Source organism: Cornus florida, unplaced genomic scaffold (genome assembly GCF_030987335.1).
Source record: "Cornus florida cultivar Cherokee Brave unplaced genomic scaffold, ASM3098733v1 CherokeeBrave_3.0.0_Hap2_Chr06, whole genome shotgun sequence".
Taxonomy (NCBI): domain Eukaryota; kingdom Viridiplantae; phylum Streptophyta; class Magnoliopsida; order Cornales; family Cornaceae; genus Cornus; species Cornus florida.
This window is the reverse complement of record NW_026775576.1, coordinates 45,420,033-45,492,121: the sequence shown is the minus strand read 5'-3', so window position 1 is coordinate 45,492,121 and position 72,089 is coordinate 45,420,033.

Here is a 72,089-nt window from a genome sequence, read left to right as displayed (position 1 = left end):
ACTAGAAGTGGTAGATCAAGTTGAGTTTCCTAGAGGATATAAAGTCACTAACTTTGTAACTTTTAGTGGAGAAGGGAATCAATCGACCGTGGAACACATTGGCCATTTCACAGTTCAATGTGGAGAGGCCAGTGTGAGCCCTTGATTAAAATTAAAACTTTATCCTAACTCATTGACAGAGGCAACTTTTTCATGGTATATACGTTTACCTCCTAACTCTGTTTTTAATTGGCCACAAATGGAGGAGTTATTTCATAATCAGTTCTACCGTACGGAGACGGAATCAACTCTGGCCAATTTATCCAGGTTGAGCCAGTTGCCTAGTGAGTCGGTCGAGACATTCATTGCAAGGTTTAGGAGGGTAAGATTAAGATGCCGTGTACCTCTTCCAGAATAGGAGTACATCCATTTAGCTTTGAACGGCTTTGATTTTGAACTCCGGAAGAGGTTTAAAGGAGTCCCATTCCGTGACATGTATGACTTGGCTGAGAAATCTACCAGGTATGAGTTGGTCCTCAAGGAGGAAAAGGAACGGAAAAATTCCTCCAAAGGTACGTACTATAGGGATCCCAATTATGAAGTTTTAACCGATTTAGTTGAGGAAAAAGATCTTGATTCTAATCTTGCTGAAGTTATTATTAAGAAACCTTATGTATGTGAGGCTTTGACAAAACTAAAGGCATCTACTAGTGGTACTCAGCCATCGACTTCATCAGCCAGGAAGGGTACGGCCGATACTGGTAAGGTTTATACGTTTGACTTGGCTAAGACAGAACAGATTTTTAATCATTTGTTGGCCGATAAACAAATTATTCTGCCAAAAGGACACAATATACCATCAGCCACTTAATCCAAAGGAAAAGAGTTCTGCAAATTTCATAATTCATGGAATCATACTACTAACAATTGTTATATATTTAGAAATGTATTGTAGAAAGCAATTTGTTGCTAAGTATAGACTCTAGAGGGGGGTGAATAGAGTATAAGCAAACTAAGGTCAATTTTCAATTTTAATTCACTAACTATAACAAAGCTTAACTTCCTTGACAAATATTGAAGAAGGTTAACTGAATTTTAAACTTCAAAAGACACAATTTATCAAATAAGATATGAAACAATAAATGTAAGAAATAGAGATAGAAGTTGCAAACATATACTTAGCAATTTTTAACGAGGTTCGAAAACTCCTACTCCTCTGCTCAAGACCCCTCTTGAGACTTCCCAATTCACTATGGCTTCTCCTTGCGGGTGGAGAGCAAACCTTTTACAAGAAGCTTTTCCTTGCTTCTAAATGCTAAGAGAAACACCTTCTTTTAGTCTTCCTTGGGCTACACCAGCCCTTACAAGATTTGAACAAGATTGATGAAGTACAAGATGATCTCTCTTAGATCTAAAGTACAAGATTCAGCTAACTCTAGAGTATGTATGAATAAATTGAAGCTCAATACTCTTTGATGATATGAAGTGTGTATATGATGATGAACAAGGTTCCAAGATTGCAAGATATGTTTCTCAAATGAATGCAATACCTTTTAATGAAGTTTACTAGTCATTATATAGTCTTTCAGATCTATCTGATATGTATTCTAGCTGTTGGACACACACTTCGAGGCAAAATAGCTGTTTAAATTTTGAATCTACGCAAGTTCGGTCAACCGAAATGAACCAGCTTTGTGTTTTGGTAGACCGAAATAACTTAGTGGTTGTCTTGTACTTTCTATTTCGGTAGGCCGAAATGATTCAGCCCTTTGTTTCGGTCGACCGAAATAGCTTGAGCCTTAAATATAAAAGTCTCTGTTTAAACTGGTCGTCCGATTCATTTGGACCTTCTATTTCGATCGTCCGAAATAACTAGAGGCTTGGAAATTGATTTCATTTCAGTAGAACGAAATGAATTGGAGTTCTATTTCGGTAGGCTGAAATAGCTTGATGCACAGTTCCAAAACTCTTTGTTAACATCGGTCGACTGTTTCAATGTGACCTTCCATTTCGGTCGACCGAAATGGAACTTGACTCTTAGGAACATGCTTGATGATGTTTTAAACTTGGTCCAATGTTCCTTAGACTTGATGAACATGTTTTTATGTATGATTTTGAGAGAGGGAGCTTCAAGATGTTCATACATGCTTTAACAAAGATTCCTAAAAAAGCTCACCATCCTAGCTAACCCCTTTTGATGCGATCTTAATGACTTCACTTTGAATCTTGATTCCTTTTGACTTTTGTGCTTTAATATGTAATGCCTTGGACTTGATGAAGGCTTGGATCTATAATTTTGCTCAAGGTAGACATTAGTACACATAGAACATCATTAATGAATTATGATCATCAAAAGTCTTGGATTCAAGGTCAACAATCTCCCTCTTTTTGATGATGACAATTCATTGATATGTTCGATAGATAAAAGTGTGGAATATGAACAGTTCTCCCCTATTAATGTGCATAGATTTAAGTGAGGTTATACATGAGAGATTTCAAATCTCCCCCTTTCCTTATGCATCATTTTTGGCAAGATCATTTGAAAAGTATGTAAATTGATATTTTACGAAAGATCAAAGCAACGTATCAAAACAAGGTATTTAACACATGAACTCCATTAATACCAAAATCATGTATTTCATTTAAATGATAGAGTCAATACAACATGGTCAATTCTCATTAATACAGCATTATCATAGCAAAATTACCTACACTACCATAGTTATATCAACCTACATCTACTCCACCACAGTCATCGCAACCTAACTACAAATGGTTACTCATCAATTCTTCCCCTTTGTCATTCATAAAAAAGAGGGGGGGGGGGGGGGGGTTAAAAGTGAAGTAGCCCTATAACTCTAAGGTCAGCAATATAGTGTTTAACAATGTCGAATTCGTTTGCTACTTCTTCGACCCGTTCACGCAAGGCGAGAATGTGTTCCTTATTTTCTTTCTCAAGGGCTATTTGCTCTTTTGACAGAGCAATACTCTCGAGTAGAAGATCACAAAGGGATCTTTCTTCGGATGAAGGAACGTTTAGCAATTCTTGTTATTCTCTCTCCTCCTCTTCTTCCTCTTCTTATTCTTCTTCTTCTTCTTTTTCTTTCCAATCATCATCCCCTACTACAGCACCTTCTTGTTGTTGGTCTACCATAACAATTTCTTGGCCTATATCTGCAGGGTCACCAAATTTGGGGTCATACCAAGTGTTGTCTATGGATTTCTTTAGACCCATTCGGCCAAGCAAGTCCTTGTCAACTCTGTAGAGGTTTGTAACTTCCTGTTTATCCTCTCCCTTGATTTACACTTTGTAGGCTCAAAATATCATTGTGAGTGTCATAGCATAGAACAGGTGAGTTTTTTGTTTCCTTGCACAGTCCAACATATGATGAAAAATGAGGAAGGCAAGATCAAACTTCTTCCCATTTAGAACACACCAAAATCAGAAAAGCTTCCATAAAGGACACATCGGAACGTCCACCAGATTTTGGAAGAATGGTGTGAATGATGACATGATAAATGAGACGAGCTTACACGGTTAATTGGCTTGCAATTATTTTATCCGTGTTTTCAGTGGGAAAATGGCTCATTTGTTGAACCACTTGGAGAGGATTAAATCCTTCTCCATTGTACCAGTCATAGTTGGTGTAATAGGTAATATCACCTTGAGGGATGTTAAGAATACGACAGATGTCGGATAAGGTAAGGTGAATATTAATGCCTACGATGAAAGAGTTGAAAGAGTTTTGTCTTAGAACCCGCTCAAGGTGGGTGTAAAACAATTTAACGAGCTTGGGGTAATAAGGAACCTTGAGTGAAACAAAGTCTCCCAAACCAATAGCTTGGAATAGAGAGAAGGTGTGTTTGAGCAACTCCTCACTTTCACTTCCATCAAAGAATTTACTTTTTGCCACCATTTTATAAAGAAATTTGGTCTCATAAGTTTCCTTGAACTCAGGTTCTCGGAAAAGCCGCAGTGAAGGGGCAGGATAGGGTTCAGGTTGTACAGGATTGGAAGGCTCAGACCCTCTAGCATCGAGGTTATGAGAACTCTTGGTTCTCTTTTCTGAGTTATGGCCTAGCCTAGGTGGATTCCTATGATACCCCTCGATTCTAGAGCCACAGGTAATCAAGTCTGAGCACAGAATCGAGGGATATCAGACAATCAATATGTAAACAAGTAGGAAAAAAACTTGATTAATAATAAAAGAATAATTCGCTAAAAGAAAACTAAAATGAAAATCCTCAAACCTTAAATAATAAATTAATATAATTAAAATCCGTACAACTCGAGAATCCACCTAGTAGACCCCTAATCCCAAATCCTTAAATAAATTTATGGAATTGAAAATCCAAAACCAAAATAGAAAGGAAGTCCTATGTAAGCGGAAGAGTGAGTGTCTGTATCTGCATCAACATGATCAAGCTCTAAGCCTGGTACTGACGAACACCTGAAAAATAAGAGTGGGTCAGACCCACATGCAAGTTCCAATCTACTACAATCCGTACATAAACCCAATATGCAGATACATCCTAGATAGCTCAACAATAGCTAAAGTAGTCCATATAGATATAAATACACACTATAGGACGTTCACCAGCCCACATAATCCGTCTCAACCCGAGTAGAACAACCAGGGAAACATCATTAGGCCTAGTTATCCATCCAAGGCGATATATGCACCCTAACCGTGATCAGGAGACTCAAGCTCGTATCACGACATCATAAGTATATATTTAAATCCTTCCTAATACAGAAAAGTAAAGCAACCATCCGTTATGTCTTTCAACTGTTTTAGTTAACAAGACATGCATTCATGTAGGAGTTAACTGTTTTAGTTAATCCATTATGTATGTATGATTGGGTTGGAATTAGCGTTTTGATCTAATCCGTCCCTCCGTATGTCACCGTCCCATACCGGTACATACATGCATATGATCCACAGATGGTGCACATTCAAATGAACATCAAATATATCCAGAAACCAGCATAATAGAAAACAGATATTATTAAGATCCCATCATGCATCCTGTATATGATTATATCCATAAAACTTCCATTTAAATTGCTAAAACATAATCAACAATTTAAATCATCCATATCCACATAATTAAATGAACAAAATTTTAGCAGTTCCTCATTTAACATCCATGGCATGACATAATAATATTCAGAATTTTAACCTGAGCATATTATAATAAAAAAATTCCCAACCAGTACTTCCATACTAGTTCATTTACATTGCTAAAACGAAGACTAGCATTTAAATCCTTCTCAATCCTTGACGGCATGTAAATTAATCTTCAAATCTCATGACGTCCCTTTAATTCTCAATTGTAAAACCTGTGCTGGATATAATGACCCTCAGAAGTCTAAACTACACATTATATAAAACCCCTAAAATTATTTTATACAGATCCATATAAATTGGATTAAAACAAAACCAGTGATTAAAATTCCCTCAACTCCTGACAGCATGTAACTTTTATCTAAAGTTCATGATATCTATAACCACAGCAGAAACCATCGTTCCTAGAACCTAATTAGATTATATAGGTCATTGATATAAAATCCCAAGAACAACTTCCCTTTCAGTCCATTCATTTAGCATAAATAACTAGAAATTTAAATATTTCTCCTTCCTTGACACCATGCATAATTATGTTTATAATTCATGGTGTCCCTTACCCATAGCCTAAACCATTACTCCTGGATCTTTAAATATGTTATATATAATATTTTAAAACCCCCAACTAAACTTCAGTATTGCATTATAGCCCCTGCAGTCCAAAAACCACCAAAAAAAAAAACACGTTCTGGGCACTTACCAAAATTGGAGCTGCCTCCAATTTTAAGTTGAGCCGGCTCCACCCATATTGGAGCCACTTTAACACTTTGTGGAGCTGGCTTCACTTCAATGGAGCCGCCTCCATTGAAGGGTGGAGCCGCCTCCACTTCTCCAGCCTTCGTTTTTCCTTCTCTACTTCCTCTGTGTTACTTTCTTCGCGTCCGGCCAAGTCTCAAGCCTCTATCCCAACTTTGTTAAAGATTTTTAAGGTTTAAATTAAGTCCTAACAAGCCTAGAAACGTATTTAATTCCAGCATGAATTACTTAGCAAAAGCTTAAACCATGATCGCAACAGTTTATGTTTTCTCCATTTGTCTTCTTCGCGTCCCGCGAAGTTCAACCCTCCGTTCTAGATTTTTTCTTACATTCCTAGGGTTCAATTCAGATTCATTCAATCCTAGAAACTCCTCAAATTCCCTTGTGAAAATATTGACAAAAATTTAAAACAAAAACACAACAGTTCATAGTTTCAAAAGCGAACAGGGGTTTAAAATTGTACAGAGACTCTATCACGCATAAACATCCATTTGAATAATTAAATTAGATTCCTGGAGACTATAGAGAATGCACAGAACACAAGTTTACAGGAAGGAGATAGAATGAAACTTGCCTTTAGGCTTCGGTTTGAAACCTTTCAACGCCGAGACTCTAAATTCCGGCAACCCCAACACTGTTATCCTCCTCTGACCATTGTTCCCCTCCTCTGTGACTTCTTGATTCTATCCAGAACCAACCCCTTCATTATTCGTTAGCCTCACAAGCTATCATCAAAACCCTCTCTGTTTCCCCTTAAGCTTCTCTCTAGTTTTCCTCTCAAGACCTCTCTTTGGTTTCCTCTCAAAACCTTATCACGTGAATAGAGTTCTTCCCAACCCTAGCAGACGTATCAGGATATATATATAGGCATCCCAATCTTAAGTCTGATTATATCCGTATCTCTATAGGCTTTAATTAAACCCTAATATAAGTCGGCGACCTAATTATACAAAAAAAAATAATAAAACCCTACGATACAAACAACATATAAAAGCTACCAAATATAATATACCAAAGACACGTCAATTAAAACCAATAAATCAAAGAAGTAAATTTAATCACAATTAAACAATTAAATAAAACCAACCAACAAATAATTACAATTAACCAATTAAATAAAACAAATACATAATAATAATTAACCAATTAATTTAAAATAAAGTCACACTAAATCAACTAAGTAAATAAACCACATAAGTCACATAATTAAATCAAAATGCTATAAAAACAAAATTAAATTCCCTTTTTATCCTTTTGAAAACTATGGGTATTACAATTCCTTCTAGATGCCATGAGAAGATGTTATGGATGGTCTAGAGATGAATAATGAGAGAATAATGATACCAAATGACAGTTAAAAGGAAGAACACAGGATGAATGGAGTGTAAGAAGTGCGATGAGACTTACCTTAAACGGAAGGAGGAAGAAGGGAATGATTAGGATTGTACCAATTTCGCAATCGCCTTTTGAGAGCGTGAGAGGAACAGTTTTTGAATTTGGGGAAAAGAATAGGGTTCGTGGTATATATTAAGGTAAAATGGGCCTTAAAGTTAATGGGCCACGAAGTTTCGGTCGACCGAAGTGGATTCATTGGTTGGCCGAAATGGCTTCTAATGGAATTTTGGCTTTCTTGTTTTGGTCAACCGAAATGGAAGTTCGGTCTGCCGAAATGCTTATTTTGGTCGACCGAAATGAATTTTGGTCTGCCGAAATGAATGCAGAGGCACAGCTTTATGATGATTTTGTCATTTAAACTCATTTTCCATTGCCATTCCGATTTCTCGTCGAAGTGTGCAAAATCTATCTTCTTGTAGTGGCATCGTGAGAATGTCGGCCAATTGATTCTCGATGCAAATGAACATTAATTCGATATCACCTTTTGATACGTGATCACGTAAGAAATGATATCTAATTTCAATATGCTTTGTTTTGGAATGCTGAATAGGGTTCTTTGATATGCAAATAGCGCTGGTGTTGTCACATTTAATAGGGATTTTGTCAAAGAATAAGCCAAAGTCTTCAAGTTGTTGTTTGATATATAAGATTTGAGCATAGCAACTACCAGCAGCAACATATTCAGCTTCAGCAGTGAATAGTGCTACTAAATTTTGTTTCTTGCAAGACCACGATATAAGGGATTGACCAATAAAGTGACATGCGCCACTTGTACTTTTTCTATCAACTTTACAACCGGCAAAATCCGCATCCGTAAATCCTACAAGTTCAAATGATGTGTGCCTAGGATAACATAACCCTAAGTTAATAGTGCCATTTAAGTATTTAAAAATACGCTTGACAACATTTAAGTGAGATTCTTTGGGACAAGATTGAAACCTAGCGTATAGACACACACTAAACATAATGTCCGGCCTACTAGCCGTCAAATATAGAAGACTTCCAATCATCCCTCTATATTTCTTAATATCAACAACCTTGCCTTTCTCATCCTTATCAAGTTTTAAGGAAGGACTCGTGGGAGTTTTAGCGTGTTTGGCGTCTTCCGAGCCAAATTTCTTTAGTAAATCTTTTATATACTTTGATTGGGAAATAAAAATTCTATCAAGAGTTTGTTTGATTTGCAACCCTAAGAAGAAGTTGAGTTCGCCCATCATGCTCATTTCAAACTCGTTTTGTATGGAGGTAGCAAACTCTTTACTTAGAGAGTCATTTGTTGATCCAAAAATAATGTCATAAACGTAAATTTAAATGATCAACAAATTGCCATCAATGGTTTTGGTAAACAGTGTATTGTCAATTTTTCCTCTACTAAAACCATTTGAAAGTAGAAACCCATTAAGTCTTGCATACCAAGCTCTAGGAGCTTGTTTCAAACCATATAAAGCTTTGGTCAATTTATAAACATGGTTTGGATTGTCATAGCTTTCAAAGCCCGGTGGTTGTTCTACAAATACTTCTTCATCTATAAAACCATTTAAGAAGGCGCTCTTTACATCCATTTAAAATAATTTAAAATTTTTGTGAGATGCAAATGCAAGTAACATTCTTATAGCCTCAAGTCTAGCAACGGGAGCAAAAGTTTCTTCATAATCTATACCTTTTTCTTGGTTATAGCCTGTTGCAACAAGTCTAGCCTTGTTCCTAACAATAGTTCCTGATGAGCACTGAAAAGTGCGCATTTAAACCACTTAAGCTTAGGTATTCTAGGACCTTTATCTATCTTACTTTCTCGCTTAAGACTAATTTTGCGTTATTGTCATTTTCAGGTACTTTTACTAAAACAAGCTAACTCAGCTAAATAAGAGCATAATTGAAGTAGTATTGAGATGAATCAAAGATAAGAACAAAGTGGGAGCAAAAGGAAGCAAGTGGTACAAATTCAGCAAGTTCGATCGATCTCAGTATATGTTTGATCGATCCAACTTTGATCGATCTCAGCACTTCAAGATGGATCTGAGCTATTTCGTCCTTAGCCAAAGATCCCACAAAGTTCGATCGATCCAACTTTCTTCAGATCGATCGAAGAGATTCCATTTTATCCAATTGTACCACTACACCTACCACTTTTGTCTCTTTCCCAAAAATATCTCTATAATATCTCAGACTTGTCCTTATCCAAAAAGGCGCCGCCATAGAGGATCGATCCAGCTCAAGTTCAATAGATCTCAGCCATGTTCGATCGATCTCAGAGTATGTTCGATTAATCGAACTTCCCCAAGTTTGAGAAAATTTAATTTCCAGTTCATTAAAAGTTGTCTCATATCCAAGCATTGGGGAAGAATATTGGTACACAAGCCCAGGTCATTGGGGGTGACATTTGACCTACCTATATAAGGAAAATGAGCCACTTTTACAAAAGAGACTACACTAAACTCTTGATACAATTTCCATATCCTTAGTGAGGAAGAAAAGAAAAGAGGAGGCTAGAGACACAAGCTTGGAGTTCTTCCATCAACCAAGAAGAGGAGCAATCTCTACCATGGAGTTAGCCTTTGAGGGTTGGGAAACACCATCCATAAGTGGCTAGACATCCTCTTGGGGATAGAATTAGCCCTAAGCATGCTTTATACATCCTGATTTATGTATTTTTGAGGGGATTTGTATTGTGATACATGTTTTGACATCTTTATATACATAGATCTTGTTTATTCAATGATTTGTATGGTTTAATGCTTCCAAGTGACTATTTCATTCTATCCATATGTCTATGTATGCTAGAATAGATGTTCATGTGCTTATCTCTATTTCTTGTGTTGTTGATGCATGTCTATGTGTATTAATGCTATATATTTAGAGATTGTCAAGACATAGTGCTTAATAGAATGTTCTTGTGGTTTATTTAATGGTTCATACTCATTTCTTGATGGATTATGCCTCTCCTTTAGTTTAATTAGTTTAATTTCATGTCATTAGTTTAATTATAGTGTAGTTGTAGCTTAGATGTTAAATGGGAGGATAATCCATACTTGTTATTTGATGTTCCACACTTATGAATGCAAGTAGCATATTCCTTTAATTTTGTGATATGTTTGGATTGTGAGCTTAAAGAAGGGTTAATGGCTTAGTTTGATATATTGTACTATTCATTATATTGTTTAGACAATATATACTTAATTGGTCATCCATGCTTGTTGAAACAACCACACACACACACTATTGTCACAATACATGTTTACCTCCTCGTTAATCATTCATTAAGGGTGTAGAAAAGCTATGCTTAGTGGTAATCTTTAAACCCCAAGATCTCTCTCTCTCTTATATTCTCTCCATTGCATTTAATTGTTTACCTTAGTCTAAATTGCATCTTAGTGTAATTCAACCACCAACCAATCTTTTGATCACTCGACCTACTAACGCTAATCTCGATTTCACAACCTAATACGACCCACCAATCCCTTGGGACAATCCCTACTTGCCCTAACTATATTTTTAGTGAAAGGTAGTAGTGGCAAATTATAAATGTAAAACTTGGCCACACTCATCTTAGTCCACTACTTCGCACAAATTTGGTGGTACCCAAACGACGACACCAAGTTTTTAGCGCCGTTGTCGGGGATTGATTGAAGGCAACGTCGTATTTGTGGAATCAATTAGGAATTAGTACTCTTTTAATCGTGTCTTTACTTTATTTTTATTTTCATTTTGGTTACTTATTGTGTTGGTTTTTGTTTGACTAGGTGCATTGAGCTAGAAGGTGAGCAAATGAGCATTTTGAGCAAAGAAGCTAAGCAAAAAGTAAGGAGAAAGGTAAAATCTAAAAAAATTTGCAAGGCTAAAATTGAAAATTTAATTAAAGTGCTATAGGACCCTTTGTGAGATCTTTCTAACTCAATCTCTAGTTAAATCGTCGGCCCGCGTGGAGGTTTGTATTTCAATTCTTAGATAAATCGTGAGCCCACATGGAGGCAATTTTATTGTTCTTTGCATATTGTTGATAGCATGGAAGTATGGGATCATTGTATGTGGAGGAAGTTTGTTGATTGTTGAATTGTTGTGAAGGTGAAGTGATTGTTGATTGTTTGTTACTTGTTTGCGTTTTGCTTGTGCATGCATGGTCGTAGGTCATTAAATCCTACTCTTGTCCCTCCTAATTTGCATCTTGAATCGGTTATTTGTAATCCTAGGGGAAGAGGTAGTTCTCATGACTTCATTTCACCAATGGAGGATTTGAATGACGACCATGTGGAGGACCTTGGTCACATAGACCAACAAGGTATCCTCCACCCCAATGTGTATCATAATAACATGTAAGTACCATTAGGCATGCCGAGGCCATTCATTCACCCACCACAATAACAAGGCCAAATTCCATTAGGAATGCCTAGGCCAATGTTTGCTCCACAACCTCCCATTGTTCAAGGCAATCAAGGTGCCCATGTTGCACCTCCAATTGTTAATCCTCCCCTTACTTTAAGAGATTACTATGTGCTTAATGAATATAATGCACCCACATGCATTCAATTGCCACCATTTAGAGCACATCACTATGAAATCAAACCACAAACCATTCAAATGCTTCCTAACTATCATGGACTTCCAAGTGAAGAATCTTACAGGCATTTGGATGAGTTTCTTGAAGTATGTTCCACCATGAGATACACGAACATGCTGGAAGAGGTCTTAAGGCTTAAACTTTTCCCATTCACCCTTAAAGACAAGGCAAAATATTGGTTTAACAATCTTAGGCCTTTTTCAATAACTCCTTGGGCAGAAATGCAATAAAAGTTCTTGAAGAAGTACTATCCGATTTCTAAGACCAATGCCATGCGAACCTCAATTCGAGAGTTTTCCCACGGGGATGGGGAAACGTTCTATGAGATATGGGAAAGAGCTTAGAAAGTGTCCACATCATGACATGCCCAAATGGTAATTAGTTCAATATTTCTTTGAGAGTTTATCCGATAATTACAAGGGCATGGTTGATGCTTCCATGGGTGGCTCTTACATTGATACGCATGAGGATGACGTGTGGCGTCTTTATGAGAGCATGAGTGAAAATTCTTTTCATCGAACTTTATCTTCTAAGAATGGTAGAAATTCAAGTGAAAGGAAGAGTATTGGCTTACATTAAGTCGACCATTCCAATGAAATAGCCGCCGAGATAAAATCATTATCTTAAAGGTTTGATCAATTATTGATCAACCAAAACTCGGCAAATCAAGTATCTTCCCTTCCTAACCATTCCCATCATGCATCCAATGAATCATGTATGACTTGTTCAAGTGTTTTACATTCTACTTTCAATTGTCCCCATGGACATGTGTAAAGTAAGCATCATGAACAAGTCAATGCAACATTTGTTAATCAAGAGAACAATCCTTATAGCAATCATTATAATCCTAGTTGGAGGAATCACTCGAACTTCTCTTGGAGAAACCAAGGGGAAGGCTCAAACCCTTCCCAAGGTGGTTTTCAAGGGAAGTACATTCCACCTCCAATGCAAGGCCAAGGTTCCCAAGGACTTAGACCATATTAATTACAAGGAAACCAATTCTCTAATTCTCATTTTCCAAATCAATCATATTCTTAAGGAAATTCTAGGAGTCCCGCTTTTGAAGAGAAAGTTTTGACCGCTTTAGGCACTTTAGAGGCAAACACTCATTTGCTTCATTCTCACTCTCAATCCATTGCAAAGCTAGAAACCCAAATAGGGAAAATAGTTAGTACTTTAAATGCTAGAGAGAAATGAAAAATGCCTCTGAATGCCCCACCAAAGCAACAATGTGTTGTAGAGACTCATTCCTCATTGGAAGGTCACACAATAGAGCATGTCAATACGGTGACTACCTTGAGAAGTGGGAAGATTGTGGACAACTAAGTAGGCATGTCCAATGAAGAGAGTGAACCAGTGCAACCTAAAGTTAACACCCATCCCGTTTCTTATCATATTCCTCCTTCATTACATATGCATGATCTTTCAAATGAGAATGTGTTGAAAAGTGATTTGACAAGTGATCTTGAAAAGAAAAATGTGGAAAATGATTTGAAAACTTCTTGTGTTGAAGAAATTTCAAGGAAAAATTTTGAAAAGGTTTTTTGAACCAAAAGCTCCATTTTCGGATGCCTTAAAATGATCCATTTCAATTGAGAAGCAAAATGGCAAAACAAATGAAATCATTGATGTGTTTAGGCAAGTGAAGGTTAACCTTCCGCTTTTGAATGCAATCATGCAAATTCCGGCTTATGCCAAGTTTTTAAAAGATCTTTGCACCCAAAAAAGGAAGAATAAAAGCCAAGCAACTAGGAAAGTGGTCTTAACTGAGCAAGTGAGCTTTATTTTGCAACATAACACTCTTCTAAAGTTTAAAGACCCCGGTTCACCTACTACATCTTGTGTCATTGGTGACCATGTCATTAGTCGGGCTCTTCTAGACTTAAGAGCAAGTGTTAATCTTCTTCCATACTCGGTATATGTCAAATTAGGCTTAGGAGACTTGAAACCGACGTCATTGGTTTTGCAACTTGCCGACCGATCCATCAAAAAGCCTAGGGGTATCATTGAGGATGTATTGATTAAGATTAATAAATTTTTCTTCTCTATTGATTTCGTTGTCATTGACACGGAATTGGTTCCAAATCCTAAGAGCCAAATTCTCGTTATCCTTGGCCGTCCTTTCTTGGCAACCGCAAATGCCAACATTAATTGTAGGATGGGGATAATGAAGATCTCATTTAGCCACATGAAGGTGAAGTTGAATATCTTCAATCCAACCCCGAATTCATTTGATAAGCATAAAGAAGTGAATGTTGTAGAGAAATATCATGACCATGAATGTGAAGGAATAGAGTCTTTGTGTGAAACCAAAATTTTAAAAAATTTATCTTCAACTCTGAATTCCAAGAAAGTTGTTTCAAAATCTTGTTTTGAAAGGGCATGGAAGCCCAAAGATCATTTTGACCAAGAACCAAGAAGTTCCTTTGAACCTAATCCAATAAGTTCTCTAGGGAACCATTTGTTGGGTGAAGTTCAAAGCACTTATCACCCCATCAAAGAGGGGATGCACTACAAGATGTTTGATCCGGGCTAAAAGAGCCCAACGTCTTGCTAGAGACGTTAAAGACTAGTGCATTCTGTAGGGTGTCACAACCCTATTCCTCCCTCATTTCTATCTTAAATTTCATTTCTTGCGAAGTCTAGATATTTGTTTTAGGTTCATATACATTGCTAGGAACTGTGATTAGGATTGCATGCACTTTCATGTTGAAAATGAGCATTTTGCATCAGTTCGATCGATCTCCAAGGAGGTTCGATCGATCGAACTCCATACCTTCATCCAACCTGCATATTTCAGCTCTCTGTCCCATCGTTCAAACTTGTTCCTAGATCGATCTTTAGTTCTTCGATCGATCCAAATTCATCTTGGATCGATCTACAATCTCAACACTTAGAAAAATTTTGAACTTGCATCTAACCTACATCCAAAGAGCTCTCTGTCTCATCGTTTGAACATGTCTACAGCTTTTTGCATGTTCGATCGATCGAAGCCTATTTGAGATTGATCTTGGTTTGATCGATCTATGCTATTTTAATTTTGACTTTGACTTTGAATTTTAAATTTAAAAAAAAAAAAAAATCATTTAAGGAGAGATCAATTTCAGTTCGATCAATCTGAGATTTCAATTTGATCGATCAAACTGGTAAGGGAATGTTTTTAAAAAATCAAACCTAGGGTCATTAGATCGATACCATAGATCAATCCAACACCTTCTTCTTCGTCCCTTGCCGCTGCAAACTCGTTTCACTACCTCCGGCATCTTTTCCTCATCGCAAATCTTTCTCCCTCATCTTGCATCTCGCATCTAAATCGCATCTTATCTCATCTCTCTTAATTTTGGGTAAGATCCGTGAGCCCTCTTTCGATTTCAAGCTTTATGTTCATGAATCCCTACTTTCCATGTTAGATCTAGGATGTTTTGATGATGTTCTTGCCATATTTGAAGCTTGAAACCTCAGTATATATATGTATATATTTCATTTTCAATTTTTGGTTTTTTTTTTTTGGTTTTGGGGGTCACGGGCCAAGGAAAGTGGCCAAAATAGTTGATTTGTTGTGTAGAGGGGCCCACGAGCTTGGTCGGGAGGCCCCTGTGCCATCCACGTCACAGATTTGTGACTGTTCAAGTTCTTTATGTCAGTTCGATCGATCAAACATTTTCTCAGATCGATTTGAGTGAGATCAATCTCACTCATTTCAGATCGATCTAAGTTGAATTGATCTCACATTTTTTGTGATCGATCGAACTTCACAGATTTCGTCACACACTTCAAACACCATTTCTTGTGTTTCATGCTATCTCATACATGCCCAATGCCTGTGTTTTCCACATTGGATGCATTTCATACTTATTTTGTTAGCATGTTTCACTTTATGTCACTGTTTATTTAGCTCTATCATCACTTGCATTGATTCATGTTCTGTATTGTCTATCTTATTAGGCATTCTAGTACCTTTATCTATCTTACTTTACCGTTTTAGATTGATTTCGTATTATTTCCATTTTCAGGCACTTATCCCGAAAATAAGCTAACTCAGCCAAATAAGAGCAGAAATGAAGCAATTCTGGGATAAATCAAAGAAAGGAGCCAAGTGGAAGCAAAAGGAAGAAAAAAGGTGGAAATCAACATCTTCGATTGATCTCAGATCAAAGTTCGATCGATCCAATATGATCGATCTCAATACTTCAAGATGGATCCGAGCCATGATGACATTTTCAGAGATCTCAAAAGTTCGATCGATCCAACATCATTATTCGATCGATCGAACTGCCTTGTCCTTATCCAAATGATTGATCTTATCTAGTTGTACCACCCTACCAACCACTTTTGTCCTTTTCCCAAAAATATCTTGAAAATATCTCAGATTTGTCTTTATCCAAAAAGCGCCACCATTGAGATCGATCCAGCCTAAGTTCGATAGATCTCAGCCATGTTCGATCGATCCAATTCTAAGGTTCGGTTGATGGAACTTCCTCTAGTGCGAAAAAGTTAAATTTCCAGCTCATTGAAAGTTGTCCTTTATCTAATCATTGGGGAATATTTTGTGCATGACCCCAGCTTATTTTGGGTGTCATTTGACCTACCTATATAAGGATAAAGATTACTTTTTAGAGAGAGGACCTCATACCATATCATATCATCTCATATCTAAAAGAACTCTTGGAGAGCAAGCTTAGAGGAGGAGGAGGCTAGAGACACCATTGGAGACTCTTCATCATCCAAGGAGCAAATCTCTACTATGGAGTTAGCCCTTGAGGGTTGGAGAAGCACTACCATGAGTGGCTAGATATCCTCTTGGGGCTAGAGTTAGCCCCAAGCATGCTTTCTACATCTTGATTTTGTGTATTATTGAGGGATTAGTGTTGTAATACATGTTTTGGCACTTATATATATATAGATCTTGTTTATTCAATGATTTATGTGGTTTAATGCTTCCAATTGATTATTTCATTCTATCCATATATCTATGTATGCTAGAATAGATGTTCAAGTGTTTGTCTCTATTTCTTGTGTCATTGATGCATGTCTATGTGTATTAATGCCTTAGATCTAGAGATTGTCAAAACATTGTGCTTAAAAGAATGCTCTTGTGATTTTCTAGATGGTCCATGCTCATTTCTTGATGGATTGTGCCTCTCCCTTAGCTTAATTAGTTTAATTTCATGTTATTAGCTTAATTGTAGTATAGTGGTAGCATAGTTGTTAGATGGGAGGACAATCTATACTTGTTGTTTGATGTTCCATACTTTTGAATGCAAGTAGCATATGTCTCTAACCTTGTGATGTATTTGGCTTGTGTGATACCCCTCGTTTCTAGAGCCACGGGTGATCAAGTCCGAGCACAGATCCGAGGGATACCAAACAATCAATATGTAAACAAACAAGAATAAAACTGAATTAAGAATAAGATAAAAATGCGCTGAAAGAAAACTAAAATGAAAATCCTCGAACCTTAAATAATAAATTAATATAAATTAAATCTGTACAACTCGGAAACCACCTAGTGAACCCCTAATTCCAAAAATTTAGATAAATTTACAGAATTAAAATCCAAAACCAAAATAGAAAGGAAATCTTATGTAACCGGAAGAGTGAGTGTCTGTATCTGCATCAACACGATCAAACTCTAAGCCTGGTACTGGTGAATACTTGAAAAATAGAAGTGGGTCAGGCCCACATGCAAGTTCCAATCTACTACAATCCGTACATAAACCCGATATGCAGATACATCCTTGATAGCTCGGCAATATCTACCATAGTTCATATATATATACACACACTATAGGATGCTCACTAGCCTATAACATAGTTCAGCCTGGGTAGAAGGTGACATATAAAACACGCTTTTCAGCGGCCAAGTACCTAGACCTACCAGGGAACATTAGCTATATCTAGCTACTCAACCTTTGCAATATACGCACCCTAATTGTGATCAGGAGACTCAAGCTCGTATCACGGTATCATAAATATATATATAAATTATTTCCTAATGCAGAAAGATAAAACAAACATCTGTTATGTCGTTCAACTGTTTTAGTTAACAGGACATGCATCCATGTACGATTTAACTATTTTAGTTAATCCATTCCGTATGTATGAAGGGGTAGGACTTAACTTTTTGATCTAATCCATCCCTGATATGTCACCGTCCCATACCGATACATATAATACAAATGATCCACCAGTGATGCACATTCATTAGAACATCAAGTATATCCATGAACCATCATAATAGAAAACAGGTATTATTAAGATCCTATTATGCATCCAGTATATGATTATAATCATAAAACTCCTGTTAAATTGTTATATTACTGTTAAACAATTTAAATTATCCACATCCATCCAATTGACAAAACAGAAACTAAATCAGTTCATCAATTAACAACCATAACAGAGTATAATGATTATCAGACTTATGAACTGAGCACAATATACCATTCAACCCAAACCATACCCTCATACTAGTTCATTTAAATCATTAAATCAAAGACTAGTAATGCAAACCTCCTTAACCCCCTGACGGCATAAAAATTTATGTTTGCATCATATGACGTCTTTTAATCCTCCAACTTAAAACCTGTGCTTGATACAGTATAACACAGAGCCCCAATGGTATAATATACTAGCCCATTTACTGGTGAAAACAACCCAGTAGTTAGAACTTCCTCCACTCCATACAGCATGCAACTATATATATTTAAAATTACATGTCAACCACAACCACAACCCAACCAACCTCTTGAGACTCATATATATCCTAGATATCATTGCTATAAAATCCCAACAATATCCGTTATATCAGTTAATTGAATTTGCGGGAACAATTAGCCTTTCCGTCTCCCTTTCTTTCTTCCGGACAGCATACACATTACTATTGTTTATATTCATGATGCCCCTTAGAATTAAACCCTAGCATAAACCAACTGTTTAAAGGTTCCAATAGGTAAATTTTTAAGTATTTAGAACCCCCTTTATTTTCCAGAAACTCTGTTTAAAGCCCCAATGGCAAAATAAATACCCAAAATACCCCCGAAGGGGTATCTGTTCAAGGGAGCCGGCTTCCCCCAATGGGAGCTGGCTCTCCATTATCCAAAGCTGGCTCTCCCTCATGTAGAGCCGGCTCTACATTTATGGGAGACGGCTCCCTCTCCTAGAGAGCCGTCTCTCACCCTCTGAGAGCCGTCTCTGCATCTAAGACTTCGTTCTGCTTCGTCTGGCTGTCATCTGTGTTTCCGGCGAGGTTCAACCTTTTATCCCCTTTGTTTTTAGACTAATTAGAATGAAATTAAGCCCTCACAGTCCTAACAACTCCCCAATTTCCATTTAACATTGCTTGACAAAAACTATAACCAATTCAAAACAATTTATGCAAGAAAACACAGTTTCAGTTCTAAAAGCATCAAACAGATTACAACCCAATCTAATATTCATACAAGTCTGTTTTAAAAGTTAATTAGGTTCCTGGAGACTATTAAGCATGCACAGAACACAAGTTTACAGGAAGGAGAGAATGAAACTTGTCTTAAGATTCCGGTTTGAAATCTTTTAACGCCGTTGCTAAATTCTAAAATTCATCAAGACCGTTTCTCCTTTGATCACTGTTTCATTCCACTGTTGCTTCTTAATTCCATCCCGAAGCAACCCCTTAATTAATCTCTCAAGACACTTTGTGATTCTCCTTCTGTGTTTTCCTCTCCAGACCACTCTCTGGTTTTTTTTTTACCTACGTTTTGTTTTGTGATGACTTAAACCCTAGTCCACCGTAATATACATATATATAGGTTTAGATATTAAACCCTGATCCATATATAACTCGGCCCATAGGTAAACCTAAGTGATAATTAATGACGGCTACCTATGAAAAACTATATATATAACAGTCACGTTGAAAACCAAATCCATGTAACTAAAGCAAGTCATTTAAACAATTAAAGTATGAAATCCTACAAAATTAATTCAATTAAAATCATTAAATTAAAACAATTAAGACAACTAATTAAAATAGACCAATTAAATAATTAACTTAAACCATGAATGCAAATAGAATCAATTACACAAATATTAACTAAATCAATTAAACAAACATAAATAATCACTTAAATACATAATAACAAATAACCAATTAATTTAAAATAAATTCACACTAAATCAACTAAGCAAATAAACCACATAAGTCACATAATTAAATTTAAATTCTTTTTTTTTTTTTTTATCCTTTTGAAAACTAGGGGTATTACATTCTTCCCCACTAACAAAAGGAATTCCGTCATCGGAATTCACAAAACTCTGAATTAATGTCTTTTAAAAATTTATTTCCGTTTTCGTGTGGTAGAGACTATTTTAGATGAGCTCTACCGAATTCCCAACATAACCAACAATATACTAATTTTCCATGTAAAAGAAATATAGCATAAATGTACAACTCCTAGGTTGTATCTATCAACAATCCAATCATACCCATATTTAGCGAAGGGTAACAATCCATATTCCTTCAAGTTCCATAGAACAAACACATAAAATCCCTATGCATCCAGCGCTTAACAAGTTGGTAAAGTTATAATATAAACAACTGCCTAACTTGATTAACAAAATCTATGAAAAGGCAGTGTAATACAGAAAACTGACCTTCCTCCAAAACAACCATTTCCTGATAGAGAACTCCTATGTACGGGTTCAACTATCCACAAAATCCGACTGTCGCCTCCAAACTGTGCGCACTCATTACCAAAAGAGAGTATGTTTCTCTGATGTATCCTTACATAAAGTCAAGGTCTTATCAGATAACCTCGCTTCCATGCCAGACCAACTAGTGAGAGATCGGCACAACCTACTATCCAAAATCCCAAACATTGTTGCACGAACCTCCTTGTGCCAACAATAGCACAGATAATATCGGAAAAGCTAAATAATGCTTTTAATTACCCACGCCCACCTAGGAGGTATATCCTAAGCATATTTGCCATGATCAAATATTATATTTCGACCAAATGTCCCGTCTAGAGATGTAAAACACAGTTGTTGCTCCCACATCTTCAAAAAACTCCGTTGACATAACAGTGTTTACCTCTTATAAGAGATAACCACATACTACAACTCCATTATCAGCACAATGTAGAACTGACACAACACGCCAAAACAAACACCACTAATAGTGATGTCCACCCTCGAACTTCCATAACCACGACTTTTAATCCAGAGAGATGTAAACTTCCAACCAATGTTGGTAATTTCTACCAACCATCCCCTCCTGATTAGTCCTACTCCCATTTCGATATAGGAAAGGGCTAAAACCTCTAGTGATATCTAAGTATCAATTTTCCACCCTACTAATAGATGATACTCTTGGAGACAGTTATGTACATGTCCCTATCCGTACCGCACCAAAACTAACATTGTATGTCGTGATGCAACTCATAACTATTTGACTGCACTGTAAAATTTTACTAATTTACATCTCAGTCACTTCGACCTTCTTGGAATTAGTAAGACAATGACCAATCCGCCTTCAGTACCCTAAACTCATCTGAGTAAGGTACTACCTCCAGTGGAATCAGCTCAAATATTCTAAGTTGACCACTTCTATTTCCCTGGTAATAGCAAGTGGTATTATTTCCACATACTAAACCACAACGGATTGCGTAATAACCACCGAAGGTTCAATTTCCATATCAATTAAAAAGATCATCCTCTTCCCTATTACTTTCACCAGATGAAGCTTAATGCAAAGTGTGAATCACCACATCGATCCATCTAAGCCGTCTCGTGATCCGTGCTATTCATAGGAATTGATATCTTACTAGTTCCCAAAACAGACAAAATGAAACTGATTTAATTTTATCAGTCAATGATCTCCCAACCAGAATCCTGACCCTTGTGTAAAATCAATAATCTCTCATCTAGATCCGTGGAAACTACTCTATCAGTCCCGCTCTATCATGAGAAGTGGCCGCAAGGATCTAATGATCTCTGACGGTCCATCTAGATTATTTACCAGATATCAAACTTTGAGACGGATATTAGATGTTCGGTCTCATCTTCAAGTCTTTGACATCTTACTTTTCTAACATAAGTAAGTGTATATTAGACATCCCGTCTAACTGTAACCGCATATGGAAATCTTTTCATCCTCCAAATAGTCAACAATTTCCGAGCAACAACTACTTGTTGCGAACAGTAACCTAAAAAATTTCCATATTATTTGTGCAAATGAGTGACTCTGCCGCCTCCTTGATATGCAACTCCAGCACCTCCTCCTAATGACACTCCCTGATGAAAATAAAATTCTTGATTAAGAATTGACTAGTAAATCCGTCTACTATCCTCAGTCGGTGTCATTCCAACAAGTACTTAAACCAGTACCAAAATCCTCCTGCTGACTTGGGACTACCTTTTCTAAAATCTCCAAGAAGATATTTAGCCAAGTCAGTTCCTCCGGTAAAACATCATGGCGTTATAGTTTATCAAATGAATTGACTCGAACTGCTGGTTTACCTATCCCATCCTGAAAACGTACTGTAACTACTCATATCTAAGTTCACTAAATTGGCTAAGGGTAGGTATACTACCAAATCCTTGGACCCAATGCCCAAAATCCTAGTATAGTTATCGCTATTCCTCCAAAATGATAGTTGGTTGATCACATACTCGTGTCCCCAACTAAACCACATTCCCCCTCCTGAACATTTAACAAAAAGGAAACACATAATGCACACACAATAAAACACAACAAAATCTACGTAAAACGTCGTTCCTCCTTGCAAAGAAAATCTCTTTTAGAAATCAACTGTGCCTGATTGGTTCACAATCTCCTTTTTAAGTTTCGGAGGTAATCAACCAACCTCAAAACATAAGCTCCAACCACAGCTCCAAACTAAATCCATTTGCCTCAGCAAATTCCAAAGGCTTAACCTTCATCCTTCTTATACGCGGAATATAAACCGTCTAATGTAGCTTTATAAGGCAACTTAGAACGTCACAACCTACTTCCTATACTTCCCGGAACGTGACATCAAATCATTGCTTCGTTCTGAGAAGAACTCCATCCTATCCTAAGCTCCTAAAGAGTTCTTTTTTATCTACCTCTTTTAAAGGTAATACGAAAGTCTAACTATATGTAGGTCAATCCACACCAACTCTATAAGTATCATTCACTATACTATTAGCGAACAAGATCACTCTCACGTGATCCTTAATTTCCAAGATTCAATATCCTCTTTCTTGGGTATGTTGAAATCTCCTCCATTAGAATCCTCTTTGGACTCCTTTTTCCTCGGTTGTCTCCTTTATGAGAACAACTGAAATCGTGTTGGTCCCTTTATATGGTGACCAAAAACGCACTCCTATATCCCTCTTTGGCTTATACTTCTAAAAGTAACGCCAACCGAAACTAAACCTTCAATCCCAAGTTCTACTTATGATAGAGAATTCGATAACGTACTCCTCTACTCCTTCGGGTCTGATTCGCTGTCGCTGCAGACCCCATCCTCCTTCTAGTGTCAACATTCTATAACGATGAAATATAATTGACATCAGCTCCTCCTAACGAACCGTAAAAGAGTACAACGAATCCTAAAATGACTCTAAGTTGTAAGAGACGCAACGCGGAAGACTTCTAACGAAAGACACTCCTAAGGACACTAGAACCTGGAGTGCTCTGATACCAACTGTGATACCCCTCGTTTTTAGAGCCACGGGTGATCAAGTCCGAGCACAGATCCGAGGGATACCAAACAATCAATATGTAAACAAACAAGAATAAAACTGAATTAAGAATAAGATAAAAATGCGCTGAAAGAAAACTAAAATGAAAATCCTCGAACCTTAAATAATAAATTAATATAAATTAAATCTGTATAACTCGGGAATCCACCTAGTGAACCCCTAATTCCAAAACTTTAGATAAATTTACAGAATTAAAATCCAAAACCAAAATAGAAAGGAAATCTTATGTAACCGGAAGAGTGAGTGTCTGTATCTGCATCAACACGATCAAACTCTAAGCCTGGTACTGGCGAATACCTGAAAAATAGAAATGGGTCAGGCCCACATGCAAGTTCCAATCTACTACAATCCGTACATAAACCCGATACACAGATACATCCTTGATAGCTCGACAATATCTACCATAGTCCATATATATATATACACACTATAGGATGCTCACTAGCCTATAACATAGTTCAGCCTGGGTAGAAGGTGACATATAAAACACGCTTTTCAACGGCCAAGTACCTAGACCTACTAGGTAACATTAGCTATATCTAACTACTCAACCTTTGCAATATACGCACCCTAACCGTTATCAGGAGACTCAAGCTCGTCTCACGGTACCATAAATATATATATAAATTATTTCCTAATGCAGAAAGATAAAACAAACATCCGTTATGTCGTTCAACTATTTTAGTTGACAGGACATGCATCCATGTAGGATTTAACTATTTTAGTTAATCCATTCCGTATGTATGAAGGGGTAGGACTTAGTTTTTTGATCTAATCCATCCCTGATATGTCACCATCCCATACCGGTACATATAATGCAAATGATCCACCAGTGATGCACATTCATTAGAACATCAAGTATATCCATGAACCAGCATAATAGAAAACAGGTATTATTAAGATCCTATTATGCATCCAGTATATGATTATAATCATAAAACTCCTGTTAAATTGTTATATTACTGTTAAACAATTTAAATTATCCACATCCGTCCAATTGACAAAACAGAAACTAAATTAGTTCATCAATTAACAACCATAGCAGAGTATAATGATTATCAGACTTATGAACTGAGCACAATATACCATTCAACCCAAACCATACCCTCATACTAGTTCATTTAAATCATTAAATCAAAGACTAGTAATGTAAACCTCCTTAACCCCCTGACGGCAAAAAAATTTATGTTTACATCATATGACATCTTTTAATCCTCCAACTTAAAACCTGTGCTTGATACAATATAACACAGAGAAGTCAAAATGTACCTCATATAAGTCCCCAATGGTATAATATACTAGCCCAGTTACTGGTGAAAACAACCCAGTAGTTAGAACTTCCTCCACTCCGTGCAGCATGCAACTATATATATTTAAAATTACATGTCAACCACAACCACAACCCAACCAACCTCTTGAGACTCATATATATCCTAGATATCATTGCTATAAAATCCCAACAATATCCGTTATATCAGTTAATTGAATTTGCCGGAACAACTAGCATTTCCGTCTCCGTTCCTTTCTTCCGGACAACATACACATTACTATTGTTTATATTCATGATGCCCCTTAGAATTAAACCCTAGCATAAACCAACTGTTTAAAGGTTCCAATAGGTAAATTTTTAAGTATTTAGAACCCCCTTTATTTTCCAGAAACTCTGTTTAAGGCCCCAATGGCAAAATAAATACCGAAAATACCCCCGAAGGGGTATCTGTTCAAGGGAGCCGGCTTCCCCCCATGGGAGCCGGCTCTTCATTATCCAAAGCTGGCTCTCCCTTATGTAGAGCCGGCTCTACATTTATGGGAGACGGCTCCCTCTCCTAGAGAGCCATCTCTCACCCTCTGAGAGCCGTCTCTGCATCTAAGACTTCGTTCTGCTTCGTCTGGCTGTCATCTGTGTTTCCGGTGAGGTTCAACCTTTTATCCCCTTTGTTTTTAGACTAATTAGAATTAAATTAAGCCCTCGCAGTCTTAACAACTCCCCAATTTCCATTTAACATTGCTTGACAAAAACTATAACCAATTCAAAGCAATTTATGCAAGAAAACACAGTTTCAGTTCTAAAAGCATCAAACAGATTACAACCCAATCTAATATTCATACAAGTCTGTTTTAAAAGTTATTTAGGTTCCTGGAGACTATTAAGCATGCACAGAACACAAGTTTACAGGAAGGAGAGAATGAAACTTGCCTTAAGATTCCGGTTTGAAATCTTTTAACGCCGTTGCTAAATTCTAAAATTCATCAAGACCGTTTTTCCTTTGATCACTGTTTCATTGCACTGTTGCTTCTTAATTCCATCCCGAAGCAACCCCTTAATTAATCTCTCAAGACACTCTGTGATTCTCCTTCTGTGTTTTCCTCTCCAGACCACTCTCTGGTTTTTTTTTTTTACCTACGTTTTGTTTTGTGATGACTTAAACCCTAGTCCACCGTAATATACATATATATAGGTTTAGATATTAAACCCTGATCCATATATAACTCGGCCCATAGGTAAACCTAAGTGATAATTAATGTCGGCTACCTATGAAAAGCTATATATATAACAGTCACGTTGAAAACCAAATCCATGTAACTAAAGCAAGTCATTTAAACAATTAAAGTATTAAATCCTACAAAATTAATTCAATTAAAATCGTTAAATTAAAACAATTAAGACAACTAATTAAAATAGACCAATTAAATAATTAACTTAAACCATGAATGCAAATAGAATCAATTACACAAATATTAACTAAATCAATTAAACAAACACAAATAATCACTTAAATACATAATAACAAATAACCAATTAATTTAAAATAAATTCACACTAAATCAACTAAGCAAATAAACCACATAAGTCACATAATTAAATTTAAATTCTCTTTTTTATCCTTTTGAAAACTAGGGGTATTACAGCTTGTGAGATTGATGAAAGGATTAATGACTTGCTAGATATATTGTGCTTTTCACATGCTATTTAGACAATATATACTTAATTGCTAGATATATTGTGCTTTTCATATGTTGAATAGGCAATGTATGTTTAATTGGTCGCCCTTGCTAATTGAATCAACCAAACACACATACATATCAATATTGCAACACACATTTCCCTCATTAGTCACTAGTTAAGGGTGTAGAAAAGCATTGTTTGGTGGTGACCTCCAAACCCTAAGATATCTGTTTCTCTTACTTACTCCTTATTACATTCAATTATTTAGTTTAATTTTCTCTCTAGTTTAATCAACCAACCAATCATTTGTTTGATCACTTAACCTACTAACCCTAATAGTGATTCCACAACCAAGTACGACGCCAATCCCTTGGGACGATCCCTACTCACCCTAACAATATTTTTAGTGAAGGTAGTAGTGGCTTTTATAAATGTAAAACTTAGCCCTCGCCTTAATGCACACTCCTTTTAAGCTTGACGGTGTAGGACGGCGAAAACACGCACCCGACCAGTAAGCTTGTTAAGTTTGGAGGAAATGAGATTAGGCGACTGTTGCCTTTTAACAAGGCCTGTTAGGCAAGTGGTTGTGGAGGTTTGGTATTGAGCGGGATAGATTGTGGAAGAGGGTTATCTTGTGTCGCTTTAAGGAGAAGAGGGGATGGTGCTTTGCTGTGGTGTCTATTCCTGGAGGTGTCGATGTTTGGAAAATCATTGAGAAGGGATGGAATGAGTTTTCTAAGCATATCAGATTCAGAGTTAATGATGGTATGGAGATTCGATTTTGGGAGGATGTGTGGTGTGGAGATCGCACTTTAGCATGTTTTTTCCCTAGGCTTTTTTAGGATTGCGGCTAATAGGTATACCTCAGTGGCTGACTGATATTGCCTTGATAGTGGGAGACCGTTTGGGATGTACTTTTTCAGCGATCTTTTCAGAACTAGGAGATGGATGATGTTTTTAGTTTTTTAGAGTAGTTGTATAGCTAGGTGATCCGTGGAGGAGGTATGGATTCTCTTGTTTGGATTCCTTTTTCTAGGGGAATGTTTAGTGTGAGATCTTTTTTCGGATGCCTATTGGACTCAGCTGGGGTGGTATTCCCTTGGAAATGACGAACTAAGGCGCCATTAAAAATGGCTTTCTTTGCTTGGACGGTCGTGTGGGGTAAAATATTGATGCTAGATAATTTGAGAAGGAGAAAACATATTACGGTGAATTGGTGTTGCATGTGTAAGTGTAATGGGGAGTCGGTTAACCATCTTCTTTTGCATTGCCAATGGCGGTTGAATGTTGGAATCTTTTGTTAGATCTGTTTGGAGTTTACTGGTCATGCCTAGATCTACGAGAGGTCTGATGGACACCTAGAGTAGGAGTTGGGTGGGAGCATAGGCTCGAGGGTTTTGGAGGATGGTGCCACTATGTCTTTGGTGGTGTTTGTGGAGGGAGCGGAATAGAAGGTCATTTGAAGGAGAGGAATCTTCAGTCATTGTTCTGAAATCTTTTGTTATTAGCTCTCTTTTTTTAGACTTTGTTCCTCTACTGAGGAGACTGTTAAGTTTTTGGCTTCCCTGGGGCCTTTGGGTACCCAAGTTTTTGTGGTTTTGTAGGGACGCATTCCCCTTTTGAATGCTTTTATTGAATTGCTTATTTATAAAAATTTAAAAATTAAAAAAAAAAAAAAATCCATCTCTTATCCCACATGAGAAGAATGCCTCCAGAGGGGTCCCTAATGAATCCAGAGCCTCCCACTCAACGAATCGACTTCCCCAAAGACTCTTAACCTCTCTATTGGTCATAGCATCAATCTTTGCTTCTTGAAGACACACCAGAAGAACCCCCCATTTTCTCACTGCCAACGTCACCACCTTTCTCTTGCCCTGGTCATTGAGACCACAGACATTCCAAGATAATATTCGTAGCTTCATAAGGAAACATTAACACCCACCTCTCCCTTACCCCTCCCTCCCTCTTTAACACTGCCCTTTTCCTTCTCTCCCCTATCTTCCTATCATAGTTCACGTCTGAACAAAGATTTCTCAGCTCCCTCTCCCCTCTCTAAGAAGGATGGTTCTTTTTCCTTTTACTCCCCCTTCTAGAAAACTATTTCATCTCCCCTTATCTCCCTCCATTGTAGCATGAAGTATCGATAAGGCCTAATCCCGATTGCCCTTACAACAGACACCCAGCAATTCGCTAGTGGCCCCGATATTTTCCATGACCCAATCCTTGCCAATATCACCACTCTCTTGCATAATAATATCACCGTCCATACCATCCAGATGCACAACTGCCAGTGAATCAACCATCCCCAGATTAGGGTGGCCCTCCGCCCACAAGATCATGTCAAGAGACCTTTCCTGCTCAACCTTGCCCCCATCAACATCACCTCCCTCGGCCTTCTCCACCTCATCAAAACAGGACATCCAATCATTAACACTGGCCACCCCACCTTCCTGTACATCTATGTAAGAATCTAGATCATTAGTGAGCACTTCATCAGACAAACACCTGTGCTTCTGCAATTCCTTAACCAATAAAGTAGTTGATTCATCACTAAGGGTAATACGGATATCCTTGCTAATGCAAACTATCATAATCGTCTGAGGTGTATCCAGAGCATTGCCCTTGGGTAAGCATAGACTTGTTCCTTCCACTCTACCCAAATGCACCCAAATCATCCCTAGACGTACCATACTGAAAGGAAGAAGAGGAGAAATCAGAGCAAAACTCATCATGTTCGACACAGTTCCGATCATTACCCCCATCAACAAGCAAACTGACAATCCCATCCCTCTTTGACAGCCTAAAAGCCCCATACCCAAAAACAACCGTGTTAATCACCTCATCAACGGAGTCCACCTCTACCACTGGCGATAACATCCGAGACAATAGCGACTTCCCATCAAGATCCTCCCCTACCTCGCTCCTCAACACCCCACAAGGAGTAGAAGCAGAAGAAAGAGTAGAAAGAGAGCTCCGAGAAAAGGAAGAAGGGTACATACAAGGTTCAGAATGAATGACCTTACAGGTGACCCATTTTTGCTTGTTTTTTCTAGTCCATCTTTTACCGGACTGATGCGATTTAATCGAAGATTGACAATCTTGATGGATGCACAACTACCATCCTCCTCATCACACAAAGAACCCGACTGAAGCGATCCAAATCTGTTCCTAGAAAGCAAGTTTTGACAACACTTACTGTGCCTAAACTTCTTCGAATTCAAACCAGCACCCTTTTTCTTGTACACACTCACGTTTGCCCAATGCTTCTTCTCCGACCGCGACCAATACCTCTAGTCCGACTTCAGCTATGTCGAATCATGGATATGACATTGAGACCCCAATACCTCAACTCAACTGGGCACTTTAACCAAAGTTGGGCTGGGCTGCAATCCATTTGATAGAAATAGATAAACACTTATTTAGACCCCAACTCACCACCCTATCATTAATGTGTTTGTGATTGAACTTAGCATGTGCAGGCACAAGATAAGAGGTTGGCCCAAATGACTTAGGCCTATCACACCTACGTTGTTTAGGCACAATCCCACTGGGCCCGTCAGATGCAGAACTCAAAAATCCCCTACACTCACGTGCCTCGTCATGTGAAGAAGCAGCTATCATCCACCTACAACGGGAGGTAGCTGTCCGCCAACCATGTGTCCCGCTGACGTCCCTCCCACTCCCACTCGCCTTTGGCGCGTTCATCTTCACGCGTCCTTGTCCTTAAGTCCAATGGTCCTGCACATCCATCATCTGAATCTCTAGCACACTCCCAAACCCAATCCCAGATTTGCGAGACGGTCGTTTCCTTCTTTTTGACACCACAGGTGGCCTTAAACCTTCACTTCCGGCGTAGGACTTGGAAACCGACACAAGGGAAGGAACGATTTCTTCTGTTAATGAAATTTTGAAGGCCCACCACCTGTCCTCCATGATGATGGACTCCGGGATCTCACCGTCTCCAACCACAGTAATAACAATCATCTCTGTGTCACTCAATTCATGCGCCTCAACATCCCAAAATCCTCCACATAAATCCCCAATTGCAACAAAGAGCTTCTGACACCATAAATGCAGAGGAAGGCTGTACACGATGATTCTCTGATGGTTAGCCTTCTTTATCAACTCAAAACACCCACCCCTGTAACATCATAGATCGATGAACAATTGTGCATCGACCCATGTTTTCTGTCCCCTATCAAGGACCTTTTATGCCTCCTTAATCGACGGGAATTAGAATAGCAAAAGTCTATCGGCCAGAGAAGAAACCCTAAACCCACACGAGATCCTTCTTTTCTTCATAGCCCACTCTTCAATCTCCTCCAAAGACCCCACATCTCAATCAAATCTCCCAACAAGACAAGACTTAACATTAATTCGCAAATAGAAGTGCTGTGATTGTCCACCCTAAACACATGTCCGCTGAAAGAAGATACACACTCCACCTCACCTTGTAGATCCAGACAAGGGAGGCTTGCGTCCTCCAAAAACGACAGCTTTTGGCCATCGAGGGCTCTCATGAAAGCAGCTAAATGAGAACACCAACTGAAAACAAAAACACAAGAGAGGAAAGAGGAGCGCCAAGGAAAATAGCAGAGGACTTTGGTGACTGGTTGGAATAGTAGACTCAGGCCTCATCTCTGTTACGGCAAACTCTCTCTCTCACTTCTTATCAGTCGATCTCATGCTTACACAGAACTGAGAATCTTATTTATTTCCCTAGTTTGGGAATAGTAGCAACAACAATAACATGCCTTTTTCCCAATTACTTGGCGTCGGTTACATGAATCTATGTTTCCATTCCGCTATGCCTATGTCCATAGCCTCACTTAAACCACATGCTATCATATCCTTCTTTACTAACTCTATCCATGTTAACTTTGGTATTAGTTGTCCCTTTGACAAGTGTAGATTTATGAATTATGTCGTTGCTCTTCTACACTTTGTACAAAAATAATGAAATACTTGCAAAGACTAAATTAAAAATTATATAGTAATAAGCAGGATCGAACCATACAAGATTTAAATCCATAGGATTCTTTCTTTCTTAATAATTTGTTTGTTTCTTCTGAAAAAAGTTGATAATGTATGAACGTGGTTGATGTTGGACATTAGTTAATTGATTTGCTTGTTAGCCTTGTGCTTTTTTGGTCAATACTTTTTTTTTTTTTTATTTTTTTATAAATGCTTTTTTGGTCAATACTTAAATCCAACTCTAGTTTTCAAGCTACATTGTTAATTAATTTTCTATTATTCTCCGTTCAACCTTGTCAGAGTAATTGTCGCATTTATGACAAGGTAACGATGGAGGAATATATGCTTTCCTGAATCTGTATTGTTATTGATTTTAATTGGCGTTTTATCTCATCTTCCAGATTCAGGAAAATTCTGTTACAAATCAAAAGCTATTTGAAGATTCTGACCAATTGAATAAGAGAAAGAGTTTGAAATTCAAAAAATTTAGGTGTATTAAATTGGCTACTTGAGTTTTTGCAATTAAAAGGTTGACACATGGTTTTCGATTTATTCTTACAGGACGGCGATCACGTTGATGACAATCAGGATGAGGATGGGCCTCGCACAGCTGATATGGAGGGGAGGGTGGAGAAATACATTGGTGTGAAAGTGAAGGCATGCATCTACTTTTAAGAGGCATTTATTGTTTTCCATGAGTGAACATATATTTGGCTGATGGTACAGAAATACAGCATAACAAATGGATTGGCAATGACCAACTCCATAGTTCTGTGTGTCATAGATTTATCTGCAAGCAGACTGAAAGAAGAGTCTGAGATTTGAAACAATGCTTCCCTCTGGAAAGTGCCATTATTAATATTCTTCTCACAGTAGTTCTGACTCAAATTTCTCCTTTTGACACGGCCTTTCTGTCTCAGGTTTCTTTTACTGGCCAAGGGGAGAGACGCATAAATTAGAAAAATTCATAAATCAATGAAGCAGTTGTCAGGCGGTCTGAAAACCGTGGTAGCTTTGACATCGATCTTTGCTATACAGCGATGTGATCATGCTTCTTTTTATCTTTTTGACGAGATAGATGCAGCATTGGATCATCAGTACAGAACTGCTGCTGGAAGTATCCTGTTGCATGCACTTGTGATATGCTCTCTCTCTCTCTCTCTCTCTCTCTCTCTCTCTCACTCTCGATATCTGGAGTTCCGTTCCACCTCTTTTTAATAATTTCGAAGGGTCCAACCGATTGCAATTTTTTTTTCCTTTTTGGGCAACATTTTTTTATGGAAGGCTCAAGTACACTTGCACTCCCGCCTAACCTGATACATTCCTTCCCCGTCCCCTCATTGCTATATGTGATCATTGCGTTGCACAAAAGTCATCCAAAAATGGATCGAGGCCAGAAACTTGGCGTGCATGGCTTCGGCTCAACCTGGGCTTAGGTTACAAAAGCAGCCCAAGAACATGTAGGCCCGTCCACGACCCAGAAAGCCCATATATATATATATATATTTTTTTACCTTTTTTTTTTAGAAAAAATAATTTGTAATTCCTTTTGTTTTTTTTGGTCGATTCAAGTTAACAAATTTTCTTTTAGCTTGGTGGCTGATCTTTCCTGTATGTCACTGTGGATGCTTGTCTTTCCATAAGATGGTCACTAACCACTCCGACTCTTCCTTCACAGTCACTGCGACTAGGCCATCTTCCCACAATGGAAGTCACCTCCATTTGGAACTAGGGTCACTGCTTCATGTTGGTTGCCTCAAGCGGAATTGCTCAAACTGGTCTTTACCTGGTCTCTCCTCTTAAATTGTTTGAATTGTTGGTACTTGCCTCGAACAGGTTGAATCTCTTCATAGAGGTCCTGCCACGAACGTCTTCTCTCACTGGGTCTCCACTTACTTTGGCTCATCTGTCATTTACAGTGAAAGTGATCACCACCATCTTGTTTACTGAAACCTACCGTCACAACTCTATTGGCATGCCTGGGTCTTAAGCCACCACTTTGTGCAAACCAGTTCACGCAGCAAGCACACACAATATGGTCCCAAAGGATCCTGATCCACAGCTCAACACATGGTTCCAAGGACCCCAAATCCATATCACACGTGGTCCAAACGAACCCGAATCCTCAATACCATCACACAATATGATTGCACAGATTTGGTTCCACATCACAACGACCATGACAAAATTTTGTTAAAATGCGGTGTCCTGTGATGTCCTATTCAACAGCAATACGAAGCCTTAAAGTCTTTCATATATGTTGGTTCTTCATTATATAAACATATTGGCTTGTGCCTGCAGTAGAACATAGAAACCAAATTGGAGCCTGCAGTCTGAATGTTGTTGTGTGCGCGCATTCCCTTCAGCTATTGTATACTGTTGTATGTTTAAGTGATGGTAAAAGATCCTTAACCTCTTGTTTTTTAGACAAGATTCGTCGTTTGGCAGATATGGCAACTACGCAGTTTATAACCACAACATTCAGGCCAGAGCTTGTGAAAGTTGCTGACAAGATATATGGTGTGACACACAAGAACAGGGTTAGCCGTGTCAATGTCGTGTCCAAGGAAGAAGCATTAGATTTTATTGAGCATGACCAATCTTACAATGCTCAATGGCGTTAGAACCTCAATTTAATCCAACTCTTGTTAATAATTTGTTTGCAATATGTCACTTTACATAGAGGAGTTCCAGTCATGTAATTGAAATGGACAAGCATGTACCCATCGTAAAACCAAAAAGGAATAACTGAGGAGACATTGACAGGTATTTGAGTGATTGGTTGGGTTCTATTACACTGGTGGTATTGTAGTCTAACGAAAAAGGTAAAAAAATAAAGGTGATGTCATTGCTATAATTAGGCTGAATTTCTTGAAGTTTATTCATGCTTCTAGCTGTAAATGTGATAAGATATATGTCGGTGCACTGAAGCTTTGTGGAGGATAATATGTATTTCATTAATCTGGACGATGCGAATTGCTCATTTGATTGTTGCCATGTTTTACTTGAGCACCTGATGGATGAGAGCCTTTGTGTGTGTCATATCTGAATTGTCTTATATGGCTCAATGACTCTATAGTGCTGATCAATGCGACACATATTTACGTTTCACACTTGTTCGTTGTACAAATGTAGCTCTCTTCCACGAAGAACAATTCAATGGATGGAAACTGCTCTAGAGAGTTGGTGTCTGAACTTCCTCATTGAGTTCACATCAATAGTGATGATTAGGGTTATAATGCATCTGTTTTGCAAGAAAGCTTTTGATATCTTTGGTTGATTTTTACTTGTGCAATCCATCTGTTTTAAAATCCTTGTTACATTGGGCAGGCGTGGATTGGGTCTGAAATTTTTCTAGCTTTTCCTTTCTGAACTTATAGGGCCTATTAAAAATGCTATCCTCTCAGACTTATTCCTTTCAGGGATAAAGACAATCAATGCCTGACCATTTTTTGATAACCTTTAATCATCATCATTACTTGTTTATTTATTTATTTTTTCGTTTTTTTTTTTTTTTTACCTTGCCAGAAATGCTGACCCTCAATTTATGTACTAATAAAGCACAATCTTCCTCAATTTAACACTTTCTGGCTGTCTAAATCCACAAAAACTCGAACTGTGACAAAAAGAATAAAAGATACTAATGACACCATCTTTGAGTCCATAGAAAAGAAAAGAAAAGAAAAGCTCTCTAACTTGCCACAATTGGCTCTGTTGTTAGTCCAAAACCAAAGAGGAAGAGTGGGTCATAGTGATCATCCCCTACATTCGTTGGCAACTGATCTATAGTCTTTATCCAAGTTTAAGGTGACCATGGGATAAATGAAAAAAATGAGTCAATGGGTATTCACTCTCTGTTTATTTATTTTTATTTTTTTATCCTTTTTTTTATTTTACACTACATAGGAAAATTTTTGCACAAAACAAAAAAAAAAAATTCCTATCAATTATCGGCATGAATATGGTTGCTTATGGGGTGTGTGAGTGGAGTGTGTGAGTTTCTTGCCAATGACAAAAAATAAAAACAAATAAAATTGGTTTGCTTAAAAATTGTGTTTTTGGCATAGCTTAAATTTTATTGGAAGATGAATTATTGCTCTATATGAAAACAAAAATGAAAATGGAATGTAGTATGCTACTTATTTTGGAACAGATTAATCTGAGGTACCCCTTGGTTGTAAAATTACAATCTTGTTTTTAGAAGCTGATATATTGTTATTGTGATATGTAATATTTATTTTAAAAATTGTGTTTTTGGCATAGCTTAAATGTTATCGGAAGATGAATTATTGCTCTATATGAAAACAAAAATGAAAATGAAATGTAGTATGCACTTATTTTGGAACAGATTAATCTGAGGTACCCCTTGGTTGTAAAATTACAATCTTGTTTTTAGAAGCTGATGTATTGTTATTGTGATATGTAATATTTATCTTTTTTTTACCCCTTATTTTAAAGACTTTTTATCAAGTCAGCTTCATGTTATTATTATTATTATTATTTTTCCCAGCTAGTATCTTTAGCTGGGATTACAGTATAAGATACCTTCCGGTGGGGCATTTCTTTAGTCATACTTTTATTTATAGTGATATGTTGCGTAAGTTGCACAATGCAAAATAGGTTGTGGAATTTAATTTTAAAGGGGTTGTGATGATCTTTTTGGGCCGGTGTGATGTGGGTGGATGTAAGACATTGGACGATCTATCACACTAGCAGGTTATATGGTATCATGATCTCACATCGCCTAAGGAAGATGAAATGCTATATGAATGGTTCAACACCCTTCTACGACATAACGCGTTTTAAATCAATAATGACCGTGAACCTATCAGAACTCCAAAGTTGAGCCCGCTTACTCTGAAGTAGTACTAGGATGAATGACCTCTTGGGAAGTCTTTAGTCCGGGGGAGATAAAAGCGGATAATGCTAAATTTTTGCTCTTAAATTAAATTTAACGAATTGAGAGTAAATTAATCAACCCACAAAGCAAAAATAAATGCAAGTAAAGAGTAGAGTTAGAGTGAAAAAGTGAGGACACTTAGTTGGATAAAATTATTCAACAATCAGAAAAGCCTCAAGAACTATCACGTGGTTTCAAGTGAAACGATCCACTAGTACTATAGATGAAGCAAAGTACAATGAACGTCAACTTAGGCTCACACCCCTTCTCTCTATCAAGAACCAACTTGTTGAACGTCTCTGACTTTGCAACTCCCGTCCAATAGCTCTCGACTTCAGGCTTAATCTCTTGATTCTTATAGAAAGAGTGTTACTAGATCAACAACACTCCGCAAATGCTTTGACCCCTTCAAGTGTAATCACTCCATAATTTTCTTCAAAATCTGAATTTTGAAGTTTTGAAAACAAATATGCTTGACGATCAGTAACAATGAAATCTTTAATCACGCAAACTCTGATCGAACAATGAACAACCACCTAATTCACTCAAGTGTATTAGTGTGCTCTCAAAAACAGAAAAATAGTAAACTTTGACAAATCTCAAACAAGGGCACTTTAGGGTTTTTGATATCTTCAATATAAAATCCATAATAAATTATGTGTGAATGAGAGTTTATCTAGAGAATTAGAGAGACCTATTAGGGTTAGAATACCTTATCAATTTCGGGCTAAAACATCACTCTAATTTATACTGAAAAAGGTATTAGAAGTTGGCAAAAACAAAATTTTCCTTTCTACTTGAACTGGTTCAGGGAAGTGCAACCAGTTCTACTTGAAAATGCAACTAGTTGGACTTAAGTACTGTTTTTCTTCAAGAAAAGCAATCAATTCTAAAATGAAATGCTACCGGTTCAACTTGTGAAATGCCCTAAGTACTCTATTCCAACTTCGAACATACTCTAGGTGATCCTCACACAATTACCTCGACTAATTATTGGTTAATGTCGAATTATCGTGAGTAGCTTGACTTAAGTTTATTGCTTTTGAAACCGAGACACAATAATAAATAAAAAATTACAATCCGATTTGGACTTTGTTTTCATCACCGAAATATGCTAATTACATTTTTATATTTCACAAGTTGGATTTTGAGAAGCTGGAAGAGAAAACTTTTTAATCTACAGTCACTCCAAAAACCAAGTTATTTATTGGTCAGTAGTTTCAAGTTCTCTCTCTTCTTAGAAGGTGGAGCGGTGAGTACCAAAGTGGTATTTGTCAGATTTAGTCTTAAATGTTGGAGGTTGAAGTCCCTTAAAAAGAAAAAGGAGAAATGCATCAGCTTTCTTGAAAACTCGGATAAGGGGGGCAAGAGATGAAGGGTGATTTGATTTCAAAACGCACCGCCACCTCATGATGTGTGTGCATCGACTATAGGAAGCTCAATTCCGCTATTAAAAAAGATCATTTCCTATTGCCATTCATTGATCAAATTCTAGAGAAGATCATTTCCTATTGCCATTCATTGATCAAATTCTAGAGCATTTGGCTTGGTAAAACTATTTTTGCTTTCTCGATGGATACTTGGGATACAATCAAATAGCTATTAAGCATTGAATTGAGTAATCAAACTAAAACTTAAACTCCAACATCATGCACAATAAATGAGGATACTAGGAGAGCAATGAAAAGGAAAAACGAAAAATAAATTAAATAATAATAATAATAATAATAATAATAGTAATATAAAAATAATGAGGGAAGGAGTGCACTTGTCTGCTTATTCAAAAACTCCAGACATACTGTTGCAGTTTATATTTACCAGAGACCAAATATGGTACCCAAGATAGAAATCTTCACACCTAAGACAATGAGTTGAGCCAAAATAACACAAACACAACTACTAATACCAGAGACAAAATACATTAGCCAAAGAAAAGATATCTTCACTCCTAATAATACAAAATAAGCTCGCCAAACTAACATCGCTGCAATGCTAAATAGAACATACTCCACAGGCCCACCAAAATCAGAGCAAACATAACACCAGATGTGTTCTTTTAGTACAAGTGCTTCTAATTTCTATCAAAGACCTTGATGGACTATCTTCTTGTCACTCGTGTCACTGGTCATTCCTTCCCAGCGAAAAAAACTCCCATTAGCACATACAGGAAAAAATGATTTGTAGCAACACGTTCCACTAAAGCTACAGGAGAGAACTTTACTGTTTGTCTCTAAATATACATACTTAAAGTAATAGTTTATCGATAATTATGCACGTGAATTCATAAACAAAGAAAGACGATTACACAATTCAAAGTCCTATATTGGTTTATATATAGACTCATTAAGAATGATGATAGGAGCCCTATAATAATATTAAGAGTAAAAATCCTCAAGCTAGGTAATGTTTGTTTTCATTTTGATTTCCAACACCACCATAATCAATACAAGTAGAGAAGAGGGTAGTATGTGATGTTTTGGGTGGTTTTCAGCAAATAGTGTAGTCTAGGGGTAGTCATATTGGGCGGATTCGTGTGGACGGAGCGGTGTTGTGTTTGGAGGGGGAGGAGGTGCGTAGGGGGATTGTTTCTTTCTACTAGAGGCTCTACTCCGAGCCTTTACGTTGGAGGCCACGACTCGATGGCCTTCATTTTGACTCTATTTCAGCTATGGATAGGGATGGGTTAGATAGTCCCTTTTCAGAGGAGAAGGTTTTGAAGGCTTTGAAGAGCTGAAATGGTGACAAAGTTCTGGGTCTATATAGTTTCACAATGCGGTTTTTATTGAAAAGCTAGGAGGTGGTGAGACAGGAGGGTATCGGCACTTTTCACGAGTTATATTCTAATGGGAAGTTCAAAAAGTCGCTGAATGCATCTTTCGTTGCCCTAATTCCTAAGAACGGTAGTGCTTCTGACGTTAAGGATTTTAAACTAATAAGTCTACTTAGGTGTATCTATAAGCCTGCTTGGGTGGATTTTAAACCAATAAGTTTGCTTGGGTGTATCTATAAGCCTATCACTGAAGTCCTTGCGTTGAGATTGAGGGAGGTTCTGGACGGAGTCATTTCTGAATCTCAAAATGCATTCATTGGGGTAGACAGATCCTGGATTCTGCTCTCATTGTCAATGAATGTGTGAATTATAGGCTCAATAGCAGTGTTCCTGGAGTTTTGTGTAAGCTCAATATTGAGAAAGCTGTTGGAGAATTACGTGATTTATGTAATTGTTAGATAAATTTGAAAGTATTAACTGTCTGATCTTGTACTAATTATAGGCTAATATAGCTGGTGTATTAAATATTAGGTTGACCTAATTTATTTCCTGATCTCCAGGATTTGGTTGTATATTCCTTAATTTACTAGATTTTGTTTTGATTGTATTCAGCCTATAAAGGTCAGGCTGCTTTGTATTGGAAAGTTATGAAATATACTTTAAATTTTCCAATTTCTGGGTTCTAGTATAAGAGCCCTAGGTGGTCTTTCTGAGAGAAAATATTTCATCACTTACATATTTTATAGCAGCTCGCAGTCTTTCTGAGAGAAAATATTTCATCACTTACATATTTTATAGCAGCTCGCAGTTTAGTTTTTACAGAAGGAAAAAATGAGATGTCAAAGGTTACACAAACCAGCTCTCAATTGGAAGAGCCTACAATCCAACAACAGGTTCCTGGATATCTACATAACATTCAAGCTGCGTATAGGCTGAATGGAATGAACTAATTAAAGTGGTCTCAACTTGTTCAAACCTTTCTGAAAGGGAAGGGCAAGCTCAACCATCTTCTTGGAAAAAGGCCTAAGAAGGAAGATCCAAAGTTTGCTACTTGGGATGAAAAAGACTCAATGGTTATGTCATGGCTATGGAATGCAATGGTACTCGAGATAAGTGATATTGTCATGTTTTTGACAACCGCTCAAGAGATATGGGAAGCAATCAAACAAACTTATTCCAAGAAAAATGATGCCGCCCAGGTGTACGAGATCAAGGTGAAGCTAGCTGCTACAAAACAAGGGAACATGACTGTAACAGAGTATGCCAACACTCTAAAAAATTTGTGGTACGAGTTGGACTATTACTAGGTTCTCGAGATGAAGAATAGCGAGGATGCTGCGTTGCTGAATGCTTTCATAGAAAAAGACAGAATCTATGATTTCTTAGCGGGCCTTAATCCGAAATTTGATACTAAAGTTTTCAGACTTTAGGGAAGGGATTATCCTCCCTAAATGAAGCAATTGCAACGATTCATGCTAAAGAGAGCAGAAGAGGAGTTATGTTGGATTTGCAGCCATTAGAAGGATCGGCACTGCTTACAACCGCTGCTAGTGAGCAAACTTCGGAGAAGAAGTCTTCAGCTACTACAGATGATAAGAAATCTGACCCGAAGAGGACGTTCAAAGAGAATCGGGTATGTAACTACTGCAAGAAAACTGGTTATACGAAGGACACTTGTTATAAGCTACATGGAAGGCCACAAAACACGAATCAGTCAAACCGGAATTCGGGAGGAAGAAGCTGGCAGCGAAAAGGGCAAGCCCACATTGCACAGAATAGCACTAATAATACCAATGATCAACTGAATTTCAACAGCAGAGAATTCTGTAAGGAAGACATTGATCGCCTTCGATCCCTTCTTGATTCACTCGAAAAACCTACAAGTGCCTATTCATTGGCATTTTCTGGTATGTATTCTAGTTCTCATGCTCTTAGTGTTTTAAATAATGTTTTAATCCACTCACACTCTTGGATTGTCGACTCAGGGGCAACCGACTACATGACCAACTCATCCCAATCTTTTTTTTCTTATAAACCATGCCCTAGTAATAAAAAGATCACCATAGCTGATGGGAATTGAGTTATTGTTGCAGGACAGGGGGACATATCCTTAGGGCCTTCCTTATCTCTTAAAAATGTTTTACATGTGCCCAAATTGACAACCAATCTTTTATCTGTCAAACAAATCACCAAGGATATAAACTGCAATCTTATTTTCTTAAAAAAATCATGCATTTCAGGACCGAGCTTCGGGGAAGATGATTGGGCATGCTGAAGAAAAGGATGTTCTCTACTATCTCGAGCCCATGAGTGGAAAAGTAAGTACTGGAGTTGGTTATTCATCTGTGCTTCTGTCTGATTCCTCCACAAATAAAGACAAAATTATCCTTCATCATTTTCAGCTTGGTCATCCTTCCTTTAGAACTCTCAGTCTTATGTTTCCTTCTTTGTTTAAAAATGTTGATTTGAAACAGCTTCATTGTGATATTTTTGAAATTGCCAAACACAAATGTGTTTCCTTTCCTTTGAGCAATAATAAATCATCAGTTCCTTTTTATTTGATACATAGTGATGTTTGGGGTCCTTCACGGGTTGCTAATTATTCTGGGGCACATTCGTTTGTCATTTTTATAGATGATTGTACGCGGGTAACTTGGACTTTTCTCATGAAGCAAATATCTAACGTAGCCAATATCTTTCCAATATTTCACAACATGATAAAAGCACGGTTTGGGGGGGGGGGGGGGGGGGAAATTAAAAGGGTAAGGACAAAGGACAGACAACGGGAGAGAATATTTTAACCAAATTTTATCACCATATTTGAACCAGGAGGGAATAGTTCATGAGTCCTCATGCATTGACACACCTCAACAGAATGGGGTGGCCGAAAGAAAGAATGGACATTTTCTCGAAACTACCCGTGCTCTTCTTTTTCAAAGACAAGTTCCAAAATATTTTTGGGGGGATGCCGTTCTCACAGCCACTCATCTCATCAACCAATTACCTACCAAAGTCTTAGATTTTAGAAGTCCTTGGGAAACACTTTCACATCATTTTCCAAATTTCCTTACTCCAAACTGGTTGTCTCCTCGGGTATTTGGGTGTGTTGTCTTTACTCATGTTAATGCTCACAATCGAAGCAAACTTGATCCTCGAGCACTTAAATGTATTTTTATAAGTTACTCTTCAGCTCAAAAAGGTTACAAATGTTACCACCCGCCTACAAAGAAAACTTACATTTCAATTGATGTCACATTTGTTGAACATGAGAGTTTCTTTCATCATCCTTCTCCTCAGGGGGAGGTAACAAGTGATGAAAAGGATGATGATGCGGATGTCCTCGATTTCGATCTTATGCCCAAATTGTCACCACCATCTTTGAGTCTAAGTTCTGCAGCCACTCCTGCCTCGGTTTCCTTTGGTTCCCCTTCTATCACATTCATTCCCAGGTTTCACTTCCTAATTCTGATCCCAGTTATGATATTCCTCCACTTCAAAATCCAGTTGTGACCCCTCTTGAATCTCAACCACAATCTCCTCCTAAAAATCCAACTCCATCAATCAATCCAGTAGTCACTAAACCACTTCAAGTTTTTTCGAGAAGGAAGGGAGGCAAGATTAATCCGAAGCAAGCCCAAAAGTCAGAACCTATCCTTGGGAAAGAAACCACTCAGGAGAAAAACACTGCTCAGGTAAATAATTCCATTCGTGTGTTTGATAAGATTGATTTAGAACTACCCATTGCAATTCGAAAAGGTACCCGAAGGTGTACACAGCATCCACTCCATCATTTTGTCTCATTTGAAAAATTATCTCCCTCACAGAACCTTCCTTACTCTTCTAAACTCAATAGCCGTTCCTAAAACATTGTTTAAGGCATTAAACAGTAGGGAATGGAACCATGCCATGAAAGTTGAGATGGACGCACCGGAGAAGAACAAGACTTGGGAGATGGTCGAACTACCAAAGGGAAAAAAACTGTGGGGTGCAAATGGGTGTTTTCAGTAAAATTCAATGCAAATGGATCTCTTGAGCAGTACAAGGCGAGGCTAGTAGCAAAAGGATATACCTAGACCTTTGGTGTTGATTATCAAGAAACTTTTGCCCCATTGGAAGAAATGAACACAGTAAGAATCTTATTATCTCTGGCAGCTAACTTTGATTGGACTTTGCAGCAGTTTGACGTAAAAAATGCATTTCTACAGTTGTTTGACGTAAAAAATACATTTTTGATTGGTGAGGGAGTTTAAGTATCATCTTGTTCGTTGGGAGAAGGTATGTAGGCCCATTCAGTCTAGAGGCCTTGGGATTAGGAGGTTGGTGACTTTTAACAAGGCTCTTCTCGGGAAGTGGTTGTGAAGGTTTGGAATTGAGCAACATAGGTTGTGGAGGAAAGTTATTTTGGGCCACCTTGGGGAGGAGACCGGTGGATGGTGTTCTGCTTCGGTGACGATTCCCAAAGGTGTTGAGGTTTGGAAGGCCATTCGGAATAGGTGGAATGACTTGTCCTAACATTTCAGATTCAAAGTGTAGGATGGCAGGGACATTCATTTTTGGGATGATTTATAGTGTGGGGATCGCACCCTAGCTTGTTCCTTCCCGAGCATGTTTCAGATTGCAAGGGATAGGCATATCCCGGTTGCTGACTGCTATCGGCTTGATAGCTGAAGAACGACTTGGGATGTTCTTTTCTGACGCAATGTTCAGGATTGAGAGTTGGAAGAGGTTTACGGCTATTTGGAGCTATTATACAGTGATTCAGGGTAGAAATAGGGACTCTCTAATTTCGGTTCCTTCTTCTAGGGGTATTTTTAGTGTGAGATCTTTCTTTGACTATGTGGCAGTGTCAGATGGGTCATTTTCGTGGAAAGCGGTATGGCATTCCAAGGCACCGTCTAGATTGGCGTTCTTTGCCTGGACGACGACGTGGGGTAAGATTTTGACTATTAATAATTTGAGGAGGATGAAACATACCATTGTTAACTGGTGTTACATGAGTAAGTGTAATGGAGAGTCGGCGGATCACCTTTTTTTGCATTATCCATTAGCTTTTGATGGTTGAAGCCTTTTGTTGGGTTTATTAGGCGTCACATGGGTTATGCCTAGATCCACAAGAGGGTTGATGGAGGTTTGGAGAAGGGGATATGTGGGTCCACAGGCTAGAGGTTATTGGAGGATGGCTCCCTTGTGTCTTTGGTGGTGTTTGTGGACAAGGCGGAATAGAAGAGCTTTTAAAGGTGAGGAATCTTCAATTGAGGTCTTGAAATCTTCTATTATTAGTTCTCTTTGCTTTTGGGGTTCGGGTAGGATTTGCCATTCCCCGGAGGAGACAATTGATTTTCTCGCTTCTTTGGGGGACTATAGTTCCTTGGTTTTATTTTCTATCTTCTTGTATTCTTCCTTGTATTCGGGATGCGTTCCCCTTTTGAACACCTTTTATGATTATTCTTACTTATCAAAAAAAAAAAACACTCTTCTTTAGGGGGAGTTACAGTCCTCATTGTATACATAGATGATATTATTGTCACTGGTAATGATCAAGCCGAAAGGGAAACTCTTAAAGCTAAGCTGGGCACGGAATTTGAAATAAAAGACCTAGGCAAGCTGAAATACTTCTTGGGAATTGAAGTTGCTCGCTCCAAAGAGGGAATTTTCTTCTCACACTAGAAGTATGTGATTGATTTACTAAAAGAAACATGAAAGACAAGTTGTAAGCCCGTGGAGACTCCCATTGAACCAAATCATAAGCTTGGAGAAGTTATTGATAATGAGCCAGTTGACAAAGGAATGTATCAAAGACTTGTTAGAAGTTTAATATACTTGTCTCACACCAAGCCTGACATCGGCTATGCAGTTGTTGTAGTGAGCCAATTCATGCACAACCGAAAGGAAGTACATCTCCAAGCTATAAACAGAATCCTGCGTTAAAAGCCTAGTGGAAAGTGATGAATATACTTCAATGTTCCCAATTTTTGTGTTAAAAGCCTATGATCATGTTAGCTGGAATTTCTTGGGTTTCGGAGAGAGATAGAGGAGATGGATCAAGGCGTGCATTTTCTCTGTCAGGTTTACTTTGTTGGTGAATCCATGTGGGGTTTTTTTTTGCAGTTCTCATGGTTTGAGGCAAGGGGATCCCCTCTCCCCCTTCCTGTTCATTATTGTTATGGAAGCTCTTAATAGGTTGATGAGAAGGGCTGTGGATTTAGGATTTATCAGGAGTTTCAGGATGGGTCTAGGTTCAGTTCAGCAGATGGAGATCTCTCACTTACTTTTTGCGGATGGCACTTTAGTTTTCTGTGAGGCAGATATGTCCCAACTAATATATTTGTGATGTGTTCTGGTTTGCTTTTAGGCAGTTTCAGGTTTGAAAGTTAACGTGGGTAAGAGTGTGCCTATTCCTATGGGGGAGATTCAGGAGGTGGCTTTTCTTGCGGCAGTCTTAGGGTGTGGGACGAGTTCCTTCCCTACTACTTATTTGGGCTTGTCGTTGGGTGATTTGACAAGGAGGGTGGGAAGCTGGGACCCGGTGATAAAGCGTTTCAAGAGAATGTTGGCTAGGTGGAAAAAGCAATATCTTTCGAAGGGCGGGAAATTTATTTTGGTGAAGAGTACATTGTTCAGTCTTCTAACTTATTTTCTTTCGCTTTTCCAGATCCATTCCTCTATTGTTGGAAGACTTAAGATGCTTTAACGTAACTTCCTTTGGGGCGGCCGGAGGGAGGAGTTTAAGTTTCTTCTTGTCCAGTGGGAGCAGATTTGTAGGCCTTTTTTGTTGGGCTGTTTTGGGATTAGGAGGGTAGCCCCTTTCAACAGAGCGCTCCTAGGTAAGCGGTTTATGGAGATTCGGTAGTGAAAGGTATATGTTATGGAGGAGGGTTATTTCATGTCACTTTGGGGAGGGGAGAGGGGGATGGTCATTTAGGCCGATTAGATATGCTGTCAGCGTGGGGCTGTGGAAATTCATCCAGAAAGGATGGGATAAGTTCTCTAATCATATTAGATTCAAAGTTCAAGAGGGAAGGGACATCCGGTTTTAAGAGGATACTTGGTGCGAGGATCGCCCATTATCTTGTTTGTTCCCAAGGTTGTTTAGGATTACTGTTGATAGCCATACATTGGTAGCTGACTGTTATCGACTCGATAGTGGTACATTTTCTTGGGATGTGTAATTCCTGTGATCCTTTCAAGATTGGGAGTTGGATGATATGACTGGCTTATTGGATCTTTTGTATAAACAGGAGGTGGATGGTACTGGTTCAGATTCCTTGACTTGGGTGCCTTCTGTGCAAGGGACTTTTTAGGTCCGTTCCTTTTTCCTTTATTCCAATTTCCTGTGGAAAATGGTTTGGCATTCGAAGGCTCTTCTTAGGGTGGCTTTTTTTGTTTGGACTTGTGGAGGGAAATCTTCCCACTATTCACAACACATCACGTGTCCACAAGAAAATAAAGGCCTAACATGAGAATGACCATCCCAAAAGCCCAATACAGTTAAGAGCCCATCGAAAGAGACACCGAAACTTCAAGTTGGCCAAGCAAAAGAAATAAAGTCCAACCCAAGGTCATTCAAACCACTCTCCATAATGCCTGCCATGAATGGAGATCGCATAAAATTAGGGGCCATGATTGCTCACGCACAAAACTGCTAAAAACGGCCACAAGAAATTCTCTGTAAAAATATATAAATAAGACATCTATAATCGAATGAAGAGATCCATCTTTCTGCTTAAATTTCTTCTATAAACCTTGCCTCCATTCTGTCATAGTTCTCTTACTATTAACTTCAAATTTATCTTTAAGTGTCTTGGTGTTAAATTTTTAGCACCAACACTTTGGCGCCGTTTGTGAGAAGCTCTACAAAAAAGCCTCTCACTATCACTTTTTCATGCGACATCGCTACAGAATGCCGACAGAATTAGATGTCGTTCAGCTACAGCAACTGTAAATCATGCAGAAAATGTGCGAGGAGATGCAAGCACAGTCTAAGATCCTACGACAAGTCAAAGAAACCAGCACCGAGCAGATCAATGCGTTAAAGCAAGCCAACGAGACTAACATAGAGCAAATCAATGCTCTGCGCTAGGAGAATGAGGGACTCCAGGCTACCACCCAGCAGGTTAGTTGACCTCCCCAGTGGAACATTGACCAGCGCCGCTTAGTCCTCTACTCGAACATCAGAATGAATCGGTAGATCCGCCTTCAGCACCTCATGTCCAAGGGCTCAACAACCCTCCTTAGCAACCAAGGGCTCCTCGGTAGCAACTCAATATGCCGCACAATGGTTTAGACTGAAACGATGGAGACCAAACAGCAAGTCAGTCCCGTATCATGGCAAACTCCACATTGGGAGGATTGCAAGCCATGCGGACTCAAGCCTTGGAGGATCATGCCGAAACAAGAAGAAGAAATACCTAGGTCCCAAACAAGTATCACCATGCCAGGAAACAAAGTTCTAGCAAAATTTCGAAGGGAAGTAGATGAGCGGATCAAAGGCCTACAAGCCAAAACACCTAAGGACATGGCGCGGGAATTTATTGCCTCTATAATCAAGACTCCCTTCAAAGATGAAATAGAACAGGTTGAGAGATCCAAGAAGTTCACTATGCCAAAATTCATCAGGTTCAATGGGACCGGGGATCCCTTCCAGCATTTAGACCACTACAGCCAAGAAATGACTCTAGAAGCACGAAACGACCTCTTCATGTGCAAAATCATTCCATCCAGCCTCATAGGAGTAGCGTTGGAATGGTTCAAGAACCGACGACATAAGTCAATCTCGAACTTCGAGACATTGTGTACGGCCTTTCTAGCCCAATATTGCGGAAATAAGAAGTAAAAGAAGACCATCTCCAGTCTCTTCACAATTCGACAGATGAAAGGAAAAAGGTCTCCAAACCTTCCTCACTCGGTTTAACATGGAGTCTTCAGGTATTCCAGACTGCAATTAGGCTACAGACATAGAGGCATTCAAAATAGCTATGATCTAGGGCACACGGTTCCACTCCTCACTAGTGAAGAAGACTCAATTAGACATGTCAGAATTGAAAGCAAGGGCACAAAATTACATCAGACTTGAAGAGAACAAAATGACAAGGCAGTAGAGGGCAACGCTGGTTAAGGTGGAAAGCCGACCAAGAGAACGGCCAAGCACCTCAAAAACTCAGTGAGAACTACCAAGTATCGAAGGTAGGGCTCTTGAGAAGAGGTCACGAACTACAGAGGTCACACCACTCAAAACCACGCTGGCAAGACTGTACCAGGAAACCAAGGGCAGGAAAATATTCTAAATTGCCCCACCAATCATGCAACCAATGGATTAAAGGGATCAGAGTAAGCACTGTGCATTCTATAGTGATTTTGGGCACCTAAATAATGATTGCAGGAGTCTAAGAAGACAGACAGAGGCTTTGATAGCCAATGACGAGTTGGCAGAATACCTAACCAACCCAGGCCATCAGAGGCCATCCGAGTGGACCAAACCAACCCAAAGGAAGCAACAGACAGCCAGCCCATTCGAGTCATTAACATGATTTATGGCCATCCGGAGGAAGATGAGCAGCTAGAAAATTCTTACAGGGTACAACTCAAGTAAGCTCACAAACTACAAATGATTGGGGAGATCAACACAATTAAGTGCAAATTAAGTTCAATCCAGATTTCCTTCCACGAAGGAAATCTTAAGAGGGTGCAGCAACCACACGAGGATCCTCTGGTGATCAGCCTTCTAGCAGCAAACTATCTAGTCAAACATGTCCTTGTTGACCTTAGAAGCAGTGCCAACATAATAACCAAATGGACATTCGATCAGCTAAAAATCACTCCAAATCAAATCCATCCCATCGGAAACCCCTTGGTAGGATTCGATGGAAGACGAGTAGAGCCAGTGTGCGTAGTCACACTATTAGTCACTGCAGCCAAAAGAACTTTGAAGGAGAATTTTGTGATAGTGGACTACCCATGGGTTGTTGGAATCTTTTGTTGGGCTTGTTTGGAGTAGTGTGGGTCACGACTCACTCTACGAGAGACTTGATAGGGCTTTGAGGTGGGGCGGTTGTGGGCCTCCATGCTAGAGGGTATTGGAGGATGGTCCCTTTGTGTCTTTGGTGGTGCCTATGGAGGGAGCGTAACTGTAGAGCCTTCGAAGGAAAGGAGGCCTTGACTGCTGTTCTCAAACATAATTTATTTCCTTTCTTTTCTTTTGGGGATCGGGGAGATTATGTGGCTCCTCGGAGGAGTTTATTGATTTCCTGTCTTTCTTGGCGTCTTAGCCATTTTATATTTGGGACGCATTCCCCTTTTGAACGCTTTTTTATTGAATTTTTACATATAAAAAAAAAATAAAAAGATAAGTGGACATCCACCCAACCTACAATTTGCTTATGGGCCGAGGCTGGATACATCGAATGGAAGGGGCCCCTTCAACCCTGCACCGAGTCACGAAGTGCATTAGTCCTAACAGACGTGAAATCATAGACATCTGGGGAGATCAAGTAGTAGCGAAGGAGTGTTATCATACTATTATTATGCCATATGACAAGGGGAAGCAGCCACTGAAATCGCAATTACCGAGCTCCTCTTGGCTTGTTTTCAAGTGGTTTCGGGGTTGAAAATTAATGTGGGGAAAAACATTATTGTCCTTGTGGGAGAGGTGCCACAGATTCAAGAGCTGGCTTGTGTGTTGGGTTACGGGGTTGATTCTCTACCTATCTTGTATTTGGGGCTACCTTTGGGATCTTCGCTAAGGAGGGTGGCAGTATGGGATTCAGTTATTTAGTGTTTTCAAAAGAGACTTTTGGGGTGGAAAAAGCAGTACGTGTTAAAAGGAGGTAAGCTAACCCTTCTAAAAAGCACTCTCTCCAATCTGCCTACTTACTTCATGTCCTTGTTCCCTTTGCCCAGCACAGTGGCAAGGAGGCTTAACCAGATTCAGGGGAATTTTCTGTGGGGTTCCATGAGTGAGGAGTTTAAATATCATTTAGTAAATTGGGAGACAGTGTGTACCCCCATAAAGAAAGGAGGGTTGGGGATTCGTAGGCTGGAATGGGTAAATAAAGCTTTACTTGGGAGGTGGTTGTGGAGATTTGGGTGCAAGAAGGCTGGTTTGTGGAGGAGGATTGTAGCTTGTGGGTTTAGAGAAGAGAGGGGCAGATGGATGTCCTGTGAGGTATCTTCTCCAGTGGGCTTGGGTGTTTGGAAGGGTATTAGGAGGGGTTGGGATGAGTTCTCTAAGTGAATTAGGTTTAGAGTTGGGAATGGGAGGTTCATTAGATTTTGGAAGGATTTGTGGTGTGGGGATGTAGTTTTGCAGAGGAGATTCCCTCGTTTGTTTAGAATTATTATGGATAAGCATGCCATGGTTGTTGACCATTATCAGCTTGATAATGGGAGAGTTCATTGGGATGTGAAGTTCCGCAAAAATTTTAATGACTGGGAGATGATGGAGATTACAGAGTTGTTGGGTTTATTGTACAGTCAAGAGGTGGAGAGGGAGGGCAGGGATAGGATGGTGTGGGAGGGAAGTCCCAGTGGGGTGTTTGAGGTGAGATCATATTATCGGAGCCTTACGGAATCTGTCCACACGGCCGATCCTTGGAAAGTTGTTTGAAAATCTTCAGCTCCAATTAAGATGGCATTTTTCACATGGACGGTGTCTCTGGGAAGCATTCTTACTATGGACAATCTAAGGCGAAGATGCCAAATCGTTGTGAATTGGTGCTTTATGTGCAAAAAGGGAGGAGAATCTGTCAACCATCTACTGTTGCATTTCCCAATTGCATCCGACATTTGGGCCATGTTCTTGGCTATTTTTGGTGTGGATTGGGTTTTGTCAAAAGATAAGAAAGGGATGCTGGAGACATGGAGGGGGAGGCATGTGCTTAGAAGAGTTAGAGACGGGTGGAGGACTTCTCCCCTTTGTATATGGTGGGGCCTGTGGCGTGAGAGAAATTCGAGAGCCTTTGGAGGAGTAAAATCCCCCATTTGGGTGCTTAAATCGAGAATTTTACATTCTCTCTTCTTTTAGGTGAATGGGAGAAGCAGCTCCTCCTCGATTAATCTTTTAGAGTCAGTAGATAATTTGCATTTGTAAAGGCATTTATGGTGCCTGCATCTTTTTATTGTCAAGTTTGCTCCCCTTTGGTTGAGCATTTCTATTTATTGAATTATTCTGATTTACCTATCAAAAAAATATGAGTTGTCCAGTGGCTTCATTGTATCCCTAAGGTTCTTTGCCCCAGGAACCAAATAACATAATCACCAAATAAAGTTGTACAAACAACATTAAAACAGCGATATCTGGTCACCAATGCGGTGCACACTTGTCTGGTCTGGATAGGCTTACATAACTTCCAGTTTAAGTCTTTTATCTGTTTTTGGTTTCATTGCATGTTCCTTTGTCTCAACTATACCACTAATCCTAGTGAATTCACAGACTTCTTTATTGTTATTTTGGTTCCTCTTCACAATAGTATACATATAGCTTCAGCAATTTTCATGTATCATGATAGGGACAGGATCAGAAATAACTATTTTCCAACTTATTAATCAAGATCTTGTGAACTACAGATTTGACGGATCTTTGTTTACTGGAAGGATTAAATTCTATTCCTTCTTCCACTATTTAAAATGTTATGGACCCAATCTACAACCATTTCTGGAACCAACCTCCTTAGATGCAGAAAAAATCGTAAACAAAGAGAAGAAAAATAAGAATATGAACTGATTTGTAGAGGCCTAATTGTGAAGACACTCGTGTCACCCTTATAATCTTGTGAAAACCTATGAAGTCTCTGGATTCTCCAATGGATGACAACATGCTTGGAAATTGAAGTACATAACAAAGGAATTAGGAATGAAAAACATCCCTTAAGTACATCGTGCTAAAAAATGGTTTTAAGTACATCGATCAATGGCAGATATTGATATGTTTTAGATCAGTTACAAGTTTTGATTACAAAAAACTTAAAAATTGAAATACCTGAATCCAAGTGACAGTCAAATTGGTCAAACTACCTCCAATTTGAAATCAATATGGAAAGAAACTAAGGCAGAAATTATGGGACACGTCATAGACTCACAATCTTTAATTGTATCGGATCAAATAGTAGACTAACAGCAGTGGCGTTGCCAGAACATCGTAAAGTGAAATATAAGCATATTTGCAGTGTTTAAGAACATAGAAAATAAACTAGTGAAAAAAAAAGGGGCAAAAACATCTAAACTAGTGAAAAAATAAACTAGTGAAGACGGGCCACAAAAAAGCAGAAAAGTAAGAAGTCCGAGAATTACTTACAGCAGTACATAATCCATGTCGGATATTAAGGTGTCAGCTAGGTAAGGTTCTGTGAAGAGAACATAACTTTGCAAAAAAATTTGCTGATTCTGCTTGTCAACTTGTTTGACAACTCGTATTCTCGTGACAGCAAAAACAGAACATTCTTTAATATCATCTTTGGTGGGGAATTGAACCAAATCATGCCAAATCAAGTAGAACATATCACCATGGAAATGAAAAAATAACGGTTTACAAGCAAGATGAAGATGATAGTTACGGTAGAAAGCACGATTTAAACCTAAGATAGGCGCTGTGATCGAAATTTTGAGGTCCAAATCATATGCGAATAAGCCGCTAGCTTCATTTTTATTAACCCAAACCCAGTATAAAGTATTGTCCAACACTGCAGGAGGGCGGTTTCTAGCGATATCACATGGTAAATTAGGAAAATTAGAGTCTAGTATTTCCCAAGAATCGCCTGTCACGTCATAGGCAAGGAGGAACTTGGAGAACTTGGAACCCAATATGATCCTTTTGGAAGTGTCATGATAAACTGCAAACAATCCAAGATCGGCTTGTAGACAGCTTGGAGGTTTTGAAATAGGTGTCGCCCTCTTCGTGCACGGGTCAAATACCTTCCCGCGCACCACAAGGGTGTTTTTCATCATAAGAATTCGGGAATTCGCTGAAGATATAAATCTTACCAACAACAGCCACCGCCCTAATGTACGATTTTACGTGGTTCATAATAGTACCCTTTTTCCACCGCCCCGAGATGCTGCTAGCATCCTCAGACAGGATGCAGGAACCATAAAAACTGTGTATTTTGGAGCCGAGACCCACACAGCATCTCGACCATGGCATCATCTTCTTCTTCGGCATTGGTTTGATTGCAATCAGGGGATTTTTTATTCCGCACTCTATCTTCCTTCTCTTGCAAGTCGGGCAACGGTCGACATCCTTCTTCTTGCCTAATTTAATTGCGTACCAATTCGTTTCTGTTTGAAAATATTCACCTTTATCTCTACCACTTTCAGAATATTCACCCACACACGTACGGAGATAGACAATTTTTTCGAGTGCTGCCATCAATCTTCGTCGCTCTTCTCCTTCTCGATCTAGGGTTTCACAGTCGGAACTTACAATGAAGAGGTGAGGCCTCCAACACCAAGGTCGGTCAATGAAATAAATATGGATGGGCCACACAAAAAAAATTGTTTCCAAACAAAAGCCTGTTAATTTGTTTTGAGATTTGGAATTATAATTGGAAAAGACTAGGATTGTAATTAAAAATATAATTATGTTTGAAATAAACTGAAATTTATAATAAAAAATTAGTAAAAAGTTAAATTTTGTACTTGTTCAGGGAATTAGCTTACAAAAATTTCCTTCAAATCTCATAAATTCTGATTTCCTTTTAAAATCCCATGATTCCAAACAAATCAAATTTGATTTAATTAATAAAATATTGTAACAAATACGATAACATTAATTATAATGAAAAAAATATATTGTTATGTTAATTAATAAAAGAAAAACATTGAGACAAATAAATAAATAAAAGAAAAACAAAAGGATAATAATCACGAGAAATAAATGAAATTAAATAATTTTTATAAATTTATTACCTTACCTTTTTTTTTTTATATACAAATTGATAACCACATAATTTATACATTATTTAACTCTAAAATTATATTTGTTTGTTGTTTATTTTATATTATTTTTTTTAATTATGCTATTTTTGTGTTTTTCTAGGTTATAGGTGACTTTTAAGGGGGAAAAAAAAAAACTCAAATCCAATATCTAAAGAGGCTCAAGACTCTTTTGTGCATATTTTACTATTTTGGCCATAACTCTCAACTCCGGTACCGTATTAATGCAAGCCCAGATCTAGGGTTTCACATTTGGAACTCGCAATGAAGAGGTGAGGCCCTCCAACACTAGGTATTTAATTATTTATTGTTGGATTAATTTTATTTTATTCATTTACATGAGTGTATTTAATTATTTTCAATTTGATATTTATAATATTTTAATTAAGTATATTTATTTTTATATTTTTGGTAATTAATTTTGTGCTTTGATTATGTTTGGTATTTGATGTGTAGTTAGATTTAATTTTGGAATTTTTGTGTAATTAGATTGAGTTTTGGGGTTGTAATGGAATTTGACAAAACTTTGGAGGCAAGTTGGTAATTAATGAGAAGTTAGAATTTTGGGACTTGGGATTCTTTTTCTTGGATGCCTTGGTGAGTTAGGATTCTTTTCATTGGATGCCTTGGTGAGTCATTCGACGCACCAAAAGGAATTGAGAAAGAAAAAAAAAAAAGAAAGAAAAGGAAAAAGAGGAAGAAGAAATAAATAATGATGTGGGAATTAAATGATGAGGTTGGAAGTTATTTGTGTATAAATAGGAGAGGGGGTATTTGGGAGAAAATAGAGAGAGTGAGATAAATGATCAAAGGAGGAAATTGGAGAAGAAGAAGAGAGGAAGTAGAAAAAGGTGGCTGGAGTTGATGAATTTTATTTCCGGCGAAATAGATGGTGTGGTCAATAGCTAGTTGTAATAAAGTGTGTAGTGTGACCAAATTTAAATTTAGAGAATGCCACTACCACTACTAACTATAAATGTAACTAGAGTAAGTAGAGATCGTCCTAAGGGAAATGAGGTGTATTTTTACTTGGAAATCAATGTTGAATTAGTAGGTTGAATGATTAAAGATGGTTGGGTTGGTTAATTAAACTATAATTTAAACTAAATAGAAGCAATGCGAAGCAACTAGAGTAAATAAAGTGTAAAGAATATAATAGAAAGGTCTTGGGACTTAGAGTTCACCACTAAGCACTACCTTCCTAGACATTTAATTTTTGATGGATTAGGGGGATTGTATATTGCAAAAGAGAATGTGTGCCATTAATTGAATTCTCAAGCATGAATGGCCAAGTAAGCATGCATTGTCTAGCCAAACTAATGAATAGCACAACATATCAAATTAAGCCATTATGCCTTCTTTAAGTCCACAATTAATGTACATCATCGAATTAGAGAAATATATTACTTGCATTCATAAGCATGGAACATCAAACAACAAGCATGAATTGTCCTCTTATTTAAGAAAGTAAGGCAACTACACTACAATTAAGCTAGTGGCATGAAAATTAAACTAATTAAATTAAGGAGGAGGCACAATCCATCAAGAAATAAGTATGTACCATCAAACAAATCACAAGAGTAATCTATTTAAGCACTATGCTTTAATCATTACTAGATTCATAGTATCAACACACATAGACATGCATCAATATCACAAAATCTAGAAATAAACACATGAACATTAACTCTAGCATACATAGACATATGGATAGAATTAAATGATCAATTGAAAGTGTTAAACCACATAAATCATTATAGAAACAAGATTCATATATATATAAATTGTCAAGACAAACATTACAACAAAATCCCCTTTAATTACAAAGCATCAAAGCCTAGGAGGCATGCGTAGGGCTATCTCTAGCCCCAAGAGAATGGTTTAGCCACTCATTGATGTTGTCATCCAACCCTTAAGGGCTATCTTCATGGTAGAAATGATCTTCTTCTCCTTAGTGGAAACCCTAGATGAGTGGAAAAACTTTCCAAATGGTGCGTATATCTCTCTCTCTCTCTAGAATCCTTCTATCTCTATGTTGAAATGGTTCCTTTCTAAGTGTATCTATGGTTCTCTTCTTCTCCTCTAAATAGCCAAAATCCTTATATACATAGATACATTTGAGCTACCTATATAAGGATTTTGGCTATTTGGAGGAGAAGAAGAGAACCATAGATACAATTAGAAAGGAACCATTTTCAACATAGAGATAGGAGGAGTCTAGAGAGAGAGAGAGAGATATACGCACCATTTGGAAAGTTTTTCCACTCATCTAGGGTTTTCACTAAGGAGAATAAGATCATTTCTACCATGAAGATAGCCCTTGAGGGTTGGATGACAACATCAACGAGTGGCTAAACCATTCTCTTGGGGCTAGAGATATAGTTCTCTTCTATGGTATCTATGGTTCTCTTCTTCTCCTCCAAATAGCCAAAATTCTTTTCTATGTTGAAAATGGTTCCTTTCTAATTGTATCTATGATCAGACCTTGTGCACTAAGACCTCCAAATAATTGCACTATAAGCATACCTTTTAATTCCTGTAACTCTGTTTTTCTCGCACTTGAGGTAGTTCGATCGTTCACAAGGGTGCTTCAATCGATTGAACTATGGCAATGCATTTTTGGAATAATGACAAAACTGAGATATTTTCGGGATATTTTGGGAAAAGGACAAAAGTGGTAGGTGGGGATAAGATCAAAAATGTTCGATCGATTGAAAAGGGAAATTTTCTGAGAATAAGGACAAAAAGCTCGATCCATCTTGGCATGGTTGGAACGATCACTGTGTGATCGATCGGAGCTTGTTTTGATCGATCGAAGAAGACTATTTTTCACTACTTTGCTTCCACTAAGCTCGAGATTGCTTCTTTTCAGCTCTAATTTAGCTGAATTGACTTATTTTGGGGATAAGTGCTTAAAAAGGAAAATAACACAAAATTAGACTAAAATGGAAAAATAAAATAGAATATGGTACTAGAACATTCAAGCTTAAGAGGTTTAAATGCGCACTTTTCAGCGCTTATCACACCCCCAAACTTACATATTACTAGTATCTAGCAATGAACTACGAAGAAAATAAAGAAATGAATAACTATACAACTATGAACTAGAAAGAAATAAATGGATAACGCCACTTTCGTAGGGATCACGATTGCATTTAGCATATGCAATAAGCCTTTTAAACCCCTATGTTACCTCTAGTGGACGAGTAAAGTCTCGTGAGGGTTTCCAGAACTGATACCAACAAACATTTAGCTCATTCTCATTAAACAGACACCAATATTCCAAACAAGCATTGGGAGAAAACTATCTTAAGTAAGTAATTTTTCAACCATTTACAAACAATCTTCCAAAATCTCAACAACATGCAAGCAAGCATGGTCCTCCACATATCAAGACAATGATCATGCAAGTCAAAACAACTCTAAAATTCTTTTTGAGTGAACCGGCATCAAATATGTTGCTATCTAAGCCAACTAAAGAAATGATCACATCCTTACCCTCAAATTAGCACACAAATCTAATACCGATCATTAAGACAGCGAGTGGACCTTTTATTAAAGCTTTATTGATCTAGGTGCGCTTATTCTTTTCACTCGAATTATTTTTTATTTTTATTTTTTTTCCCTTATCCCTAAGGATCAAAGATGGAAGCATAGCGCAATGTATTGATCTATTAAGTTTTCTAGCGATCCATGAGGTTGAGCGTTAGATAAATGACTCCCAAACCAGACGGCTTTATGGCATTAGGCATTTAAACACCCCTAAGGACTTACAAGCTCAAATCGACTAGGTTACAAATCAAAACTACCTCCATCTAATCATTTCACACTTCTCACCTTTTGGGAGAAACTCTCACTTTTTTTTTTCTTTTATTTATATATATATATATTTGTTTTTGCAATAATTTCTTATCCTTTTTCTTTTTCTTTTATTTTTTATTTTTGGTATTATTAACCTAGAGTTTGGGCCATCCACCTTTCGGCCCAAGAAATAAAGTGTTTGATGAGGTTAGAATCCCGGCTACTTAGTGATAGGGGTTTGTTATCCACCTTTATCAAGAATGAAAGTTTTCAATGCACTACTAGCTCAATTGGGATATAACAAAATCAATAATCAACAAAGCATGTACCCCACAAATGAATGCTATTGTCTGTCTGTGCTAGTGTAGAATCCTAGAGTGAATCTCAAAACAATCACAAAATCAAGATGATGTGGACCACAAGTGCAAACATGATAACAATCAATCTTTCGAAAAATTTACTCCTAAATGACATTCACAAAGCATACAAGTAGTATTGGACTCTCAAATCAAGCAATTTTTAAATTTTAAGTAATATAGTCCTCAAAAAATCAAAATCATCGCAAATATCGATCTTAAATCTCAATCATGCATTTAAAGCTTAACTTAAATAGAATGCAACAAAGTCACCTTACCTCCAAACTTATATCGCACATTGTCCTCAATGTGCAATGAAAACAATGGAAAAGATGGAAAAAAATATATCGTGGTGGTAAAGACATGATGAGCACTGAAGAGTACGCATTTAAACCACTTAAGCTTAGGTATTCTAGACCTTTATCTGTCTTACTTTCCCGTCTTAGACTAATTTCATGTTATTGTCATTTTCAGGCACTTGTTTCCAAAATAAGTTAATTCAGCCAAATTAAGAGCATTAAAGAAGTAATCTCAAGCTGAATTGAAGAATGGATCAAAGTGGAAGCAAAGTGGTGAAAATCTACAAACTTCGATCGATCAGGAATATGTTCGATTAATCTCACATTGATCGATCTAGCCATTTCAAGATGATCCAAGCCTTTTTCCTTATCCAAAAGAATTCACCATCTTCGATCGATCCAACTTTTTTCGGATCGATTGAACTTCCTTGATCTTATCCTCACCTACCACTTTATCTTTATCCCAAAAATATCCCAAAATATCTCAGAGATTTGTTGTATTTTAAAAAGGCGCCGCCAAGGATGGATCAATCTCGTCAACATTGGATTGATCTCACCTAAGTTCGATCGATCTCATTAAAGTTCGATCGATCGACCCCTCTCTAATGTGAAATAAAACAGAGTCCAGCTCATTAAAAGATAGTCCATGGTGCAATCATTGAACGAGCCCTAGTGCAAGAGTCCAGACCATTGGGTGTGACACTTGAGCTACCTATATAAGGATTTGGAGCCATTTTAAGAGATACATTCATATATTGAGAGACATACTTAGAGATTAAGAAAAGAAAGGAGGCTAGAGCATAGAGAGACATACACCATAGTTGGGAGTTCTTCCATTCTTCTAGAGTTTCCATCAAGAAGGAGGTCATGCCTACTATGGAGATAGCCCTTGAGGGTTGGATGACTACTTTAATGAGTGGCTAAACATCTACTTGGGGCTAGAGTAGCCCCTAAGTTTGCTTCCTAGACTTAGTATTTTGTATATTCTTGGGGATTTGCTTGTAATAAATGTTTTAATCTTAGATTTATATATATATATCTTGTGGTTTCTACTTAATGTATATGGATTAATACTTTCAATTGATTATCTATTTCTAATAATATGTCTATGTATACTAGAATGGATGATTCATGTGCTTTTCTCTAGATTTAATGGAATTTATGCATGTCTATGTGTATGGATGAAGTTAATCTAGTGATGATCAAAACATAGTGCTTAATTGAACACTCTTGCAATTTATTTGATGATTCACACTTGTTTCTTGATGGATTGGGCCACACTTTTAGCTTGCTTAGTTTAATTTCCATGTCTTTAGTGTAGATGTAATGTAGTAGCTTAAGATTCATAGTTAGGTGGACAATCTATTCTTGTTTCTTGGTGTTCCATACTTATAAATGCAAAGAGTGTATGCCTCTAGATAGTTGTGTGTGCATAAATTGTGGTTTCATTGAATGGATTTTGGTCTCATTTGATAGGTTGTGTTTTTTATTTGAATTAGCTAGACAATCTATACTTATCTGACATCCATGCCTAGTTTCAATTAATGTCATACACACACCCAAGTTACAACTCAATTTCCCCATTGATATACAATTGCTAGTGTTTAGTAAAGTCAAACTTAGTGGTGAGCTCTAGTACCCCAAGTCCTCTCCTCTATATCTTTTTCCTATCTTATAAATCATTGTATTTTGTTTGCTTTAATTTCAATTGCATTGTAGTTTAATTAACCAAACAAACCATATTTTGATCATTCGACCTACTAACCCTATACATTGGTTCCATTGCAAATACGCCTTAAATCCCTTGGGACGATCCCTACTCACCTTAGCTACATTTTTAGTTTGAGGTAGTAGTGGCTTTTATAAATTTAAAACTTGGCCACATTACACATTCACTTTCTTTTGCACATCTTTAAGCGTTGGTGCAGTGACACACCAAGTTTTTGGCACCGTTCCCGGGGATTTGAATTAGCAATGCCATATTTCTTTGGAAACAAATAGGAATGAATACTCTTTTGATCGTGTCTTTACTTCATTTTTATTTTGTTTACATATTGTGTTTGTTCTTATTTGGCTAGGTGAATTGAGTAAGGAAGTTGAGCAATGGAGAATTGGAAAGCAAGGAGCTAAATTAAGCACAAAAAAAAGGCTAAAATCTAAAAATTGCAAAGCTAAGCAGAAAAATTGAAAAATAACTTAAAGTTGCTTAAGGACCATTTGTGAGATCTTTCTAACTTAATCTCTAGTTAAATCGTCAGCCCGTGTGGAGGCATGTTTTTAAATTCTTAAATAAATCGTGAGCCCGCGTGTAGGCAATTTAATTTTCTTTGCATATTGTTCAAGCATGGGAGTATGGGATCATCGTATGTGGAGATTTGTTGATTGATTTGTTGTGGGGGCGAAGTGATTGCTATTTGATTGCTTACTTGTTATTTGTTTTACTAGTGTATGCATGGTCGTAGGTTATTAAATCCTACTCTTATCCCTCTTAATTTGTATCTTGAATCGGTTGTTCGTAATCCTAGGAAAAGAGGTAGTTCTCATCACTCCATTTTATCAATGGAGGAGCAACATGACGACTATGTGGAGGACATTGGTCATGTAGATCAACAAGGCATCCTCCACCCTAATATGCATCATGATAATAATCAAGTACCAATAGGCATGCCTAGACCATTCATTCCACCACTACAACAACAAGGCCAAGTTCCTTTGGGAATGCCTCGGCCAATTTATGCTCCACAACCTCCTATTTTTCAAGGCAATCAAGGTGCTTATATAGCACCACCGGTTGTAAATCCTCTTCTTGCTTTAAGAGACCATTATGTGCCTAATGAATACAATGCACCCACATGCATTCAATTGCCCCCATTTAGAGCACATCATTATGAAATTAAACCGCAAACTATTCAAATACTTCCTAACTATTATGGACTTCCGAGTGAAGAACCTTACAAGCATTTGGATGAGTTTTTTGAAGTATGTTCCACCTTGAGATACACAGACATGCTAGAAGAAGTTTTAAGGCTTAAACTCTTTCCTTTTATCCTTAAAGACAAGGCAAAATATTGGTTCAACAATCTTAGGCCATTTTCGATAACTTCTTGGGCAGAAATGCAACAAGAGTTTATGAAGAAGTACTACCCGGTTTTTAAGACCAATGCCATGAGAACTTCAATTCGTGAATTTTCTCAAGGGGATGGGGAATCGTTTCATAAGGCATGGGAAAGGTTTAATGATTTACTTAGGAAGTGCCCATATCATGACATACCTAAGTGGCAATTAGTTCAATATTCCTTTGAAAGTTTTTCGGATAGTCACAAAGGTATGGTTGATGCATCTATAAGTGGTTTTTATCTTGATAAGCATGAGGATGATGTGTGGTGTCTTTACGAAAGCATGAGTAATAATTCAATGCATAGATCCTTATCTTCTAAAAATGGTAGAAACTTAGGTGGAAGGAAGAATGTGAGCTTATATCAAGTTGACAATTCAAATGACATAGCCGCCAATGTGAAATCTTTAACTCAAAGGTTTGATCAATTTTTGGTCAACCACAATTCGGCAAATCAAGTGTTTTCCTCCCCTAATCATGATCATCATACATCTAATGCATCTTGTATGACTTGTTCAAGTGTCTGTCACCATGGACATATGCAAAATGAGCATCATAAACAAGTAAATGCTACATTTGTCAACCAAGGGAATAATCCCTATGGCAATCATTATAATCCCGGATGGAGGAACCATCCAAACTTCTCTTGGAAAAGCCCAGGGGAAGGCTCAAACCCTCCCTAAGGTAGTTTTCAAAGGAAGTACGTTCCACCTCTAATGCAAAGCCAAGGTTCCCAAGGTTATAGATCATTTCAATCAAATGGCAATCAATTTTCTAACTCACATTTTCCTAATCAATCATCGTATTCTCAAGGAAATTCTAGGAGTCCTGCTTTTGAGGAGAAAGTGTTGACCGTTCTAGGCACTCTAGAGGCTAACCCTCAATTGCTTCATTCCTATTCTCAATCCATTGCTAAGCTAGAAACCCAAGTCGGTCAAATAGCTAGTACTTTGAATGCTAGAGAGAAAGGGAAGATGCCTTGAATACACCACTAAAGCAACAATATATTGTGGAAACTCATTCCTCATCAGAAGGTTCCACTATTGAATATGTCACTGCGGTGACGACCTTGAGAAGTGGGAAGATTGTGGACAACCAAGTGAGTATATCCAATGAAAAGAGTGAACCGGTGCAATCAAAAGTTGACATCCGTCTCGTTTCACATTTTATTCCTCATTCATTGCATTTACATGATCATCTTATTGAGAAAGTTGTGAAAAATGATTTGAAAGATGAATTGAACAATGATTTGAAAAATGATTTGAAGAATTTTTGTGTTGAAAACACTTCAAAGAAGGTATTTGAAAAAGATTTTGAGCCAAAGGCTTTATTTCCAGATGCCTTGAAAGGGTTCATTTCTCTTGAAAAATAAAAGACAAAGACCAATGAAATCATCGATGTGTTTAGGCAAGTGAAGATTAATCTTCCACTTTTGGATGCAATTAAACAAATTCCAGCTTATGCCAAATTTTTGAAAGATCTTTGCACCCAAAAGAGGAAGAACAAAAGCCAAGCACCAAAGAAAATGGTCTTAATCGAGCAAGTGAGCTCTATTTTGCAACATTACACTCTCCCAAAGTTTAAGGACCCGGTTCACCTACTACATCTTGTATCATTGGTGACCATGTCATTAATCGAGCTCTTCTTAACTTCGGAGCAAGTGTTAATATTCTTCCATATTCGGTATATGTTAAATTGGGCTTAGGAGACTTAAAACTGACATCGGTGGTTTTGCAACTTGCCGACCGATCCATCAAAAAGCCCTGGAGTATCATTGAGGATGTTTTGATTAAGATTGATAAGTTCTTCTTCCCCGTTGATTTCATTGTTATTGACACGGAACCGGTTCCAAATCTAAAGAGCCAAATTCCCGTTATCTTTGGCCGTCCCTTCTTGGAAACCTCAAATGCCAACATCAATTGTAGGACGAGGATAATGAAAATCTCATTTGGCCACATGAAAGTGAAGTTGAATATATTCAATCCAACCTTGAATTCAATGGATAAGCATGAAGATATTTGTGTTGTAGAAAAATATCATGACCATTAATGTGAAAAAATCGAGTCCTTGCTTGAACATAGAACTTCAAAAAATCCATCTTCCAATGTGAATTTGCAAACTGTGAATGCTTCAAAACCAAATGTTGAACAGGCATAGAAGCCTAAGAGTAGCTTTGATAAAGGACCATCGATGTCTTTTGAATTAAATCCAATGAGTTCTCTAGGGAACAATTTGTTGGATGGGATTCAAAGTGTTTTTCACCCCGTTAAGAAGGGGATGCATAACAAGATATTTGATCCAGGCTAAAAGAGGCCAATGTCTTGCTAGAGACGTTAAAGACTAGTGCTTCGTAGGGTTTACAACCCTATTCCTCTCTCATTTCTATTTAACTTTCATTTCTTGCATCGTCTAGATATATTCTGGGTTCATACATATGGTTAGGGATTTTGGTTGAGAATGCCTGCACTTTCACCTTTGAATTTAGCATTTTGTGCATGTTTGATCGATCTCAAAAGAGATTCGATCGATCGAGCTTCATACCTGTATCATACCTGCATATTTCACCTCTCTATCCCATCGTGCGAATTTATTCTAGATCGATCTAAGTGTCCCAAGATCGATCTTTAGTTCCAACACTTAGAAAAAAATTTGAACCCTACATAAAACATCCCTCTGTCAGATTGTTCGAACTTGTCTGCAGGTTTTTACCCATTTGATCGATCTAAGTTCATTCCAGATCGATCTAGGATTGATCGATCTATGTTCCTTTGTTGATTTTGACTTTGACTGCATTTTGATTTTTGAATTTCTAAAATAATATATATATATATATATATATATATATATATATATATATATATATATTAAGGTTTAGTTTGTTTTATTTATTTTCAAAAATTCCAAAAAGATTTTTATTTTTATTTTTTATTTTATTTTAAAATTTTCAAAATTCAAAAAAATATATATTTCTTTTATCTTATTGCATTTTAATCTATTTTATTTTATTTCCAAAAATCCAAAAATAATTTTACTTTTAATTTTCAAAAACTCAAAAAAAAATTAGTGTCGTTTTGAACTTAGATCGATCTGTGTTCTTCAAGATCAATCTATGTTCGATCGATCTGAGATTTTTCCTAATCGATCGAACCTGTTGAAGGCAGTTTTTAAAAATATAAGCCAAGGGTCATTTGGATTGATTCAAAGATCGATCCAAGACCTTAGCCCTCCTCTGTCATTGCTCATCATCTCTCCCACATTCGACAAGCTTCCAAACTCATTTTCTCCTCAGATCTCACTCACATCTCTTTCGGTCTCCACTTCTCTCGTTTGATTTGGTAAGTTGGATCCATTTTTAGGTTTTGTGCTTCAATCTTGTGTTCTTTGCACTTACCATGTTAGATTTGAGTTTCAATATTGATTTCTTGCCATATATGAGCTTTGAACATGTGTATATATATATGTATATATTTGTGTATATATTTTTTCAATTCTGAATGCGAATTTGGGGGTCATGTACCTATTCAAGTGACCAAACTTGTGTTGTTGATGTATGAGAGGGTCCAAGAGCTTGTTCGGGAGGCCCCCGTGTTATCCTCGTCACAGATCTGTGACTTTTAAAATTTTTCACAACAGTTTGATCGATCAAAGTTTTCTCTGGTCGATCAGAGAGAGATCGATCTTAATTAGTCCTGATCGATCCAACTTGGATCGATCTCATATTTTCCTGATCGATCGAACATCACAGATTTGCATGCGCACTTCACACACTATCTTTTGTGTTCCATGCTATCTTATTTATGCCCAATACCTGTGTTTTCCATATTGGATGCATTTCATACTGATCCTGCTTAGCATGTTTCACTTAGTCACTGTTTATTGTGCGTCATCACTTGCATAGATTCATGTCCATTATATACTGTGCTTCAATTCTTTATTATCTGTTGCTGACTCCAATTACAAGTGTTTCTTTTCTTTTTGCAGGCCATGGCTAGGGTAAAGACAGTTGCCCGCAGGCAGTATGTGCGCCGAGTTCGACCACGATTAGAGGAAGAGGCAGGACCTGTACATGCTCAGGACCCAATTCCAGAGCCAGCTCCAGAGTAAGATGATCAGGCTGAGTAGCTTGAGCAGTTCGAGGAGTATGAGGATCCAGCTCCAACTCAGTCCTTATTAGCCGACTCCAGACTACAGTCTTCAGCTTTTACATCTTCATCTTCTTTAGATGAGGCTGAGCATATCCCTTTTCCTTCTCCACCACTGGCACAGCCAGGCCATATCCGAGACAGACCTCTCAGTTGATACTCACGCCTTTCAGTGGCGCATGAGTCAGTATTTGATATTACTTTTTTCTCTCGTCAGTCTTGACCCGGGTAGCTTTTGAGGAGATTGAGAGGTGTGGCATTTCAGTCATTCTGGTGCCAGTTACCTATCCTGTTTACCCGCGGCTTGTTCGGATGTTCTACCAAAACCTCCGGCTGGCCTCGAGTAACCTTTCAGAGTTGCGGACTACTATTGATGGCCACCTTATCTGCATCACAGTCGACTCATTGGCTACTTCTTCTAGATGCCGCATATCTGCCCTCCCGAGCTTCATTATCCTATTCTGAGAAGGCCTTCTGATGCAGACATGGCTGTTGCACTTACAGGCCACTACAGTGAAGGCAAAACATTCGCCACTCAGACTTATCTGCCCGACGACCTATGGTTTTTCGATTTGGTCTTGTACCAAAATATGTTTATGGCAGGACATAAGATCCAGAGGCATTCTGATTTTCTAGCCACCCTTTATACTTTTTACACCGAGCATTGGTTTTCTATTCCTACACTCATCTGGAGTGTTATGATGAAGTTTTATACGGACTGTGTCAGCAAGGCCAGGCCTAGGCGAACCAAGTTCCTTCCATTTGCACATCTCATTACACAGATTCTTCATAATCAATGTTATCCGTTCCATCCAGCAGAGCGTCCAGAGCAAGGGGCCTGCAGCTTTCTCAAGAAGGACTGGAATAAGAGCTACAATGCTCTTATCAAGAGCTTAGAGCAGGATGCTGTTTTAGCAGCTGAGGAGGCGGAGCTTGCAGAGATGGAAGTAGCAGCAGCAGTGCCAGCAGAGCACTGCTGCTGCTACTTCCATCTTTGATCCTATATAAAATAATAATAATAATAATAATAATAAAAATTGAGTGAAAAGAATAAGTGCACCTAGAATAATTGATAAGCGCCGAATATTGCATATTCAAGCGCCCTTATTTACATTAGTTAAGTCCATTTGTAGTTCAATTGTATATATTTTCTCCAGTTCGTTGTTCTATGCAATTTTTAGGTTTGTCTGCAAAAAAAAAAAAAAGGAAATTAAATGGACGTTTTCGAAGGATTGGTGAGCAAATCATTCCGGGCGTTTGCATCTGGAGATCTCCAAGATGAATCTGCTAAAATAGGTCCATGAAGACTTTCTACAATGAAAAAGGGGTAAATAATTCTCCATAGGCCAATGCTAAATCCAAGTAAAAGATGTCTATAGCAAAAGGAGAAAAAAATGCATTCTGAGGCATCTTCGAGTGCTCAAAACACCACCTTCGAACGCTCGTGCGGCACATATGAGAAATCCACGTGAGCTATTCCATGTCATGCGAGTGCTTGGAGAAGCTTCAAGCGCTTCAAATCAAAACAGAATGGTCCAAGGAAGCTTCGAGTGCTCCTACTTCAGCTTCGAGTGCTCCAAACCAAGGCAGAAGGACTTAAGGCTTCTTCGAGCGCTTGAAGACCCTTCTTCGAGTGCTCGTCCATGTTCTCGAGCCAACAAGTTTTTGTTCCAAGGTATCTTCAAGAGCTCGTACTGCAATCTTCGAGCACTCGAAGGAACATTACAGACCCACTTGTGCCTTAATTCCCTCAATTTCTGATTTCCCTTTTTTATGAGTTGGTTGGAGTTGTTCTTTTGGAAAAACTTAAGCCTTGTTTTGTGGGGGGTTTGGTAGACATCATGTCTACAAAAAGGAAGGGGGATCCATAAAAAGGGGATCTCATATATTTTTACAGGGGGAGAAGAGAGAGGAAGGAGGAGAGGATAGAGTTTTGTGTTGCTACAAGGTTGAGCTCAAAAAATGGGAGTTTCCGCCAAGCTTCTTCCTTCTTCTAGGGCATCCATGGGTAACTAACTCTTCCTCTAGGGAGGTGATGAAGCCCTCCCTTGTAAGCATGTTCTAGCTTAGTTCTAATTTGGGGATTGTAATGTATAATCTATGGTCTTTTCATGATCTAGAGCACTTCTTTTGTTGTAATGGATGTTGATGTTTATGAATGATTTTTCTAAGTTGATTATCTTATTTTAGATGATGTCTTACATTAATCATATTGCTTACGTTTTTATAGTGACAATGGAAATAAGGTTATGAAATGGTTTAATGGCATGTTGATAGAGACCTGTGATAGTCCATTGCTTAAATAATCCCTTTGATGGTTTATGCTTAATTCCTAGCTTCATGTGCTTCATCATTTGATTAACTGCTTGATGATCTTTTGCTTAAGATAGTATATTTGATGCTACACCCTACTTAGGTAGTTCAAATGTATTAGCTTTTGATGGATCATTCTTGTGTTGATTTAATGAACTTCTTAATGATTATAAGGCAACTATGTGTTGCTACATAATTCTTGACCATTACATATATATTGTCTATCCCCAATTTAGTCTTGATCTAGCATGTGTTTAGGGTTTAGTGTGGATTCACTTCCCTAGTTCCCATTTTTATTGTATTTGCCTCTTATTTCCTAGCATTCTTGTTTTATGCACATTTCAATTCATAATCTTAGTGACAATCCAAAAAATCCTCTATAACCCCCTTTATCATTCTAAAAATGATTCTAGACACTTAGGTTGACATAAACTAGCAGTCCCAGTGGTTCGACTTACCCGACCAATAGCCCTATTTTATAATGATTTGTGCTATTGCAAAGGTTGATGTATAATTGTCATACCGATCAATTTTTGGGGTCGTTGCTGAGGACTACAAACGGTTTTGCAAGCGAGGTTTTAGGATTAACTTTGATTTGATTGTTAATATTATGAGATTATGAATATTTTCTTGTCGACTTCGATAACCTGTGTTTGAAGTGTTTTTGTGAGATTCTAGGGATCGAAGGCTTATTGAGGGAATGCTAGCAAATTTGTAAGTCTAGACGACTTCAGGTAAGTTTTCAAAGCTCTAGTTTCAGATTTGTTAATATCGTGCATGTGTTAAATTTAGCAATAGTTAAGTTGTGAAGCCCTAGTCGAGGTTATTTTCTTATTTATTATCAATTGCAAGCATCGATCCTTGTCGTGGCCATTTACATTTCTGTCTTGATAATTGAGGAGAAAGGGAGCATCGTATGTAGAGTTGACGGTGATGAATTGTCGTCTTGATTATGCTATGTGTTGTTGATGTTTGGCCGTAGGTCACTTTCCTTACCAACTATTGACTCGCCAGTTGACATAAATTCATTTGAAAGAACTCTTAGGAGAAACCTTAGGGAATCTACTAGCATAAGAGAACTTGAAACTGAATTTAACACAATGACTGAAAATGCAGGAAATGTCGGAAATGAGGGAATTAATAATGATAAGGCCGAAATTCCAAATGTGGTTCCCATGACTCTTAGGGACCATTTCATCCCTACCACTTATGTTTCTCCCTCTTGCACAATGGCTTTGAAAATGAGGACCCTTATAAGCACCTTGATGAATTCCTTGAAATATGCTCTACCATCAAACTGAGGGGCTTCCCTGACAAAGCTCTCCATTTGCGTCCCTTCCCATTCTCTTTAAAAGATAGGGCAAAATACAGATTGAACTCCCTTGCTGCAAATTTCATTATGATGAGTGCTAAAAAGTGCGTATTTAAACCCCTTAAGCTTAGGCATTCTAGTACCTTTATCTATCTTACTTTACCATTTTAGATTGATTTCATATTATTTCCATTTTCAGACACTTATCCCGAAAATAAGCTAACTCAGCCAAATAAGAGCTTAATTGAAGCAATTCTGGGATGAATCAAAGAAATGAGCCAAGTGGAAGCAAAAGGAAGAAAAAGGTGGAAATCAACATCTTCGATCGATCTCAGATCAAAGTTCGATCAATCCAACATGATTGATCTCAGCACTTCAAGATGGATCAGAGCAATGATGACATTTTCAGAGATCTCAAAAGTTCGATCGATCCAACACCATTCTTTGATCGATCGAGCTGATTTGTCCTTATCCAAATGATTGATCATATCTAGTTGTACCACCCTACCAACCACTTTTTTCCTTTTCCCAAAAATATCTTCAAAATATCTCAGATTTGTCTTTATCCAAAAAGCACTACCATTGAAGATCGATCCAGCCTAAGTTTGATAGATCTCAGCCAAGCTCGATCGATCCAAGTCCAAGGTTCAATCGATCGAACTTCCTCCAGTACGAAAAAGTTAAATTTCCAGCTCATTGAAAGTTGTCCTTTATCCAATCATTGGGGAATATTGTGTGCACGACCCCAACTCATTTTGGGTGTCATTTGACCTACCTATATAAAGATAAGATTGCTTTTTACAAAAGAGAGCCAATATCATATCATATTATCTCTTGGAGAGCAAGCTTAGAGGAGGAGGAGGCTAGAGACACAAAGGGGGGAGTTCTTCATCAACAAGGAACAAATTTCTTCCATGGAGTTAGCCCTTGAGGGTTGGAGCAACATCACCATGAGTGGCTAGACATCCTCTTGGGGCTAGAGTTAGCCCCAAACATGCTTTCTATATCTTAATCTTGTGTATTATTGAGGGATTAGTGTTATAATTAATGTTTTGACACTTTAATATATATAGATCTTGATTGTTCAATGATTTATGTGGTTAAATGCTTTCAATTGATTATTTCATTCTATTCATATGTCTATGTATGTCAGAATAGATGTTCATGTGCTTGTCTCTAGATTTTGTGTTATTGATGCATGTCTATGTGTATTGATGCAATAGATTTAGAGATTATCAAAACATAGTGCTTAACGGAATGCTCTTGTGATTTTTTTGATGGTTCATACTTATTCCTTGATGGATTGTGCCTCTCCCTTAGTTTATTTTCATGCTAGTAGTGTAGATGTAGTGTAGTTGTAGTGTAGTGTTAAATGGAAGGACAATCCATGTTTGTTGTTTGATGATCTATGCTTTTAAATGCAAGTAGCATATGTCTCTAACCTTGTGTTGTATTTGGATTGTGAGCTTAATGAAAGGATTAATGACTTATTTTAATCTATTGTGCCTTTCATATGTTATTTAGACAATATATGCTTCATTGCTTAGATATATTGTGCCTTTCACATGATGTTTAGACAATACATGCTTAACTAGTCATCCTTGCTTGTTGAATCAACCAAACACACACACACACTAATATTGCAACACACCATTTGCCCTCATTAGTCACTTGTCAATGGTATAGAAATGCATTGCTTGGCGGTGATCTCTAAACCCCAAGACTATTCTCTCTCTTATTTGCTCTTAGTTGCATTCTTTCGTTATCATTTAGTTTAATTTAGTTGCTCTCTAGTCTAATCAACCAACCAACCAATTGTTTGATCGCTCGACCTACTAGCCCTAATAGCGATTCCACAATCTTGTTCAACCCTCACAATCCCTTGGGACGATCCCTACTCGCCCTAGCTATATTTATAGTGAAAGATAGTAGTGGCTTCTATAAATGTAAAACTTGGCCCTCGCCTTAATGCACACTCTCTAAGCTTCTGGTGCGGCGACACACCAAAGTTTTTGGTGCCGTTGCCGGGGATTGATTTGATTTGGCAACGTCAGAATTGTGGAATCAATTAGGATTAGTACTCTTTTGATCGTGTCTTTACTTTATTTATTTATTTATTTTTGGTTACTTATTGTGTTGTTCTTACTTGACTAGGTGCATTGTTGGAGAGGAAGCAAATAAAGGAGCATTCAAGCAAAGCAAAGAAAGTAAAAAGCCAAAAATTTAAAAAAATTGCTAAGCTAAGCTTTAAATTTGGAGTTGAAGTGCTAAAGGACCTTTGTGAGACTTTCTTTACTCAATCCCTTAGTTAAATCGTCGGCCTGCGTGGAGGCTTGTTTTTAATTTGTTAGACAAATCGTGAGCCTGTGTGGAGGCATTCTTATTTGTTTTTTGCGTCATTGTTGTTAAAGCATGGGAGTATGAATTAAGTGTTTGTGGAAGAAGTCTAATTGCATTGTTGTGAAGTCGAAGTGCTTGTTCATTCATTGTGTTTGTGTGTTCTTACATTGTGTATGCATGGTCGTCGTTCATTGAGACCCACTCATGTCCCTTTAGATTTGCATCTTGAATCCATCGTTAGAAATCCTAGGGGAAGAGGAAGTTCAAATAGAACCAATCTATCAATGGATAACCATAATGATGATCATGTTGAGGACCTTGGTCAGATAGACCAGCAAGGTATTCTTCATT